General features: G+C 35.8%; 7 protein-coding genes and 1 pseudogene across 8 annotated transcripts; 5 read left to right on the top strand and 3 right to left on the bottom strand.

Annotated features, from left to right (window-relative positions):
• Window positions 1-4,296: 4,296 nt before the first annotated feature.
• LOC135673977 (protein GRIM REAPER-like) lies at window positions 4,297-4,674 on the top strand. Its single transcript, XM_065183383.1, has one exon. It carries the CDS (start codon window positions 4,297-4,299, stop codon window positions 4,672-4,674), a length of 378 nt encoding a protein of 125 aa, XP_065039455.1.
• Window positions 4,675-13,805: 9,131 nt separating this feature from the next.
• Window positions 13,806-14,186, top strand: LOC135673976 (bZIP transcription factor 53-like). Its single transcript, XM_065183381.1, has one exon. The coding sequence runs from the start codon at window positions 13,806-13,808 to the stop codon at window positions 14,184-14,186; it is 381 nt and encodes a 126-aa protein (XP_065039453.1).
• A 5,437-nt stretch (window positions 14,187-19,623) lies between these two features.
• LOC135674373 (uncharacterized) lies at window positions 19,624-25,613 on the top strand. The gene is made up of 2 exons (XM_065184159.1): window positions 19,624-19,906; window positions 24,648-25,613. Exons 1-2 carry the CDS (start codon window positions 19,837-19,839, stop codon window positions 25,346-25,348), a joined length of 771 nt encoding a protein of 256 aa, XP_065040231.1. The 5' UTR covers window positions 19,624-19,836; the 3' UTR covers window positions 25,349-25,613.
• A 2,439-nt stretch (window positions 25,614-28,052) lies between these two features.
• On the top strand, window positions 28,053-29,340 carry LOC135674372 (nicotianamine synthase 3-like). The gene has a single exon (XM_065184157.1). It carries the CDS (start codon window positions 28,222-28,224, stop codon window positions 29,167-29,169), a length of 948 nt encoding a protein of 315 aa, XP_065040229.1. The 5' UTR covers window positions 28,053-28,221; the 3' UTR covers window positions 29,170-29,340.
• A 3,759-nt stretch (window positions 29,341-33,099) lies between these two features.
• Window positions 33,100-38,997, bottom strand: LOC108952828 (FHA domain-containing protein At4g14490-like; annotated as a pseudogene).
• Window positions 38,998-42,848: 3,851 nt separating this feature from the next.
• On the bottom strand, window positions 42,849-44,040 carry LOC135675111 (transcription factor MYB2-like). The gene is made up of 3 exons (XM_065185383.1): window positions 43,862-44,040; window positions 43,620-43,749; window positions 42,849-43,529 (listed from the first exon to the last, which is right to left on the bottom strand). Exons 1-3 carry the CDS (start codon window positions 44,004-44,006, stop codon window positions 43,034-43,036), a joined length of 771 nt encoding a protein of 256 aa, XP_065041455.1. The 5' UTR covers window positions 44,007-44,040; the 3' UTR covers window positions 42,849-43,033.
• Window positions 44,041-53,930: 9,890 nt separating this feature from the next.
• Window positions 53,931-62,095, bottom strand: LOC135674371 (AP-3 complex subunit mu-like). Of its 2 annotated transcripts, none has more exons than XM_065184155.1 (8): window positions 61,947-62,095; window positions 61,696-61,798; window positions 61,405-61,515; window positions 60,035-60,124; window positions 58,164-58,411; window positions 55,203-55,412; window positions 54,883-55,090; window positions 53,931-54,570 (listed from the first exon to the last, which is right to left on the bottom strand). In XM_065184155.1, the coding sequence occupies exons 1-8, from the start codon at window positions 61,979-61,981 to the stop codon at window positions 54,325-54,327; spliced, it is 1,251 nt and encodes a 416-aa protein (XP_065040227.1). In that variant the 5' UTR covers window positions 61,982-62,095; the 3' UTR covers window positions 53,931-54,324. The 2 variants fall into 2 exon arrangements, with proteins under 2 accessions (XP_065040227.1, XP_065040228.1); XM_065184156.1 differs by having other exon boundaries at window positions 60,035-60,113; window positions 61,947-62,071.
• Window positions 62,096-62,905: 810 nt separating this feature from the next.
• On the top strand, window positions 62,906-64,550 carry LOC135675110 (GDSL esterase/lipase At1g09390-like). The gene is made up of 5 exons (XM_065185382.1): window positions 62,906-63,211; window positions 63,289-63,474; window positions 63,584-63,744; window positions 63,827-64,097; window positions 64,183-64,550. Exons 1-5 carry the CDS (start codon window positions 62,950-62,952, stop codon window positions 64,425-64,427), a joined length of 1,125 nt encoding a protein of 374 aa, XP_065041454.1. The 5' UTR covers window positions 62,906-62,949; the 3' UTR covers window positions 64,428-64,550.
• The last annotated feature ends 7,539 nt before the right edge of the window (window positions 64,551-72,089 follow it).

Genomic DNA, 72,089 nt, shown 5'->3' with positions numbered 1-72,089 from the left:
GGCTAGGTGCAAAAGGGATTGATTCTAAGAGGTGGCCTTTCTTAAAACCTCCCAGTAACATCAATCACGTGCTAGTCAAGGGCTCATATCCGCCCATCGTTGTTTAGTGACCAGCCCACCACCAACACAAAATGATATGAAGATTGCCAAATTGGTAGGAAATCTAGAATTGTTATAGTCAATGAGCCACCATGGGTTGTCGGGGTTATCTCTCCTAACTCTCTAAGAGACATCTAGGAGGATGGGGCAAACTACTACTCTCAAAGGGCTCTTCTCACTGAGCCTCACGCTGGCTCCCCGAATAAGGGGAATTCAATATCTAAGAAGCTCTCCCAACTTAGCATGCCTTGTCTTCATGAATCTTTTAGCTCGGCGACAATGATGATAGTGGTGGCAAGCACTTCTACTTTGCTTGAGAGCCTAATGTCCCCTTGCCCTTATTCACTGGTCGATAATGCTTATTGTCAACCTCTTTTTTTCTATGCATTTATAAAGTTTTGCCTTAGTGGATGACTTGCAAGATGCATGCTCCTTAGTATCAGGTGATGATTCTAGGAATTCTATCTTGAATATCCATATCAACAAAAGAAAGGAGAGGGTTAGATAGCCCGACCAACAACTCAAAAGCTACACCCCCAACTACTTACCCTAAGGAGCGAGACTTAATCATGCATCAATGAGCCATTATTCACTCATATGGAAGATGGCGATGGACTTAGGCATGGCTAGAGATAGTTAGCAAAATAGTCTCTCTTTCGACTCATGCATCCTCGAGGCAACGTTGAAAATTTTATGGGTAGACCAATTCAAGTGATTGCCCATTTATTCCTTTGAAGAAATAAAAAAGTATCTCTTCTTTCAACCCTTGCACAAGGTCGAATCTCTAACAATCATACAATCAAGTTGAGCTAAGAGAAAGTAAGCCAACCCCTTTAAACATGGACTACAGTAGGCTAATAGGAGGGTCAATGTCAAGGTGATGCATATCCTTGTATATTCACTAACAAATATTGCAAGAAAGCACCAAGCTCGTGCAAAGCATGTGATGTGATGCATAGGGTTGATCACCTAACTAAGTAGGCACTAACTTGAACTCGGCCATAATATGGTAGAAGCCCTCAAAGAATCTCTAAGTCGAAGGCAGACACCATCGAGTTTGAATTGTTGGATTCCAAGATCGAGGGTGCAACCAAAGCACATGATGTATTCACCCCCCGAATGACAACTTATATTGGTGTGGTCAACTCAGCTTCATTTAAGGATAAATTTTCTGTCACCAATATCAAGGGTAGTGATAGAATCGATAACCTATCTGAGTCTAAGTTGCTAAAATAGGAGAAGGATGATATCTTAAACCTTGAATCTATTGGAAGAGAACGTTTGAGTCGATTGTTAAGGAGTGTTTGAGTTGAAGGTAGAAGTGAAGAGTAATAGTTGCCAAAGGCCATTATTTATTGGATCCAAGCGTAACAATTCCACCACCTGTCCCCTTGTTTATCTCTCAAAGTGCAATAATAGTAGTGGGGTGTATGGTGTCAGTGCAAGTACCCTAGGACACGTAGTGTGATTTGCTCAGTATAGTGGTCATTTGGATCATTATGAAGATTGCATTGAATCTACCACAATCTTCATTAGGGGCACAAGGAATGTGATAAACATGCCATGTCGATTTGTCAACGGGTGGGTACGACACGTGCCCAACTGTCAGATCATGTCGAATCAACTTAGACCTGAAACAATTGATTTTTGAAGCCATTTGTTCGATGAGTGATATGTAGAGATGATTACCTAATCTCGAATTCATTACTAGGTGGTGATGGTTTTGACAAAATCTCATACCCTCTATTATTGCACCAATTATGCAATAAATGGAAATAATGGCTCCAAGTGACCGTTATAAAAAGGAGCCTCCAAGTACATTCTAGGGACATTAGCTTTTTAATCTAACTTGTCTAATTAACTACTAACTTGACCTTCAGATATTTGTCGAGAGTATCCTTCACATAATTTGCAAGATTCAATACTAATCCGACGAAGCAAAATTTTAAAAGATTAGCTCCTAGAAGAACCAAGTTCGATCTGACTCAACTCTTGAGTCAAACAACCATAATATGCTCTAAGAACCAATGTAGAATTTGAAAGTTAAGCCATATATACTAGTATCCATTTAAAAGAGAATACAAAAGATGGACAAGTACTATTGCTAGATAATTTAGATTATTTATTATCTTTTAGGATTTTGAATAATTCTTTGAATTTATAGGAAATTTTAGATAGAAATTATTCTTAAAGCATATAAAATTATATTTATAATCCTCTAAAATAGAAATTACAATTGATGGCCTTTTAATTTTTTCTTATATTACTACCAACACTTGTATTTATGAAAATTTATGACATTAACTAACATATTTAAGATATTTTTGTAAATGACAATAAAATCACAACTTGCACATATAATTTTACAATTTGTTCTTACTATATATGATAGCATGTTAGGTTTCAACAAGATTCACACTGGTTCTTAATTCCTTTTAACATTGGAAATCTGGAGAAGTTTTACTTACTACTTTCCAAATTCTTTTACAGTTTTTTATATCACATGACATGTCGTGTTGCATGCCATCTAGCCCTAAAAAAATAGATAGAATAATTTATATCTTATATGGTCAATCTTAGTCATCAACTCATCGCGATAAATTTGATTCGATCTAACAATATCACATTCGGAGGTAGGGAAGGGTTTCACCTTGGAGATATGATCCAAGAGTCAAAGTAGAAGGGTTCTACTTGGACTAGTTAGACAACCTAGTCAAGGTGGAAATTCTCTGAGACTCGAAAAGGTTTGGTCATCTTGATCTTAGTTCAAATATTTATGTAAAACCTTGACCAGGGGTACATCCACTAAGACTTTGAGAATTCAACATCAAAGATCTTACCTAATGAAGTTCCCTTAGTGTTTTAATAAGAAATAAACTAGTTAGTTAGATGCTACTTAATTGATAAGTCATCGTTATCGAATTGATCGATTGACTATGGGTGTAGATCTTCTCTTTATTTTTTACAAGAAATTCTCTAGATCGTGAAAACCCTTATCATCTCTACCAACCCAAATGACACTATTAGAGATATATATGAATGGAAAGCAGCGAGCTTCTTGCACTATAGAAGCTGACGAAGGAAGGAAACGATTGTGAACTTGATATACAAATTATTCGGTGGCAAGACCTAAGACACAAATTTTCCATATGCAATGCATGAAAAGCGCATGAAAACAAAGTTTATAATGTATTACATATTTTCTCTATTGACGATGACTTTTGTCCCCATGCAAAGTGGACTTATCTGAAAAGTCGACGTAGATGGTATCTCTCTCTATCTATGCAGTCTAAGACAGTTCGGCTTCTTCGATTCTTCCTAATCACATATTATACCAAAGAACAGCTTTGAACTAAGCACAATGTCATGGCCATTGATACACAGTTCATATCTCATCAAGGACAATAGGCGATATAGTAGAAGGAAGATATCGTCATAAAAAACTCTTTCTCAATTAATGTTTGCACTTACACTTCCTCTCGCACTGCGATCCACAGCATTGAACACCCCCGTAACACACGCTCGGCTATTCAAAAGGTGACAAGAATACTAGTTTGGCATTGGCCTAATGTATCCCAAACGGAATCAAGAATTCGGTATAATTCCAGCACAAATTCCCTGTCGTCCCGTGCACCAGAGGATGCTGACATTGGTCTTTGACTTGGAAACACCCGATGTATCGAATGTTCCACGCATTTAGGTCAACATTATTAGGAATTCACTTGTGCATGGGCCACAAATAGTCAACAACTAGCCAACTTGGCTTCTTGACGCCAAACTGATGCCTCCAGCGTCGACTTTTCTCTCGGCCTACGTGGCCGAGTGAGCGGCGGCGGGCACGCTCATTATTTGGAATCTTCACGGCCGTGTGCAAATCGTGGTTTAATACTGTGAATCAAATCAACTGAACAGGCATTTGAACGATATGAGGAAAATGATTGTTTAGTGACTCGATTAATTGGTGTTTGGAAATATATAATGAAATATATAGCCATGAATAATGTACACAATTGACCAACCTTTCAACTCGTTGATCTCTCACCACGTCCCTTTATAAATACCCATCATGCATCCCGTCTCCCTCCCATAACCAGATCGTCGTCTACACTCAAACCTCAACCAGCCTTCTCCCTTAAACCTCGTCAGTTGCGCCACGTAAGAATGACAATGAGGTTCTTCTTCGTCGTGGCATGCGCCATGGCCTTGACCACATCTCTTGCCTTCCCCGTTTCCTCTGCGGAATCGGACGAGCGCTCGACAGCAGCAGCAGCACCGTCTTCATTGTCCCTGGGGATCTACTCCTCGCTTAGGCATCACAAACCGAGAGGCTCGATGACCTGCGACAAGTTCCCTAGAGTTTGTCGCGCCGGCCACCACTGCTGCAGGAAACAATGCGTGGACGTGATGACCGACAACCAGAACTGCGGGGAGTGCGGGAAAAAGTGCTGGTTCGGCCAATCGTGCTGCGGCGGCAGCTGCGTCAACGTGATGTATGACCCCAACAACTGCGGTGGCTGCGACAAGAGGTGCACGAAGGGTTGCTTCTGCCAGTTCGGGATGTGTAGCTATGCTTAGAGCATGATTCATTCATCACTGTGACACCTATACACTTGCATTTCTACTTTCTTGTCGTGCTGTATTCTATTCTATTCAGTTGGTCTGTTGTATTTGTTGCATTCAGAATTATAAGCGAAGGAAATAAATACGAATAACGTGATGATGTAATGATTAAGCTTGACATGATGATGTTGGAATTGAACTTATTCATCCTTCCAATCAACCATGAAGAAGTTTGAAGCACATCAAGGTATTATTATAAAGAAGTTCTCAAAAGGTGAAGCACATTAAAAACCCTATAGGAGAATGAACCAAACTAAATATTAATTCTTGGAAGTTGAAAAATCACTTAGAGAAAAGATATTCACATTGAACATATTAAATTTGATGTATCAATGGGGCTATACAAACTCCAAATATTGGGTTATGAGATCATAGAGTTTGGGTTGTAGTCAGGATAATTTGAGTCAAATAATAATACATTCTTTCTTTCTTGCTCTATCACTCTCCCTATCCCTTCGACATGTGATTCATATATCTTCAAGTTTCATATATCAAAACCTAATATATTACTAGCACTCTATCAATTTCTAAACTTGGCAATAAATGCTTGAAATTTCATTATTCAAGTTCACTAACCAACCTTTTTTTTCCAGAAAAATAAAAACTCTTTATTCTACTATTGTAGCAAGAATAAGAGAATTAAATTTTTTGCAAAAATTAGATGGGAAATCAAATCCCTAAGACTGACAAACGAATCTTGATCAAGCAAAGTTAGCTAAAGAATGTGTCACATCACTAACCAGCATTCACTACTTCAAAATTATAGAACTTAATGCAAGTCACGAAACTAAGTATGATATATTGTTGTATATATAGTAAATATGTATAGCATATGTAGGAAAAGAAACAACCATCATGATAGAAATTTCAAATAGACCATTCCCTCACAGAGAAGACATGCAAAAGAAAAGGGAGCATGCTCACATGTGCTGAGTGGTGGAAACACCCTCATCATAAAGACAAAGAAAACCTCATCATAGATGGATCCATCTTGAACCAGCAAGTTTTGAAAGCATCTCTTGGTCACCGAGATCTCAAACTTCACATTAATCCTATACTCTGAGTGAATAATCTATTGAACAATTATTATTATCAAAAATTAATTTATATCTACTGACTATCAAACATAAAATAAAAATAATATTTTTGATAATCGAAGGAACAAAATAACATGTAACCAATGTAATAATAGCTCCACCAAGTAGGTGTGGGGTGACCTGGCCAATAACTATTATAGTAATTTTTACTTCATTGTCCATCTTAAGGTTTATCTCGTCTTTTGCTAATCTCCTAAGTCTTACTAGAACCTACAATAAATTATAAATATGATAAGTACTATTAGTATTCAATACCCATTTGTTATCATAAGAGTCTGACAAATGTATAGGGTGACCTTGCCAATAGCTATTATAGTAATTTTTGCTCCATTGCTCATCTTGAGGTCCATCGCGCCTCTAGCCAATCTCCTACATCTTACCAGAACTTATAACGAATTACAAATATGATAAGTACTACCGGTATCCAATACCCATGTATTATCATAAAAGTCTGACAAATGAAGATTGATCATGAATGTACCTGAAACTTCTTCAAGCTTCTATTTCACTCTCTTTGTAAGGTACTCTTTGTAGTTCCTCTTTAAGTGTCAATATTTACCGTAGTGGAAGTACTGGCCTTTGCCCTTTGTCTTATCTTTCTTAGCAATCTTTACTTTCCCTAGTTTGCCTATACCCTTGCCCTTCTTAAGGGACTTTTTTACCTTTCTTTTCTTTCTATTCTCACTCGTATAGAGAACTAATTTTTCTTTCTTGATAGTGCTCTCTGCCTCCCTCAACATATTGAGGAGCTTAGGAAGCGTCATCTCAACCTTGTTCATATTAAAATTCATTATAAACTGTGAAAAGAAGTCTGGTAGGGACTAAAACACAAGATCCATACATATGTTATCCTCTAAGACCATTCCTATTCTTGTGAAAAGAAATCTCGAGAGTCATGGACCGCAACCTAATGTGGTAAGCCCTAAGTCAGTCACCTAATCACTCACATCAAGATCTATATGTGCAGTGGCGCATCTCCATGCCTTGTGATTGTCCATCTCATCATTGTCAGTTTCATCGACATCTTAGCGCATCTCCATACATCGCGATCGTTCGTCTCGACCTCGTGGGTCCCACTATCACTTTCACACTCTTGCTGCGCCTCATCGTGTGATTACAACTTAATCATAGGCATACAAGCCCAACAATAAATGAGAAAAATATAGACTCATAAGCCTCAATAATAATAATAATCATATCACATGGTCCATGATCATTCGTCCACATCATACATCACATGTACAAACCATCATCATGTTGGACTACTAGATAATAATAATAATTAATTAAATCTTTTAATTAACTAATATTTTTCTGAAATTAGGGATATATAAGAAATTTTTTGAATTATGAAGGGTATTTTGGTAATTTGGATAGAACATAGAATTTTTGAAATTATGAGGGGAAAAACTATCTTCTGCCTAGAAAACCCTACTGCCCTCTTACACTTGCTACCTTGCGGCTGTCGCCACCTTGCTGTTTGCGACCACTATGGGCGGGCACCCCTGTGGGCATCGTTGCCACTATGGGCATTATCGCCCCTATGGGCATTACTATCCCTACGGGTGGTTTTGCCTATGGGTGTAGTGCCCACAAGTGGTGCTACGCCCCCTCGGTGGGCAGACGCCCCTATGAGTACCATTATTGGCAGCCTGCTAAGGCATGCCAACGGTAGCCAATTGCCTGCACGCAGATGGCCAAGGTTGCAAGCAACGTTTGGCCACTTATGCATGGGCAGCAATAGTTGTTGTCCTTTCTCGCCTTTGGCGTCAACGATCTTGACGAAAAAATTCATCCTAAAACATAACACATGCAGTTTAAAACAATTATTTTGCACAAACAACCTAGCTCTAATACCACTATAGGAAAATCTAGATGCGACATCATATGCATAGCGGAAGAACAAAAAATAAAAAAATTAAAAATTTTAAAAAAGATGTTCGTCATCGTACGAAGATTGGTATGCAAAAATCCATGAAACTTAAATCTATGTGTGAGATAATTATGTTTTACTTAGGGAGATTATATATCCTTGAATCCCTATAGATCTGTAGAAGATGATGAAGGAAGTCAAGTGCCCACCTCTCTAGTAGTGATCCATAGTAAGGCTACAACGACATTTCTCAAATCTCCACACTTACTATCCGAGGAGGAGAATGGGACAGGAGAATAGAAGGTGGCAACCAAGAAAACCTTCGGCATTTGGGTGTTTGGTTCCCTCTTATTTATAGAGGTCCTCTATCAACTTAACCCTAATGGATCCTACCTTATTGGGTATTGGATCTCTATCCAATAATCTCTTATTGGCTCTTATTGGATCTCATTCATAAGATCCAATAATTCAAGGGCTTATTGGAATTCAATAAGATAGGGGCTCCGGCGGATATCTCATATCCAAACCTATACTCGTCGCAATACCTACCATATGTGTGTGACCCTCTAGGCTCAATATCGAGCTGGTCGTGAGTCATACCTGTCAGAACTCCTTTTGGCTTAGTGAATTATAATCCCCATAATAATTCACTTGACTTATCGATTGCGGGCATACTAGGCCACTACGCCATAGCCTCCAAACGATGAATCTGATCCTTTGGACATATTTGTGCTCAATTACCATGTACTTATAATCCCTTATCTATCTAATATCTTAGAGACTGTATACCAGATATGGTGCTGTCAAACCCATAGGATTCTACTCGAGTCTCGCTCTAATCGATTTCTCTCAAAGAACTCTTTTTCTCTAAATCTGAATGACCATGGCTAGGGATTTGTTTGAGTAAGAACATATGAGATATTCCTATCATGACATTAAGAGTGGATGATCCTCTATCGACACTCAATAGCCCTCGCAAGGTTTACTGCCACTCCCGATGACCGATTGTACTATATTTAGAACTTCCAAACATATAAGTCTAGTATCAAAGAGTGGAGTACTCATATAGGACATCTTTGGTGTCTCAAGTCTAAGGATCAGGTACACTATTGGGACAATATAATCATTGTCTAACAATGAGGTATCATTAATCATCAAACATTCCATGAGCGGATCAATCAATGAACTCATTTTCCAATAAGTACATGTATTGTATCCATAGTGTCCCCACACGAGCAGCTATAAGACCAACTATCTCCAACATATAGACGGGTATATAACACACTAGTTTGTCTGGTCATCTCGATGTCCCTCTCAATTAACCTATGACCATGATTATTTAGTGTTTATATTTAAAGGTAAATCGATCTCATTATCATGATCTCATCATAATCTGATTCTCATTGCACAGATTCATAAACATCATTATATATATATATATATAACAATCAATATAAAGTGATAAAATATCAAATAATATAATAAGAAGAAAAAAAATGTGTATCATGTCACACATGTCATCACTAATATGATTAACTTGTAAGACACCTATGACTAGTAGAGAATATGAGGTGGTAGTTAAAAACGAACCTAGTCTATGGCTTTGGTTCCCTCCTATTTATAGAGGCTCTCTATCAACTTAATCATAATGGATCCTACCATATTGGGTATTGAATCTTCATCCAACTACTCAAGCCTCTTAGATTAGTAGGTTTCTACCCAATAATCTTTTATTGACTCTTATTGGATCTCATTCATACGATCTAATAATTCAAAAGTTTATTGGATATCCAATAAGATAGAGGCTTCAATGGATATCTCATGTCTGAACCTCTACTTATCACAACACCTGTCATATATGTGTGACCCTCTAGGCTCAATATCGAGCTGGTCATAAAGCATACATGTTAGAACTCCTTATGGCTTAGTGAATCATTATCTCCATAATAATTCACTCGACTCATCGACTACGAACATACTAGGCAACTATGCCGTAGTTCCCAAACGATACAGGGGAATCCAATCCATTGAACTTATCTGTCCTCAATTACCATACATCTATAGTCCCTCATCCATCTAATATCTCATAGACCATATACCGGGCATGGTGGTGTCAGGTCCATACGGTTTCTACTCAAGTCTCGCTCTAATCGAATTCTCCCGGAAAACTCTTTTTCCCTTAATCCGAATGACCCTGGCCAAAGATTTACCTAAGCAAGAATATATAAGATATTTTTCTCATGATACTAAGAGTGAACGATCTTTTATCGACACTCAATAGCCCTCGTAAGGTTAGCTGTCACTCTCAATAACCAACTATACTATATCTGAACTTCTAGACCTATAAGTCTGATATCAAAGAGTGAAGTACTCATATATGATATCATTGGCATCTCAAGTCTAAAGACTAGATATGCCACTAAGACGACAGAATCGTTGTCTGATAGTAAGGTATCATCAACCATCCAACATTCCGTAAGCAAATCAATCAATGAACTCATTTTCCAATGAACATCTGTACTATATCTCTAGTGTCCCCACATAAGTAGTTATGAGACCAACTGGCTCCATCATATGAATGGGTATACAGTATACCAATTTGTTCGATTATCATAATGACCCTCTTGAATAACTTATGATCGAGATTATTTATGGTATATGTTTAAAGATGAATTAGTCTTATTATCGTGATCTCATCACGATCCGATTCTAATCGTACATATCTTTAGGCATCACAATATATGTATGCAACAAGTAATATAAAGTAAAAAAAATCATAATAATAATAAGCAAAAAGACTGTATGTCATGTCACATATGTCATCACTCACGTAATTTATTTACAGGACACCTATGACTAACAGCTTACCCTTTATATGCTGTCATGCTCAGGCTCGCCCTTTGTGTACTATCACACTATCACACCTAACCTCATTAATCCCTTGTGCATCGATCACACTGCCATACTCGGAGGTATTAACCTATCGCGCTATTGCACTTGGCATCATCGGTCCCTTATGCATTGCTATCACAACACCATACCTTTCCATCGTGCCACCATACCTCGCTATATCATCCCAAGTTCACTATGCTGCTCATCTCAAGAAGTACAGAGGCATATGTTATGACAAAAATGGCGTGACTGATCATATGCTAACATTACCATTCGATGCCCGATACCTCACCTCCATGTGGTCGAGTCACCTAGTCAATGCATGGAAGCTATTTTAGTGATCTTTTATACTATATTAACCTCATATAACCGTATCCCACAAGTGCTAGCCATAGAATGAGTACGAACAATCTTCATAGCCCAACATTGGTCGAGAACGATTCTAACTAATGTAACAAACGAGTATAATGGCTCAGCACTGATGAAGATGATTATAACTGTTTCTTATGTTTATGTTACTATACTAATAGTGTAACAACCCTCCAAGGCACCCACTATAAAAAAAAGGATACATGAACTAATCTTAAGTTCAACTTGTCTGACTAAATTTCCCAATGCAAGTTTGTAGCGTTCGAATGTCCTACTCAACAAACTTTACCTTGCGATTAGCTTGACCAAGAATCAAATTAGATTTGAGTCAACTTTCAACTCGGATAGTCAAAATCTACTATAACATAGTTATGTCCATTCATCATTCTCAATAGATTTTTCCAACAAATGATACACGAAGAAAAAAAATATTTTTTCATAATCAAATACTTAAAAATTGATCTATCAAACGTTACAATGTTTAGAAGGTCAGCTTTGAACTAATCATTAGGATTTATTCCAATGAAAATATTGAGCTATTAACATTGTACGATCGGACCACATAATCTAAAATACTTAAGATCATATTAATGATCGAAACTCCATCCAGTCCTAAAGACAATTGCATCCCCTCTCCCATTCCAATATCGCTTGTTTTGAGAAGGACTACGTAGTCATGGACAATGTGCATCTGCACTTTGACCTTTTTTTTTTCTTTGACCCTCTTTTTCACCTATGTTCTTTTCATTGTGTTCGTGTCAAATATCTTGAAAGTGGATTGTTGAATTTTCACCGTAGCTTCCCTAAACAAAAAAATTGCAGTCAAATTCAATGTTCTACTTAAAACTTTGGTGACATCAATACCATTGGCTGCATATTTTGAGTAGTAAATAAATTCAAATTCCATTAAACTGAAGAGAAAGATACATCGGAAATAACAAAGAACATGAGTTACAGAATGAATACTCTTTGCATTCTCCTTATCATATATTTCCAGAGCTGGCTTTGCCAGAAAATGTGAAGCTTGACTTGCTCTCCTCACGAGATGAGATTATTATATCATCACCAAACTTCATCGTTCCTTGCACGACTCTATAATCCACCAAGCAAGCTGCAACAACAAAAAAAAGTGCAGAAAAACTTGCAAGTGATAAATATTTTGAAATGGGTGACCAAAAATCTAAATTGTAGGAAAGATTCTGATGAATATTAAAACTCTAACGCCCCTTTCATATGCAGACCAACTTGAAAAATATAATTAAGCATATGCTCCAAGTCGATCGGAGAAAAAAGTTATTTTGTAAATGTTAATTGAATATCAAATGAAATAAAAAAAGAGAAATACATTATTCAAATTCACAACCTGCTCTTTAATCATGCGACAATAAAGTTATTGATTCAGTAATTATAGGACCCAAAAGATTCATTTGTTAGAGAAGAACCCAATATGTATAAACTCTAACAATGTGCTTTTATTCTTCGTTCTGGATTGTTAGAACTTGGTAGTTTATGTGAGACAGCAGAATTTTTTTCTCATATACTCGCTATTGATGATCTTATTTATCTCTAAAATATTGCTTGTGTTTGCCCTACAAATGAAAGTATTTAATATTTTGGATTTTTTTTGGAAAGCAAATAATCTAACAAATGGAAGAGGTGGATGACGATTGAAGCCTTAGTATAAATTTAATAACTTGATATTTAAAGACACTAATACAAGACTCAGAATTTGGCATGACTTATTGATCTATTGGAGGATAAAGAATGGAACAAGAGGAGGGAATTATCTGTTCAATTTCTATTTGGTGAAATACTTGATGTAATTGCTGTACGAAAATACTTACCTATCGGACTGAAGGATGTTTGGAAAGGACATTTGACTACATCAAAGAAGTATTTGATCAAGAATTCAACAACTGTGGGATTTAGAACACATTTCTGTATTGATATGGCAAGGATCAACCATTGAAAACCTGTGAACTCCAAACCCATCACCACTGCCATCCACCCACCAAAGATTCCCAGTCAAATCCAACAGCTCGTGTCTGCTGGATTTGCCCGCAGATTTCATACCTTCCCAGCTGTCACTAGTCGGCTGGTTTTTGAACGCGCTTCCTGCACACCGCGGGTTTCCTCCAATCAAACCGTGCCAGCACACAACGCACTGATCTCTACCCGCAAGAAGTCATCGCCCACGTTTTAGGTCACCAAAACCACGTCCCGGAATGCGCCTCTCATCCTCTATAAATCGCCCATTCCGCCAGATTTGCAACCTTCTTTTCTTCATTTCGTCGAAGCATTGGTGGGCTTGGCTTTGTTTTCCTTTCCAGCTAAGTATTCTTTGTCTTCTTTCTTCCCCCTCTCTCTCACTCGGCCCTTTTTCTTCCACAAATCTTTGGTTGGTCCCTTTTGGGGTACAAATCCGGTTCCAAAATCCGATCTTTCAAGGTTGGTTTTGTTTCTTGGTTGTGATAATCCAGATCTGACTCGCAAAATCTGATCTTTGGGATCCTCCCTTTTCAGCTGCTCTTTCGATCTCTTCACTAAGGTTCATGTTCTTGATGTTCTTCCCTCGAATACTGTCGAAAACCGTAATCCTGCTTTTATGAATCTCGCTACTCTCAGCGTCTGCTTCCTTCACTCCTTCTCTGTGGTCCTTCTCTACTGGTTCTATGTGATCTCATAAACTCGTTCTGATTGCTTGATCCATTAACGTCGAGAAAGAGGCATCTTTTTCTTTTCCTGTTCAATCCAATTTCGAATAGCTTAGAATCAGAGATCCAGCGAGGAACAAGGATATGTCTTCTTCCTTTCCCGTCCGCCGAACTTCGAGTTCCGAAGGAGACTCGCAGCCGATGATCGACGTGAGGAAGAGAAAGCGGATGCTCTCGAACAGGGAGTCAGCGAGGAGATCGAGGATAAAGAAGCAGCAGCAATTGGATGATCTGATAAACCAGGAGGCGCAGCTCAAGAGCCAAAACAGTCAGATCGCAGTGCAGATCAATCTGGTAACAGAGCAGTACAACAAAGTGGAATCTGAGAATGCTGTGCTGGGGGCTCAGCTGAGAGAACTGACCGAGAGGCTGCAATCGGTGAACTCGGTGCTCCATTTCATTGAGGAGTTCAGCGGGATGGCCATGGACATACCCGAGATACCAGACCCTCTCCTGATGCCATGGAAGCTTCCTGGCATGGCACAGCCAGTCATAGCCAATTCTAACATAGTCCGATTCTGAAACTTCATTGTTGTGCAATATCTACCTTGCTTTGCTGCTTGTGTTCTGGTTTTGTTGAGTTGCATGTAAAATCAGTATGTGTTTTCGTGTCCAAGTCAGTGGGTGATATGTGTGCATGTGCTTGTTGTAACACGATCTTTGGGTAAATGTCCTAATTATTCCAGTTGAATACTTACTGCGTGTCTCTGAAGAAACTATAAAGGTGTGGTAGATCTTGAAATATGCACAAAATGATTTCTTCATTGGTTAGCATTGAAGCCCAAGCTTGTTGCTAGCATGCAATGACTCTTAAATGGCTTCGGTTCCATGTTTTGCATCTAATCTTAGGATAAATAATCTGAAACCTGATTGTGATATAGTAGTAGCGGACATCCTGACCTGGTGCTGAATAGGTTGAGACTTATGTGACCTTCAGGGAGAAATCTCATCCCTGACAAGTGCAGTCATGCATTGGATTCTTATGTAAACATCACAACCTTTTAATCAGTAGTGGTTCAAATTATATGAGTAGCTTCTTGTCAACATGTTCATTGAAGAAGATTATACAGCTAATGCTACATACACATGCAGATTGTTCAGTTGATTTTATTCAAGCCTTGCAATAGTTCAGTGTTGCAGGATGCTTTCCTTGGAGCACGTAACTTATTTCATATGGTCGCTAGTTATTCTTTATACAGACTTAGTAATATTTCTTGGGGAGATTAATTACGGTCAGCTCCGGATAATAAATCAAATGTATTAGGCTTGTTATAATCTTGCAAAAAATGTTCATTAAAGTTGGAAGGTAAATCTAGAATTGCATATGAAACTTTTGTAGAGTGCCAAAGATGTTGGACTTCAATTGAATTTAGACTGCTACGTAGTGCTTGTTTCTATCTTTCTTGAGTTGTTTTATCAAACACTATTCTCTTATTATTAAGGATTAAGGTTTATTTTAACCCATCTCTTAAGCTCTTATAGTTTATTTGTATCTAAAATAATTTTTATATTTTAAAAAACATAGCATATAAATCGCTCTCATCAAGTCTGAGTTAATAGATATTAGAGTCTACGTGATATGTTGACTCACAATAAGGCACTAATATATTGACATGTGTAATTTAGGATTAAGGTCTATTTTAACCCTTATGGTTTTGGCCATAGAGCTCATAAGTCCTTATGGTTTACTCGTATATAAAATAATATTTATATTTTTTTAAAATGTAACTAAATTAATAAACATTAAAATCTATTTATATGATATATTTATTTATAATAAATTATTAATATAATGACACATATAATTTAAGCTTAAAAAAAAATAAGACCTCCATTGATGCTAGGAGAGGCATCATGGAAGTGACTACCAATAACAACACCGAACCGTTGTTGCCTAGTAAGGCATCAGAAGCTCTTGAGCTCGTCATTAGTATAAGAGAGGCTACATGCGTATGATGCCCTACTAGGCAGTAGTGGCTCGGTGTTGCTGTTGGTGGTCGCTTCCACGATGACGTCTTCTCCTATCATTGATGGAGGTCTTAGTTTTTTTAAACTTAAATTTATGTGTCATTATATTAATAATTTATTATGAGTCAACATCTCATGTAAGCAAACTCTAACGTCTAACTTATACTTGACAAGAGGAGTTTATATGTTATATTTTTGAAAATATATAGGTTATTTTAAACACGAGGAAACTATAAAAGCTTAAGATATCGATGATCAAAATTACAATGGATAAAATGAATCTTAACCTTAAATTAGATATGTTATTATATTAATGACTTATTATGAATCATCATATCATATTTTAACCTTTGTTAACCCGGACTTGATTTATTATAAGTGTGTAAGAGCTTATATGCTATGCTTTTTTTAACTTACGAGTTATTTTATATGATTTAATGATCCATCGTTAAAATAATAAGGATTAAAATAAACTTTTAGCTCTATTATTAAAGTAATTATATGGACCTATATAAAGCTTGAATAGACCAGAAGATATTTCATTAAGTAATGAGAAATCACTAACCAATATTAATTATGTTAGATCCTCATGTGAAGTTATATTAGGGGTCAATGAACAAGATCCTTGATTTATTTTCTAGTAGATGGCGTGCTATTCTGCAATTAATTAATGGAGATCAGAGCTTGGCTGTATTTGTTTCTAAAAAACTGTTCACTCAACTAGAAGAAGTCTAGAGATTTGGCATTAGGTGGTTGAGATCACACCAATAGCATCATGCTTGTTTACCCAAAAATAATAATCTAAAATTGTTCTGATGCCTAAAATTATAATATAGTGATGCCAAAATTGCATTATGTTAAATATAGATGGTAAGAAATGTTAAGTGGAATTTCTCTTGGAATCAATTTAATAGTTTCAAAGATGACCAACATGCTTCATTTGGCTTGAAACCCTTGCTCTTGTTTAGGCTGCAGTTGAGCTTGTTACTAAGATGAAATTTTAGATGGGATTGTGAGTTCTGTAAAACCATCTTTTATGGTATAAAATCACTAGCACCTTGGAACATTATGAAGGATATAATTAATTCATTAATTGTTATTTAATAATTATTCATCATGTATTAATTTGATATTATCTTTATAAAAGAATATTATTATTTGCAATATATTTTTACTATGTCTAATCTTATTTAAATTTTTTTAATATTTTTAAATGGATGGAAATATTCTCCTCCTCTTCTTCCTAATTGACGGTCAGTCGACCCTCATTGTCTTTTTCTTCTTTCTCGATGAACAACGACCTCAAAGGAATAATGATTGTGATCGAACATAAGGGGAGGAGTGTCAACGTCAATAGGGAGTAATGAACAAGATCGATAGAGAGTGTGAAATTATGAAAAAAAAAAGGATAAATTTTATAATATTGATATGTAGATAATAAAATAATATATATATTTTTTAAGAATTATGAATAATAAGGAGATTATCAATACTAAAAAAGAACCACAAATAAATAAGCTTCTTACGACAAGATCAATGTAAAAGAAGTAACAATATTATGACTTATTATTGTTGTTGGGAATAAAAGCATGGCTAATGAAGAACTATTCAATTATAAAGGCATTAGATAGATAAAAGCTACAAGTCACGTTGACCATGTTTATTATCATGATAAAAATCTCAAGCCACCACTGTTACTTTGTTTAAATGCTTAAATGTGGAATGCTCTAATAGAGAACTGTATACTAAACCTCGTAAAGAATAAGATCTTTTGCATGCTTGACACCTCACGTACTTGTATTCATGTATTTGTCGACTAAGTTGATAGTTAATACCTATGCCCTCACAACATGACATGCGTGTAGTAATGCTCTACAAATAACATCCACCCCAACCCTTTGTGACTGCTGAAAAGGAAAAATATGCTCAATAATTCCATTTAATGGTATCTTCTTAGCGAACAAAGGAGTTAATATGTTTTCACCACTTGACGATACATACTGACGTGTGTTGGTGCAACGCAAGTAATACCATAAGATACAATGTGAAAAATATAAATATATGTCTTAGATTTAAATTTTTAAATGGAATAAAATTAACAAAAAAGTAAAATAATATTGGAGCAAAACATCTGGTTCTAAACTTTTCAAGCCATGCTTATAATAAAAACTTCCTGATTGATTCTACCTCTTGGGCTCGAGTCTGGTAAATGAAGGGGAGTGTTAAGAATAAAACTACGTAAATCATGTGTCATCTACTAGCTTAGATTGAATGACATTAATCACATATTTAAGATGGTAGTCCCAACGTTTGTGACACCATCGATAAAATGCCTTCGGTTACTCAAAGATTTTTGAATGAACTTATAGTGTTCTTCAATATTATAAATCTATTCAGAAAACTACAATAGACTTTGGTTAGTTTAAATTCTCGCCAACTTTAAATATTATAAACATATTTTTGAATGATATTTCATAAAATTGTTTATTTGGAATTTTATAAATGATTTTTTTATTAAAAAGATTTATTTTATTTTAGTATATTTCAAAATAAAGGACTATAAATCCTCATTTTTTTTCACTTAATCTTAAATTTAGGTCTATATATTTTAGAAAAACCTCATAACATTTATGTTTATTTGTTTAAAAAATATAATAAAAAGTGTGAGATAATATCAAGTTACAATGTTTTAGTTTAGAAACAAAAAACATTGTATCCCCACCAATCTCAATTGTCAATTTTATTATGCATTTTGAATTTGTCAAATTATTTATTTGAGGGTTTTCGATGAAAATTAGGATTATTTTGGCATATAATAAAGGATGATAATTCCTCGTTTTTTCACTTTGCTTTAAATTTATGTCTATATATTTTAGAAAAGCTTATAGTATATATGTTTATTTACTAAATAAAAATAAAAAATAGTGAAACATTGCCAAGTTATGATTTTTTTTGTTATCAAGAAATAATATTATGATTTTATTCAAGAACATTATAAGAACCTTAAGTAGTTTAAATTCATATTATTATAAATTACCAACTTTATTAAAATGATCTATATAAGAGTTTGAGCGGGTTTGAATGAAATTAAAAGATTTTGATATATTTAAAATAATGAAAAATATTTTTTTTTATTTTTTTCTCCATATAATCTTAAATTGATGTATATATCTTTGTGTTTATTTATCATGGAAGAATGACAAGAAAAACAAAGGGAGTGATCTTTAGGGAATCCCTATTTTAGGCTTTATTTGAATAGTGCCCCTATTTTCAAAATTCTTATCGTACCTTTTAAAATACTTAAAATGCCTTACTATCATAAAATAACTTTTCCGACTGAAACTCTACCAGTTGAATCAATCTATTACTGGAACAGATAATTACAGTATTTTCATAATGTTTTTTACTTCACCAGATCGATAGTGTTCATGAATATATCTATAATGTCTTAGTTCAGAAACAAAGAAAAATATTATATCCATATTCAATTAGTTTACATTTTTATTAATCTTAATTTTTCAATTTACTATACATTTTTAGGTTTCGTAAAATGATTTATTTGAGAAAATTTGATAGATTTTGGATCAAAATCAATATTATTTTGGTATATTTCACAAGAAAGATATAAATCCTTTTTTTCCACTTAATCATAAATTTTGGTTTATATTTTTTGAAAAAAACTATAAATTTTACATTTATTTATTATAAAAATAATAATAAAAGGGTGAGATAATAGCCAGCTATAATGTTTTTCTGTTATTGAACGAAAACATAATGACTCTATTTAAAAAATAATAATAATAATAATTATTAGACCATAATGACTCTATTTAAATAATAATAATAATAATTATTATTATCGTCATATTCTTCTTCTTGCTATGATGAAAGGATGCTTCATCTTCTTGTTTTAATTTGTTAATTTCTAATGCATGCGTCGGTATTGAAATCATACAACATATGTTTTCCACTTGGCATACGTCATCTCACCCTCGCTTTCCAGAAGGGCCTACAATATTCCTTTCCGTCTCCTCGACCCAGTCGTTGGAGTGACGCGCCGGCGACGAATCGCAGCTTGCTTCAGGTCCCAACGCTCAAATTTAATGAACCGCAGGCTCAAAGAAACCCTCGCTGCCTGCGAGCTCGAATTGCATCGAGTTCGGGCCGGGTGGGATCGGGGTTGTAGCTCGCCCCGGCGACGACGATGGATCTCCACAGCCCGCAGATCCGGCTCCTGTTACTCGTAGGTGGTCTCATCGCTCTCAGCATGGCAGGTCCGCGTTGATTCCATCTCTTTTATCTTGTTTTTATGCTCGATTTATGTGTTCCCCCTTCCATGTCTTGAATATAAGCTTCTGTGGCTTGTTGGCTTTTCTCCTTTTGATTGGACATGAGGCCCCGCAAGACGTAGCCCTGTTGGCGGTCGTTGCCTCCAGATTCTTGATAGCATTTCGTCTTCAAGGGGTGGAGATCACCGCCATTTCTTCCCCTGGGGAAGAGGTGTGAGGGTAGGTAGATAGAAGGAAATTACAGATAAGAGATCAAAATACTTCTTTCCCTAACCTAAGGTCATGAAAGGTCCGCCAGGAACCCGTCTCTCCCTGATCTCTTTAGAATGCAGGGGCACAAACACTTCACTATCTCACTTGATTCTGTCACTTGAAACGTTAGAAGATTTCGTCTCTTGCGGTCATATGCAGCAAGTAACCTATGTTAGTGATCATCTAGTGCATATATTGTGTTGTAAATGTTGCTTGTAGCAGTGCTCTTTTGGTTGCTTATTGTTGGAGTGAAGAACCTCCTTAAGCAGACTTAATCCGAAATCAATGGCCAAGCAAGAATGGCATATATAGACAAGTGACACGAACCCAACCTGTAATAAAGTGATGCAACTCGAGCGGCTTTTGACCTGGTTGGTAGTCGACCCAGATTAGGCTCTTGGGGCTGAGGTCTGAAACCCCTGCCCATGGGCTAACTTAACCTGGTAGTATCCTTCAAACCTTTTAAAATCATAGTTTAAAAGGCCGTGTTGGACTAGTATGTACCAACTGTATTTATAGATCTGGTCAAGCATCGATATCAAACATGTACCATTATTACTGTTAAAGTCCCCTTTCTTAACTGTTCAAGCTTTTGGCATTTCTAGTTACCAATCATATCTTTAAAATTACATCATAGCATGTCATGAGTTCGAATTTTATATCCGAATCTTTCACAGTTCTTAATTAAAATTATTCGGCCACTGCCCATTCTCATTTAAGCTTGCGTCTCGGGCTTTGTTCATATGTCAAGCTTAACCATCTTGCTTGTGAGAGGATATGTTAAAGCATACATTGTATCCTTTCCTAACAGCTTAAGTTTTTGGGATTTCTGGTTACCTAAGTGAAATCAGCAGGTACATGTTGATATACCCGATTGCTTGTTGTTTTTTATAAATAACATTTTGGATATTAGTTGCTTTCCTCATGTATTGTATTGGGCTGCCCTTTTAGGACATCAGTGGTTCTAAAGCCTGAAATCTTATTTTAGTTATTATAATATGCTCAGCCGATTCTCAGTTAGCACATTGCTATACATATAACATAAACTATGATTAAACACTTCAACATCTGAGATGTTGATAAAAATACTTTTGAGATTCAATCCTAATGATCCACATTGATCAAAACCACAAACCCATAGATTCAAATTAGATCGAGACGAATAATTATAGCAGTACAGTAGGAGGATAAGAGGGTGAACCTTGGTATTACAAGAAAGTTACTCCACTGTGAGTAGGATGACTAGGACTTGGGTCACAGAAACAACCTATGTTCTTGTAGGGGCAAGGCTACACGGTATGACCCTTCTCTGATCCTGTGTTGGTGGGAACATGGTACATTGGCTTTATCATTTTATTATATTATTTTGGTAAGATTGTAATTGGCTTAAAGACAGAATGGTAAAGTGCGTGTGTAAGAGAAAGAGAAGGGGAGGGAACACATATATTAATTGTCATGACTGGACTTAATAAGTCCATTGGCCTGGTAATTTGGATATGATGGACCCAGAACCATGAGCCTTCAAATGCTTTAGCCTTAGTTGTTGGTGATAGACCCATTTAGTTTATATGCCATTCCAACCTATCGTCAATTTTTGATACGAGGATATTATTATGTCATAGACTGATAGGCCCACTAGCCTTGGTAATTTAGATTCAATGGGCCTAAATCCCTTAGGCATGAACTATTTAAGCATAGTTATCTGTAGGTGGCTAACCTCTTCTCCACTTCTGATATGAGATTATTCAAAGCATTAAAATCCCTACCAGTTAATGACTTAATCTCCTCATCAGGGAATAACAAAATTACACAATTTCAGGACAATTGCTTTTGTAGGTAGCATCCAAGGACTTAAAAGACCAGTGGTAGTTTATGTAATGATGTGCTCCTTACACCATGTACATGTCGGTCATTTTATTTTGGTCCACTCATCAATGGCCTTTCATTCCCAGGATAGTACATGCCTTTTGGTAACAATTAGCATGACTTGACTCAATAGGCCCACTAGCCTAGTAACTTGAATGTGATCAGCTCAGAACCATGAAGCTCAAATTCCTAAAATCAAGTTATTATATGTTGTACCATCAACCCTTAATCACCATCATAATGCTACTCTTACTTTGGATGTGGAACCAATCCATGCAACACATTTATAGACACCCTTTAGTTAATTTTTAATTTTCACCATTCAAGAATTACATACTCAATAAAAAAGAATTTGATTCTATTCAAATTGATTGAAAAATTGAAACTTAACCTAAAATGGCTGGTATCTCCGTAAACTAACAAATTTGTGGAAACTGCTGAATTTTTTTAAAATTGCAGAAACTAGCAACATGAAATTCTTTGCTGGGGGAGAATCTAAATTTTAAATCAATTCTGAACATGTTTACAAGTTAATGCCGCTGTATAATGAGGTTTGTGTGAATAACATAAGTCCTTGTGTAGTTGAAAAGATGCAACTCACTCTTTGACTTGGTTTATTAATTGCAACATCTGTAACTGTTTTCATGTAACTAATTGAGTCAATTACTATGGTGTATGATTGGCCAACGTGTAGGACATTTTATACAAAAATTGCTTCTCTCTCTCCTGTCTTTAGGACCCATTTTGTGTGCCTAGTAGGAGAGATGTAAGCATAAGGACGGTGGTGAATTTCTCTCTCTCCATCTCAGCTTCTCATTTTCTGGATGACTAACCTATTTGTTTAATTGGTCTTCTGTTCTAGCCTGGCATTGGCTATCAAATACTCCTTATATCTAGGAATTATTAACATAATATGTTGGTAAAAACTAAAAAGAACAGTCAAATCCCTAACATTGAACTTCAGCACTTTTTAATTTGTTGCAACAAGCCGCTATTACTTTTTGTGGTCTTATAGCTTTAGGTCATAGATATAATAAAAATTTTAGCCTAAAACTCTTGGGCTTGGTTTACTGTGATCTGTCAAATTTGAAGAGACTAGAAATGGAAGGTTCATGATACATGTGTTTCATCAGCTAAAGTTTTGAGTCTAGTAGCAGCTAATGAAAATGATTGCAGAGACTAAGACATTGGTGGTACACGGGGAATTATGAGATCTTCATTTTCTAGTAACTCAGATTTAGTAATATTGTAAAACTATAGCAATTTCCCACCAATTTCCAACTATATAAGTCTTAAGAGTCAGTCAGAATTGGACTATTCTTGAACAATACTAATTATGTCGTACTAGAATCTGCTGATACTGTGAAGTATGTTGAAAAGATTCTAAAAAATAAAGCAAGATTTCTCATTATGTTGACTTGGCTTTAATTGCTAAGTGTCTATTTTATCTATGGGATACCTGACTTGCAATTTCCTGATGTCTAAATGATTCTTGCTCGTATTTGTTTTAAATCAGAATACTACATCATCAGTTAAGGATTAGATGATTGGATTCTCTTATTGCTAACAAGTAACTAACACTAACATTTCGGAGCTATGTTGTTTATGGGCCATTCAACATAAGTTATTGAGCAGGTCACCTAGATTCTGGCATATGGTATCAAATCATTTATGCAAGACAAGTGGTCCTGGAGAATTCATGCAAGGCCTTTTATTGTGGATTATACAACAAGATGATAACTATCTTAAGAGCATCAAGGATAAAATTTCTCCATGTTAGTCCGTGATGAGAATGTCAAGAGTAAATAAAGAAAGAAAATGGCAGGCAAACATCAGTGGGGAAGCGGCAGATCCTAATTATTCAAAGATGGGAAAAGATTAAAATTTATATATGATTTAATTTGCTAATTACTAACAATTTGGGTTTGAGTATTCTTGAGGCATGGTAGATAACACATGTTCTATACATCTTTTTTTTTCGCTGTAAAATAGAAACTTTATTAACTCAAATCTGGAGTACAAAAGATATCCTTCTCATCAAAGGAAATAAGCATGGAAAGATCAGAATGGAAACTTTCTTTCCACAAAAAAGTGGACTTGGAAGTCATAGCAAAATTAGCCAGTCAGTTAGTGGACATATTAATCTCCCTATAGGTGTGTTTGAAAGAAATAGAACATAAGGTAAGAGCAATGTGTTGAATGTCTCGGATGTGATTAGCAATTTGTCAAGGAGGTGTAGCACTGTTAACAGCCTCATTCACAACACTGGAGTCAGATTCAACTTGAACGCGAGTAGAACCAGCATTCCTTGCAGCCTTTAGTCCATCCAGGCCAGTGCTTCACATACATGTTCCATACACATTGTTTGACCAATTGGCTTCTTGGTTATGACAGTAAATCCATCTTTCTTAAGTTATCTCTGATCTATGTTTCATATCATTGTAGATTTATTGCATTGCTTCAGAACCAGCAAAAAAAGCTCTATAGAAATACTTTTCGCGTTGTTAACGTTATAACTATAATACCTTCCATGATATCTTTTGCTTCATATGTGGTCAAGTGTTGCATAGACATGTCTCTATTGCCAATCATTGTACTGCTATTGCAGCGGAGAAATTCAGGGAATTTGTTGGAGAAGAAGCTGCATCCAAAAGTGGGAAGTTCACATTTTTGAATTGTTTCGACATGGGATCTGGGAGTCTTTCCTGTGTAGTCAAAGAGGGTGTCAAACTCTATGCGTACAACATCCGAAGTGCACATGTTGAAGGAATAAGACAACGAGAAACAGAGATTGCTCTGACTGAAGCTTTGACGGAAGGTCTGACCGCAAGCATGGCTGCAAAGAAGGCTCAGAAAGCTGGCACAAAAGCTGCAAAGGAGGCTTCCAGGCAAGCCAAGCGCATTACAGGTCCACTCATATCATCAGGGTGGGACTTCTTTGAAGCCTTATACTTTGGAGGAACCTTGACAGAGGGCTTCCTCAGAGGTACCGGTACTTTATCTGGGGCCTATGCAGTTGGTTACCATGGTGAGCAGAGACTGGGAAGATTGGGTTATCTTATGGGAAGTCATCTTGGTAGCTGGATTGGAGGAAGGATAGGATTGATGGTATATGATGTTGTAAATGGATTGGATTACTTGCTTCATTCTGTCCAACCAGAAGAAGATACGAGTTTTTTCACTGATACTGGGGGTTCTGGCTCTGAGGATGCATATAACACAGGAAAAGATATCGTGTATCAGAGCGCTAGTGAACTAAATGGTTATTATGAAAGTGTGACTGAAAATTCTGAAGATTCTGAAACTTAGAGACTCTTTTGAAACAAGTGGTACTGTTATATTGTAGTTATCGGTGTCATGGGTATATCATATAGTTCTGCATTATGCTTTATCGTACTGAACATACTTGTTGATGAAGTGATGAACACCATTAACTCTGGGGTCCATTGATACAAGAGTTTCCTGTTGCTATTGAAAATTTATTTCTTTAAGCTGGTGACAGCTTTGACAGGAACTCCACTATGAGTGTTCTCTTATTCTTTTTACAGAAAACATGGCCTCACGTCATCTGTTACTTGTGTTTTGTACTGACAATGCAATGTTTGACTATTTTTTTTTGTTTTTCCGGTGGTGCATGGGTTACTTTTGATTCAAAGGACTCTACTGATTAGGATAACCATTTGCTTGTGTCATATTTCTCTTCCAAATGGAATTTATTCCCTAGGCCTCGAGATGATAACATAGATTCAAGTTTGAGTGAGAGTTTTTCTTGATCTTGTCTTTTGTCTCTAAATTAATTAAGATTCACCAGCTTTCTCCTCAATCCTTCCTGAGTTTATGTTAAATTCACGCGGAACTTTGATGCTACTTTTGTAGATGGTTTAGTCTTCATCAAGATTTCATTTCGAGCTCTGGTTGTGCTAAATTTGTTGTGAAGTCTCCATTTTTCTTCTGCTGACGATTGTGACTGGTGTACCAATTGCTTAATTCTACTTGAACTTTGGTGTAATCAATCAACAAGAAGAAGAACAACAACAACCAACTATAATGTGTTTCAATTATTTAGGATCCTGAATTGATTGGTGTACCAAGCAAGATCACATTTTTCCTATCATTGAATTCTACAAATCAGGAATATGGTATACTGTGTTCTTGTGGTTCCGGCTTCGTCCCCATCGAAAATATATTGCCTCTTGATGATTTGCAATAGCCATCGGAATCTTAGCCACTGCTTTCGATTGGTATGATGACAACAGCAGGAAAAGAAGTCGTCAATGATCACATCTCCCGATCCCTGCGTCGAGTAGTCGCGTTAGAAGATAGTGGCCAAAATTGACTAAATCAGGTGCAGCATCACCCACCAACTGTGTCACATATTCCAAAGCCCATAGTGTCGACATCCCATTGAGGCATCTCCAATGAGTGCCCAACATCACAGAGGTTTGAGTCAAAAAGATGATGGTGATCATGAGAAGGAGCAAGTGCAGTGCAATGAGTTTTTTTTACTTTCTTTGATGATACGAATTTTTGTGACATGATATGTCTTTTCTTAAATCATATTTAGGAGCCAACAGTAGCCTTTCCTAAAGTGATCATCAATGAGGATTAGGAATTTGGTGGCAAATTGACTCCAATTGCCTCACCATAGAGTTGGCCCATGAGAACCAGGCTATGTAATTAACCATCATATCCAACATATCTCCAAGTAACCTTTTCTCTGTGAGCTTTCTAATGGCTATGTAATTAACTTGGATGCATAAATCCTGTTTAGAAAGGGTTTCGGAGCACTATTTTTCTGAAGCATATGAACATCAACCCATGATGATGTTAATATCCTATGCAATACAAACACAGAAAAGTGGAGTTGAGTTTGTGCGTCAGCCATGATCATGGATCGACTTTAGATTCGCTTTTAACAAGTTAATTGATAGTTAACGACATCACTAACCATCACTTCCCAACTTATTTAAGAATTGAAAGAATCAAAATCTGTGGATGACAACATCTCATAGCTAAATACCTACCTCTGTGTCGATATTATCATTAGATACTGTTTAGATCGATTGTCCTAAAAAGATGTAAGATCCGGAAAGGATTAATATATATATGTTGTTTTACTCCTACAAACAAAAAGATACTCGATGCTTTGCCAGGGAATACACCTGACTTGAAATGCTCTTTCATCACTATGTGCTCATCGGCAACCTTGTTTATTCACAGAAAAACTGGCAGCTCTCAGTGCGTGTGCCTTCTCCCGTAACCCTCTTTCTTCCATTTTTCTGATACCACGTGATGGTGATCATAAAAGCTTTTGTTCACCAGAATATGATCAACTACACATCTTTCAAAATCCAACTTGGTGGAGCGTAGCACATGTTCAGCATCTCTACATCTGGAGAGCTCAAAGTTACTTGGCCATGTCAAATCACTGCATTGCCTAAGCAGTAGTTTGCAGGCATACAGAGACATGAATAACCTGAATCTATCCATCCATTTACGTAGGTAATCAAGGGGTCGTCAAATGGTACAAAAGAATGGAGGTGTAAACAAACAGAAACCTCAGCTGATGCTTAGGGGCTTTGTGCTGTGTGAATGCTGCGATAAATGTGGGGATTAAGAAACCCAACAAAAAATTATGTTGACACTAATTGCGTTGTATAAATTGCGTGAGAAACTTTATTCTATGAACCAATCAAGATTACAAAGAATCATAAGCTAATTGCAAGCCTCCATACTTACCAATTGGTCGTATTCATTTACATTGTTTAGGATCGAGCGCTGTCTCAATATTACTACCCACTCAAAATCAACCATTGGATGTGTGACCTAATGCATCTAAATCGCCTGTAAAAAGTGGTCAGTTGTAAAAAGAGTTCAATATTGAAGGTGTTGACTCGTAAAGGCATTGTTAGTTTATTGTAAGGTTTTAGATTAGTATTTTAGTTTTACTATTTACCCTTTCAAGAAAATGCAGATTTGAGATGTGATGTATAAAGAGGACAAACAAAGTGGGCACAGTTGGAGGACCATCTCTTTCCCATCCATCCATATTTGATGGTTCCACAAGGTGTTGCCCCCACAGTCCACAGCCATATCTACACTCCCACCTCCTCCCTCACAGGGCTTGTGGAAGAGGTGTGCCTGCCTTGGTCTTGCCTTCTTGGTCACCAACTTTGCCTAACATGGGGAACGAAGAAGAGCTGCTTGTCCAAAGGATCTCAGAGATCTGTGACAGCATCTCAAAGCTCCCCAGCCTGAGCCCATCCGAGGAAGTGGACAATCTCTTCACTGAACTGGTCCACTTATGCATCCCTGTGATCCCCATAGAGGTGGTCAAGCTGAGCTCGGAGGTGCAGGCCATGAGATCCAAGCTCATCAAGCTCTGTGGCGAGGCTGAAGGCCTCTTGGAGAGCCACTACTCCGATGTGCTGACTTCTTTCGACAATCCTCTCGACCATTTGAGCCTCTTTCCTTACTACTCCAACTATCTCAAGTTGAGCCATTTGGAGTACTCCCTGCTGTCGAGCTACGTGGCAAGCCCGCCGGCCAGGGTGGCGTTCGTCGGCTCCGGCCCTCTGCCGCTAAGCTCCGTCGTGCTGGCCGCGCGCCACATGCAGGAGGCGGAGCTCCACAACTACGATCTGGACGCGACGGCCAACGCCCGGGCCCGTCGCCTGGTACAGGGCGACCCCGGCATGGCGGCTCGCATGGCGTTCCACACCGAGGACGTCCTCGCCGTGACCCACGCGCTGCGGGGCTATGACGTGGTTTTCCTGGCGGCGCTGGTGGGGATCGGCCACGACGACAAGATCCGCGTGGTGGACCACCTTGCGCGCCACATGGCCCCCGGTGCCCTCCTGGTGGCGCGAAGCGCCCACGGCGCTCGGGCCTTCCTGTACCCGGTGGTGGAGCCGGCGGACCTGAAAGGCTTCGAGGTGCTCACGGTGCACCACCCCGCCGACGAGGTCATCAACTCGGTGATCGTCGCTAGGAAGCCGCAAGGCGGCCATGCAGCCTGCGCGACGGCAGTGGTGAGGCCCTGCAAGTACTGTGAGATGATGCAGGGCTTCCATCACTTTGGCCATGGAACCATGATGGAGGAGGTTGCACTGGAAGAGCTTCCCTCCTGAGAGAAGCCTTTCTCCACCTAAAGAAAGCACTGAAGTCCAGTGCATCTCTAACTGTTCTTACGTGAGATGGCGTACGTACTGCTACCTCTTCTTGGTTTGCTTTCGATTCATCAGGGAATAAGTGGCAATTTCCTCCTTGCTTGTCAGGTGTGGACTAAGCTTTCATTTCGACTTCCCATTTAGTTTGTGACTCAACGTTTGCTTATCACTGTTAGCGATCATTAAAGATAAGATTTTATGGCTTTTCATTACATCCATTTGCTTGCTCTAAGAAACGATCAGAGTTGTGATCGGAGAACAGAAACAATTAGTATAGATGAAGAGAACCTAAATGAACACCGTTCTCTTCTGACGTCAAGATAAATTATAGAAAGATAGATGACAGGTAGCGTGTGGTTTTTATTGTCTTCGATCCTCCCAAGAGGATCCTCATCTGAATGCTGTTGCACCTTTTATGTGATGCCATCTCGCACTTCCAGAAACATGTACTGGTCTTCCAAGGATGATGCAAGAAATCAATATTGGCCTCAAACAATCATGAGAATATTAGCAGAAACAGTCGATCGTGACTCATCTACATGACAAGCTTTGGTCCATATGTTATAGGTGTGTTCCTCCACGGATGTTACAGTGAGTGTGCAGATTGACTCCTTTGATTTATTTTGTCACTACATCACACCCATGCACAGCTGTGTTCCTCCATTTCAGGCTGGAAGCATATTATGACTTGATCTTGTTTCATAACATTAGGTTCAAATGAAGCAATTACTCTGATATAGTAGGTGGTCAATTCTTGCCTTGGAAGCTTTTGGGAGAGCCAGAATTTTCTTGCTACTATGTACACCTCATTCTGTGTTGAGGTTATACAACCAACAAGTGTCGTATCATAAATATTAGGATAAATATTTTTAATCAATTTTTTCTATCTTGAAATGTGATCATTATTATTTTTCAACCATTAAAATGATAACTTTATTATTTCATAGGAACTATGAAATTTGGTTGAAAATAATTTTACTGAGTATAATCAATAGAATCCCAACATCATTGATGATAAAAAAATTAAATGAATAAAAATGTATATAAATATGTAAGAGCCTTCTACCTGCCACAACAAATAATAGATTAGTCAATATTTTCTCGAATCATATCAACATTAACATTATGTTTGAAAAATCCTAAAAAGTATGTTTAAAGGTACAAATAAGATAAAATTTTTAAGGTTTTAAATTATTTAATATGAGTTTGAAACTCTTATGATGAAAGATTCTAAGCTTATCATATATTTTTTTTTCTATTGTAAACCAAACGAGATCTTTTGGTCAAAAAATTAAAAAAATCAAATAGTAGAAATTTTTTTAAGAAATCTATCTCCAATATTTGATATGAAATCTATTGTTATAAAAAAATCTAAAAATAAAAGCACCTTGTTTATTGATGCATTAATGGGCTTATTATTGATTCATAAACAAAAAGTTGATTTTTAGATGGAACTTCATAGATCAAAAGAGGGGTCGAAAAAAGATCCACAAACTAAATCTTAAGGTAGAGATTAAAATCATAGAGACCATGAATGATTTGATACTTGAGAAACAGAACAAGAATAATCTGATGAGAATCAAAGGAACTTCAACAAGGTAATAAAGAAACTCATTAATATTTTAATTATAAAAAAAATTAAACATATTAAAAATATTATTAATAATTAAAAAAATTTAAAAGTTTCTTTCGTTACAAAAAAATATGATCATCTTGAAAAAGATTATTAGAACAAAAATCAAGCAAATGATCATGATAAAAATCATATAAAAGATTTAAAAAAATTTTGTGGCCTATGATGATAAATGTTTAAAAATTGTTTGATTTTTATATTGTGGATGTAATAATAATATAAGTTTATTTCAAAAGTGTGATGTTTTGATCAAGTCTGTATTGCAAACTGAAAATAACAGTTAGATGGAAGGAAAAGAAATGAGTATTGTAAATATCAAATCTGATAAAAAATATATCAATGATACAATGTTTATTCCTAGATTAAAATAAAATATCACTAGTATAAGGTAATTGATGAGAAAATTTTATTATGTTATTTTTTAGATGAATAATATTTGATTTGTGATAAAAAAAATTAATAGCAATTATGAGAATGATAAAAAAAAATGATGTTTTCTTTATTGTTTTCTGATTTTTCCTATCATGCACTCACTACTACTTGTCACTATGGCATAAACGAATATAATCATATGAATTATGGTGAACTAGAACAATTAAATCAAAAGAATATGATAGTTAGTTTATCAAAAAAATCAAAAGAATAAAGATAGTATTTATGAATCTTGTGTTTTTGAAAAATAATATAGAAATTCTTTTCACACAAGTCATTATTAGAGACCTAAAGAACATCTCATACAGTAAAAATAAATATTTTTTATTTATAAATAATTGCACAAGAATGAGGTGAGTATACTTTCTTAAAGTAATAACTAAAGCTTTTTTAATTTTTAAAAATATTTAAAGCTTAATTAAACAAGAAAAATTAATTGTTTTATTAAAACTCTAGGCACTGATAAAGGGGCTAAATTCACTTCTAAAATTCTTTTCACTTTTTGCAACAAACTATGTATTATTCATAGGGAATTGAGCATAAGTTACACCCTTAGCAAAATGGAGCAGTAGAGCACAAAAATCAAGTTGTGAGTACAATAGCGTATTTGCTAAATCGCTTTTCCATCAAGATAATTTGGTAAAACACAATCAAGTATGGTTTTACAAAAAGCATGATATGACTCATTGGAAGGTATAGGTTGTGTTGCTTATTTTCATGTTTTTATTAAAAAAAACTTAATGACAAAAATATTAAATGCATATTTATGAGCTATAATAATGAAACAAAAACTTTTAGAATATATGATCCTACAATTAAAAATAATAATCATTCGTCGTGATGTTATTTTTAGTGAAGATAAACTTCGAATTATAATATAATTAAAATTCTTATAAAATTACTATAAATATAGGAGAAGAAGTTAATAAGATATATAATACATTATCTATTATTAATACCCTATCTCCTCGTATTTCAAAGATTATAGTGATTCTAAAGTACCTCTGTAAATATATTAGTCTAATGAGTTTGAATATTATACTTTGTGATGGTATCATGAGTACCGTCAAGTAATGAGTCGACATAGTTAGTCCACTACCGAAAGTGCAGGCTTATCCAGGTGTCTCTTTCTAGCTGACATGGGAGACTTAGTGAGGTGAGATCGCTTATCGATCGAAAACCGTTCTGTTGGTGAGGACCCAATTCAAGATGACCACATAGGCGAACTAGGATCTTCCTGGTTGCAAGGTTTCTCCTTGGGATTGGATCACCCGAGTGTCCTCGGGTATAGGGTTGTCTCGTGGGGTCGTCTTTTGACTATTAGCGATTCTACATGACAGGCCGATACGATCTCTTTGATGCCTAAGTCAGTGAAAGGGAGAAGACAACCGTGTAAGGACAAAATGTTCTAATATCAATGAAAATGAAGACAACCATGTCTACCCTGGTGTGATTGTACATATTGATGTAAAGTACACAAATATATAAGGATCAAAGTTCAGGATAAGATTATAAGGATGCTTAAACAATTCTAAGATACTTATTTAGAGACCATTTGTCTTTCAGAAATAACCAAAATCAGAATCAGTGCAAAAGTGAAAAACAAACTACGTGAAAAGGGGATAGACATTTCCTACCATAACTTCAGTCACTAGATGAAAGGAAAACAAAACATATCATTTTAAGTTATTCTTATCTTCACATAATATATTTATTTGGCGTAAATCCTAGGGGGGGGACTCTTCCACTGGAGAATAAGAAATTGCACTTACAAATAGTCTTCTTGTTCTTTAACAAATAATAACTCAGCACCCAAATATCTGCAAGTGATACTATTATTTATGTAGTGAAAAAAAATACTTAGCAAGGAAAGAAAATTCACATGTATTTTAATATATGCTCATGAGGATTGAAGAGAAAGGGTTGTCAATTTTGGCACACCTTTATTAGCAAGAGGTGGAACTCGTTGCAATAAACTCATCAAAGCGCTGAGCCTTATCCCTCGAGCTCGCAATAATCTCCTTCGCAACATCATAGATCATCAGAGGCAAAAACTTCTCCATTCGATCAAAATCTTCTTCTTCTTCTTCTTCTTCTTCTTCATCCCTTGCTCCTTGCTGGTTCTTCCCATTTTCCACCTTCCTCACTTTCCACTATTACATTCCCCTTTTCAACTGCTTCGGAAGCTTGAACGGCTTCTGAATCAGCAACGTGAACTGAAGTAGATTCCTTCATTTCCTGTTCGTCGTCGGAAACCTTAGCAGCAGTATACCTCGTCACATGCCTTCTTCCCCTCACCCTCCCCTTTGCCTCTACGACTTCCGTCACCTCTTCTCCTACGCTCTCTTCCACAGCCGGGGGTTCCGAGACCTCTTCTTTTTCTCGAACTGCAGGAGCAGCAGCAGCAACAGAAGCAGAAGCATCAACCTTCCCCCTCGGCCTTCCCTTCCCCCTTTGACCACCCCTCCCTCTGCACGAACCACTTCTTCTTCCTCCACAACCGGAAGAGGAGGCGCACCCTTCCGCGGTCGCCCCATTCTCCGGCTCATCCCGCTCCTCTCCTTGTCATCATCGTCATAAACAAAATCGAGCCTTTCCGCCGCGAGGATCTTAATGCCAACGGCCGTGGCCTCGCCGATCTTAACGGTGTCGCCGTCGGAGAGCGGGAAGGGGGCGGAGGGCGGGATCTTGCGGTCGTTGACGAGGGTGCCGTTGGAGGTGTCGAGGTCGGACACAGCCCAACGGGAGGCGTCGTGGAGGAACCGGAATACGAGGTGCTTCTGGGAGGCGCCGGGCGAGGTTATTGCCCTTGACGACGAGGCCGACACGGGCGACGGCGCCGGCCTTGCACTCGATGGTCTCGCCCTTCCTCGGGCCCTTCTCCATTTGGAGCCGAAACCCCACGCCCTAATCCGTCGAGGAAGGGGAGGAGGGAGGCGGGGTTTCCTCTACCTTTCAGAATTATAATGTCAGTTTGCATACACCAAACACGCAATCGAATCAGTTAGTAAAATGACAGCAGTGTCTCAATCGGTCCAGATGCGGGGAGGCATGACAGCGGATCGGATCTATTGATGCATGAGGGTTATCGGATCCGTTTAAACTCGAGTCGGATTCCAATTAATAAAAGAACGAGCAATTGAATAGAATTTGGATATGAATATTAATTTATTTTTAAGTTTATTTCTTGTATTTAATATGAATAAAATGTAACTAGATAATTCTATTATCAATTTTTATATATTAATACCCATCTAGAATTCTTCTTGTATATTTAATATGATACTAATGTTTAATTATAATCAATTAGTGTTATTTTATTACTTTAGGGCAAATTTGGGGTAATTAGGTTTAATCACATCTTCCTAACATATGATTGGTATCTTAAGTTTATGCATAATTAAGGTCATTAGCTCATTTTTAGCCCCAATTTGAAGATAATTTGGCCTAATCATGGCTTATAATTAGTTGCTTTGTTATAAATTTAGTTTTTCTTAAATTTATTTTTTTTATTTAAGATGAATAAAATATTAGTTTTTCTTAAATTTATTTTTTGTATTTAAGATGAATAAAATATAATTAGATGATTCTATTATTATTTTCATACCTTAAAACCTACTTAGGATTGTTTACAAGTATTTATTATGAACTAACATCTAATTAGTATTATTTTGTTACTTTTAGGGTCAATTCGGAGGTATAATATATGACTAGTATGTTTCTCTTAAGTTTAGATAATGGATACTGTTAATGTTATTGGTGAACTTTTAGACTCAATTTGGGATAATTAGGTCTAATCACATCTTAAAGTTAATTATTTTATTATTAATATATTTATTATTTAAAGTTTTTCTTGTATTTAATATGATTATTATAGTCTATAACTATAATTATAGCTAATTACTATTATTTTGTTACTTTTATGTCCAATCCACATCCTCAAATGATCATAAATAATCATAATTTATTAAATTGATAAAGCTTGAGATCATGTAAATTGTTTAGAGAACCACTATTATTAATAGTATATCCATTGCAACTACAATAGTTATGATGATAGAATAATTTATTTGAAATTATATTTAATTGATAGATATCGCGATATCTCATAATGATCGGTCTATTCGAGATCAAAAATATTTTTGAAATAACTTTATAGTAGACAAAGATTAATGTAGTCATTTAGGTCCAACAAAAAGAGCTAACATCTGTGCTTCATTAGAGCGTCACTATATATATAAGGAAGTCATGAGATATCAATCAATTAACTCATAATAGGAGTATAATAGTGGTAGTGGACTATAGAGACTCGAAGGAGTGCTAATTGTTAAATCTCATATTTTGATGATGAAATTAATTGATAAATTTAATAAACAAATGTGTTATTGAGCCAAATACTTCAATTATATATTTGGACCACCAAAGAACTAAATATTGAGTCAGGGAATTAGACATTATGCTAGAAAATTATCATATAAATATTGATCTAGATGATTAGGCGGCATATCAAAGAACGGACCTTATACTAGAAGTTTAGACATCGTGTTAGAAAGATCGAATATCACATATGAAGATATGATGTAGTGACAAAGTTGACATGCTGAAGGATTAGATGATATGTGGAAGGTTCGAACAAAGTATTGAATGATTGAATGAAATGTTAGAAGAATAGATAATACATCGAAAGCTTCAAAAATATGCTGGATGAGTGGTTGTTGTGTCAAGATCTTGGTTGAGAATATTTTAAGCTAATTTAAATTAGAATTAGGCTCAAATAAAGCCTACTTATTATGAAGGTCATTAAGCTCAATGTTGGACTAAATTTGGATCATAAGAAGGCTAAACACGTGACTTAAACTGGGTAGGGCAATGGTGGTATTACTTATGACAATGATAGTATCAACCAAGATTAAGTTTTGTGATGTCATGTCATACTAATGGGGATAGTACCATTAGAGTACAACATTATGACTTTGTATAAAAAAATTACGATAATAGCATAGTATTATAGCTCTATCTCAAAAATTATGATAGTAATAGTCTATATTTGTAATTGTATTTGAAATATTACAATAATGTTACTGCACAAAATCAATGATAGTACTACTTATATCTTGAATCTTAAGAATTTAAAGTTTTGACTCTATTTTTTAAATTATTTTGGGAGTTCTAAATACTTTACTTGGGTTTGGTTGATGAAACATTCACTCTTAAGTTTGCAAAGTATTATAACTCTCTTTTTTAAGTATTGTTTGATATAACATTCGCTCTTAACTTTACAAAGTATTATAACTCTCTCTTAAGTTTTGGTTTTATTTCTTCCTCCCTCTTTAAGTTTAGTTGTAATGCTAAGCAATAAGAAGTGAGAGATATCTTATAAAAGAATGTGTATGAAGGTTCTTTTTTAAACTTAAAAAATAAAAAAGTTATAAGAAGGATAATTAATTTTTGTCTATTAGTAGAAAGATGAAAAAAAATAGCCTCAAGAGAAGAAAAATCGGGAGTGGACGTAAGTCAAAAAAATCAAACTATTATAAATCAATTTATATTTTCTTGCTTGTGAATTTTGACCGTGATCAGTTTCGTATTATTATTCACTTTACTTGCAACTCCTACTTATACTCAATATTTGGTTAGTCATGTTTTTAATATATATTTTTCTCGACCAAAATTTAAAATCGATTAAAATTTACTATATCACTAATTTATCCCTCCTCCCCTCTCAATGTCATTAACATCCTAACAATTTATATGATATCAAATTCTAATTTTTTTATTTGGATTAACACTCAGAGAAAAAAAATAATACTATTTTTTAACAATCAAGAGAGACACTTGATTACACATCCTCCATATTCAATATAATAAATTATACTTCTTGGAATATTTAAAATGAGAGTTTTCTTACATTCACTTAATCATGATTTATGATTTCTTATGAAAAATAATTTTTGAAAATATTATGAGTTTAATAAGATTTCTATATGTGAAATTGCTTTTGATATTTGGTATACTTTGATAATTTCTTGTGAAGGCTTAAGTTCACTTGAGTATGATTTCGAGTATTTTATGATGACACCAAAATAATCTGTCGATGATATGTTACCCGATTCTTGGATATTGTTAGTATATTAAAAGTTTTTAGTAAATCTTTTTCATCTATTAAGGAATATCTATAGATTATTTCCAAAGAATTGGAAGCAAAGATAACCATAGCTTAAGAAGAAAAGGATGTAAACAATCTTCCATTTGAAAAACTCAAAAGGTTACATGAGAAGATGTACAAAGTAAGCATATGCTTCGCAACAATGGAAGAGATTTTCTACTTGTGTTGGTTTCTACCTGGGATGAACATCTTCTGGAATTCTCATTAATTGATCTTTGAAATTTGCATAAATAAAACATTCATTCTCTATACATTAATTCATGTCATATAGTGCTATTTAAATGAAATTATTTTAACATATTCAAGCTTGCATAGAAGTCCTCTGCATTGCTTATGAAGCTGATGAATGCAAAGAAACTTCATTGTTAAAGCCTCTACTTTTTGTTTTAATTTGATTACCTATCATTGACACCTCCTGTATGCTTGGTTAAAACTAAAAATTAGAGCTGCTATCAAGAACTTTTCTCTCATGATATGGGCAAATGCCAGTGCATTTAAGCATATATGGTTTTCTTTTGTTCTAATTGGCAAATTAGCCTAGCTATATGTTGGCACCTCTTGATGGGTCAACATGGAGCATGCTGACATCTTTCTATTATGGCTGATTGGCCTTGTAACTGTGTGGTTGATACATTCTGTGGAGGTTCGATTATTAAGTCAACTTCCTATTTTCTTTTTTTGTTCTTTTCCTTCAAATTATTTACGTGTTGATTTAATTCTCAGACATATTTAAATTGATTAAAAAGGTAAACACACTGTCTACCACTATTTTGCTATCTTAGTTCTTGTTCTGATCAACCCACAAGTTCTCATAGTATCAATGGTTTATGTTTAAGCTTTAAATTATCGTAATCATGTTGGGGACTGTGGTATGTTTGGTGAGTTCATTATGGTTTATGTTTAACCTTTCAAAGACATGACTTATCTCAGAATCCAGAGTTTCATAAGTTGGTCTATTATGATGTCACCAGATTTGAGTTGCATCACTAGTAAACTACTCAGAAAGAGATTTTTTTTGGAAGTAATGAAATGGTTGCAAAGTATTCACTTATGCTTGAATATTTATTTTAAATATGATCAACTTGCAAGAATTTATTTTGCCTACTCTTGGATGATGTAATGATGGAAGGTCAAGTCAATAGGTATTAGGCTTTAGGAGTATGCCAAGAGAAAACAAGACAACTGAGGAAAGAAGTGGGTCGGAATGGTTTAGTTTATGGTGTATGATTTAAGAATAATAATGGAAGTCACAGAAATATAGAGGATGTCTGAATATAAATAAGCTAACAGCACTTGGCTAGATTGGAGAGGTGTACCTAATGACTTGCCTTGAGCATCAAGAACACAATGAAAGAGCATAAAAGACAGAAACAATGCATAAAATTAGGGATGCTATAATTGCATTAGCAGGATTAATCATCCTAGATTGAGATAAAAATTTAGACATAGAAATAGTATATAATCATAAAAATAAACAAAACATTAGAAAAAAAAATATACAGAATAGAGTTTGAGAAAATATATATTTTATGTTGCTAAAAGATTCCTTTACCTTCATGGTTTCTGCAATATCTACATTTTTGACAAGAAAAAAAAGGAGAATCACAATAAAATTTCAATTTGCATGAGAGATTATTGTGATGCACTTGTGATACTATATGTGAATAATCTTTTCTCACTGTGGTCTTAATTCCTTTATTCAATGGCTCCTACCCTTAGCTGATAGGTTTAGCTCCAGAATTCCTAATTATATGACTACTTTAAGATTGCTTCTTAAATGCTGACTTAATTTAGATCTAAGTAATTAAGATGGGACTTGAAGCAATTTCCTAGTTTTAAATCAAATCCATGATAATCTCTTTCCATGATATAATTCCCAAAAATTATTCCCAAAAATGAATCTACATGTGCTTTGAACATCCATGATTTCTTTAAAAAAAGAAGAAAAAAAAGTGAATACCTTAGTGAGTTTCTTTTAGAAAACAATTTATGATTTTTAATAAGCTTCACCTTAAGGATTATTTATTTCCCCTCCACCATAAAGCACAATTTGTGATGATGATGTGGCTGATTTGCACGATAATCTCAATTTGTTTTGTCATCAAGATGACAAAACTTATATTAGTTACAAATTTTAGTCAATGTCAATGGGTCAAAAATGACTGTTTAATAGAAATTTTTTTATTAATATTTTGTTCATTATCTTGTCAAAATTGTTTCTTTTGGAGTTCTAATGACATCAATTTATTGTGAATCCAAATTTTGTCTCATATTATTATCTTTTTGTCATCGTTTCTTTTGTCAAAATGTTAGATCCTTGTTCTCTTTGTTATGCTTTGCTTCCGAGTTGATAATAAAGAAACATATAGAAAGCATGAGGAATAGTTTAACAGAAAATTAAATCAAACATCATATACAAATAATATATAGAAAAAAAAAAAACCAACTCGTGTTGATAATGAAAGATAACAAAGATATTACACCGAAACATAACAAAATATAGGGATTCATTGTATGAGTATCCCAAGACCATTGAATTATACATGCGTATATATATGGGGTCAATCATATGATATTTTTTATTAACATTGAGATCGATAAATAATTATATATCTAGTTAATTTTAGAGAATTTAAATTTTATATTTATAGTTTTTATTAAGATCTTTTTTATATTTTTTATTTTTTTTTATGTCATTAATATTAATTATTTTATCTCTTCTGATTACTGTATTCAAAGGTTTCGTTAGTACCAAAATTATATCACCTTAAATAATTTTCTCTCATCTTATTTTGTACCGAAATATATTTGATTGTTCATTAAATATCATCTCTTTTATAATGAATCACATAATCGAACGATTTCATGGACTGATATAATTATTAAATAAATCATAATCATAATAAAAAATCATAAAATCATTAAGTAAATTATAATAAAAATATATATGAGTTAATATATGTTCTAAAGTTGTTAATTAAAAATTCAAGAATGCAAGATGTAGGGGCAACTAAGACAAATTTAGTTATTAAAATTATTTGGTTTTAAAAGATGTCTTGGTAGAGATCTTAAATGTTGATTTTAAAATTTTAAAATCGAATCTCACTACTTATCTTTTGCCAAAAAGAAAAGTTTATATTGATTATTTTTTTAACTTTAATCGTTATCTTAATCAAGTCTCACTTTCTCTATACATTTTGAGAGGAAGCAGATCCAGCTATGTTAACTTGTAAATCTGATACAAATATGAAAATTCAATAAATGTTATTTGCATAATGTACTCTAAAAACCGAAAAATCTAAAGTCTCCAACTTGACTCATCACAAACATATTTTTTTTACTGATATTTACATAGAATTAGCAAGTTAGATCTTGTTGTATAGTTAAAATTAATATGTTATTAAGATCTATATACAGAAACAAACTGTCGATCTTGATTGAATGATTATGCAGTCAACTGACATAAATTGGGAATTAGTAATAAAGAAATACAATTGCAATCTGCCCGTTTCAGAAAAGTGGGAGGAGGTTGGCCAACACCGAGAGACACTTACGAGGAAATGACCTCCGCAGCTTTGACCGACTCGATGGGATCCAATTGACTTTTGGCTGTCGCCACCCGTCGCGGGGTGCGAATATGGGTGCGTGAGCTGATCGGTCTGCGTTGAACTTTGTGCACCTCGACGTCGGGCCCACAAAGATTCCCGGCGGCTGGTCGGTGGCGAGACACACGTGCCGGTTTCTGTCGCCGCACGTGATTCACACAGCGGCATCCATTTTTCTCATGCTCGTAACCTGTTACTGTTCGCTACAGGTCTTCTTTTGCTCTCTTCGTTTGCTTTCATTTGTGTCGTTGGCATGGATCGGAGGAGAACCAACCTGATGATATTTTAGCTTGCGTGTTGGATAACGGTGCCACAAAAAAACAAGATCTATAATGAGTCGTTATCTATAACATACCACTATTGATTTAATGGATTTTGGTTCGAGATTATCTCGCACAATGAATCATTTGGGGTGGAGGAGGATTAAGTTGATAATTGTTTCCGTAATCCATCAAACACTCCAAGAGTTACCCAAAAAAAGAAGGGAGAGGTGTAAGAAAGAGAGGATTTTAAATAACCCTATTTTTAATAATCTAGTTAAATATAATAAGGTCATATATTGGTCATTTGAACAAAAAAATAAAGTTAGACAATTATATTTTGAAATTTTTACTCTTTAACCCTGAACCAATCCTAGAAATTATTTTGGCCAGAAGAGGTGACTTAGGTTAGCACCAAAGTGAACTTTTGTATATGTATATATATATATATATATATATATATATATATATATATATATATATATATATATATATATATATATATATATATATATATATATATATATATATATATACACATATATGTATGTATGTATATACAAATCTCACATTAAGGGCTTACATAATGAGCGTGAAATTTAATTTTTACTTGGAATTATTATAATATTGTCAAAGCATCTTTGTTGTTGTTCATATTTTCCATCCTCTTATGTTTCACATTTAAATGTTGAAAAATTTTATTTTTGAGACATGTTAATGATTTTAGCACTCCGTGTGCTTCACGAATAGGATGTGGATGAAAAGGTTAACTTTTTTTAATTTGTCTTGCAAGTTGCAAACATGGAAGAATATTTCTAGGTGGCCAACTATGATGAGACAGTGAAAGAGATGGAGACCTCCACTAATGGATGGTCTTCCACAAGTAAAACCAGCATTTATTACAATAATCCACCACATTATTGGATGTATTATCACATATAATCTTATGTTTCCCCTTAGATAAGTAGCAAGAGTAAGTCCAATTTATTTGCTTCAAAAAAAGTCCTTGAATGGTTTTTTGAAAAAGAATGACATAAATAAGCAAATTATTATATGTCCTCCATCTTAAGCAATTATTACTTATCATTAAATGTGCTTGATGAATAAGGCCTCACTAATAAGAACATTAAAATCTCTCTCTCTCTCTCTCTCTCTCTCTCTCTCTCTCTTCGATATATGCTTCCACTGTTAGCACTTTGTATCTGTTGTTGCATGTCCTGTTGCATGAAAGACTTCTATTTGTGTTTCTGCCATTTTATAAGAAAATTAATTTTGAGTCACAAAGAGACCCCTCATAAAACTATTTTTGATGAATTCAAGGGAAGTCATGTATGATTTGTTTTCAAGAATGAATGCTTAGCTTTTACAAATTATTGATCCTTTTTAATCTTGCATTGAAGGAAATCTCATTCATGTATGTATACGATTATAGAGTTTAAAGAGTTGCAAATGCAGTAGATGTTACTGAGACTTTTGAGACCTTTCTTTGGTTGGAGAAAGATATTGGGAAGAAGAAGAACATATCTACTTTTGACAGATTCCTTTTAGTGTCAAAGCTTGATTACATGTTAACCCAAAGAATGAGGATTACAACTCCAGTATTCCTCTTAAAAGAAAAATAATAAATATTAAGTTTTGGGAAAAATCTACAAATTTTCTCTTCTGTAAACGTATGCTTAGTGTTGTGTCTTTGTTTACAGTACTTCTTAGTTCCGTCTTCCTCATCTTCTTAAAACTGTTGCTGCAGCCACACGTCTTCCACAGTCCACAAGTTGTCTCCCCACATCCCTTGATCGAAGTCCGGAAACTCCAGGTCAGCATACCCGTCCGGGATCGGCAGGAACTCACCGAGCTGGCTCACGTCAGCGCTGTTATCCTCACCCCCCTGCGTGCCGCCGGCTGCGAAGCCGTCGGAAACCGCAGGCGGCGAGAATTGAGTCCCGAGCGTGTCCAGCGACGACGACCCGGCCGTGCTTGAGTTCTCCGGCGGACCGCTGGTAACCGGCACCGCCACATTCTCGTACGCGGCGGCCGTGGGGCCGCCGGAGGTCGCGCGGATCCTCTCGACGAGGTGAGGTATCCACAGGTATCTCACGACGTCCTTGAACTGCTTGCTGTTGACGTCGCACTTGAGCTGCTTCGCGTGCTTCTGCACCCTCGTCCTCCAGTAGTTCTTGATCTCGTTGTCGGTCCTCCCCGGCAAGTGTTGCGCTATCTTGGACCACCTGCGCCGGAGTCGGCCGTCCGTCATGCTCGCTCTAGCCAAGACGTGAGAAAGGATTGGCATATAGGGGGTTACCGGGGAGATGGCTTACCGGTTTCCCCAGCGGCAGTGGAGCTCCAGGATGAGGAGCTGCTCCTCCGGAGTGATGTTGCCGCGCCGGACGTCGGGCCGAAGGTAGTTGAGCCATCGGAGCCGGCAGCTCTTTCCAGTTCTTTTCAGTCCTGTTCGATTTCAGGGAGGAAGATAAGGATGCATATCCCTTCTTGCTACGCAGAACTGATTCTGTAGGAATTAGCTGAGAAGAATCAGTAGGAAGTGACCTCAAGTCAGTACCTGCGCAACGAGCCAGAGAATTCCAACGCCCCTCGCCATGAACAGTAATATAATTCACCAGAATAAGGTCCTCATCCACAGTCCAAGGCCCTCTTCGCAAGTCCAGCTCCTCCTCACCACCACAACTCTTCCCATGGAACTCCATCGACTCTTCCACTATCCCTGTAACTGTCCTCCGAAGGCTGCAACTGCAGGGGATGGGGATGGGGATGGGATCGTTTGGTAGCAGTGTGGAGCTTATATAGAGGGGAGTGTCAATAGAGTGAGGCGCAATGGGATGAGGACGAGCTCTTTAAAGCCTAAAGTGGTGGCTTTTGATACAAACCGAATATCGTACTATAACCCTTTGAAGTTTGACTTCTCTTCTCCGCTCTTGCTCTCTTCTTCCGTCATCATTTTTATCTGTGTCACGGTACAGCAGCAAAGGCGCCCGAGTCATGTCGAAGGTTAGAGTTGCCTGATTTCTCACTTGAACAAGCAGCAGGGAAGTTCGATTTCCACACTCGAAGCTGAGAAAAATGTGGGCATCACAAGCGATACATCAAGTCGAAACCAAGTGAATTAACAGTTCAAAGTAGGACCTCCTTGGCTTAACTTGTGGTGATCTATCTGTACATACATGGGGGTTGACGTCGTTGAATGGACTAATTCTGTCCTTAGATGCCACCAAGACAGCTAGCATTTACCGAGAGTGGCAAGACGGAATCTGATGCATCCAAGATTGATGTCATGCAAGAGACAGATCCAGAGACCTCAAGTCCAACCGCGGCATTGATGTCATGCAAGTAATGTTTGATGAAGAGCGACTGGGAGAAGATTGGTTCATCCAACAAAACCATTGATATCTTCATGTCAACAGTGCTTCGTCTTTGTCCTCTACATGGTGACGAGACTTCCTCTTAACGACATTATCATGTTTCACGTGGGAACTCTAAGCGGTCTTCGTTAGGGAGCATTATTTTTTCTGTGTCAGTCTTCGTTTGCTTCATGCTAAAACCAATAATTCGGGTGAAATTTCTAGGCATTTCCTCTCCTGAAGAATATTAAGCTATCAAACGTAACATTTGCATTTTACTCGACTGTATCGAGAACCATCATCAAGTTCATAGCTAAATCAAGCCACTGTTATCAGAAACGACGGTCGATGTGCTGCGAAGTGCGTTAATCTCCACGAAAGGGATGATAATACACGTTTAAGGATGTCTAATGATTAGATGAGGCATGTAACATCAGCCAGGAATCACAAGGCTGGCCATGATGTACGCAAGGCATCTCCACGAACAGCCACCGAACGGTATTAGCGGCAAGCAAGACATTTCCACAAACAATCAAAAGAGTATGTAAAAATTGACCCATTGATTTATTGAAAGTGAACCGCTGATAAAGATATCCAATTTGAAATAGTAAATCAATCCGAAATCGGACGTGAGATTGAGCTGAGATATCATATGAGCCGAGGATCGAGGTACATTGTGCTGCCAACAAAGGGGTTGAGACTTGGTGCTTGTTTTTTATAGAAGATTGTATCATACAGAATAATTTACTGAGAGAAAGTATAAGAATGCAGAAAAGGGCAAGAAATGTGAGACAGACAAACATATTACTTTTCGCAGAAAGCCACTGTTGAAAATGAACCAAATCTGAGGCATGACTTAGTTTCAACTATCAAAAGAGGAAAAAAAATGTGGAAGGAAAAGAATTATGTGAAACACAGATAATATTTAGCCGAAAACTATTGATGAAAATAGATTTTTTGAGTCATGAAAATAATACTCTATATTAAACCTATTCAAATCTGCTATGGACCAGCAGAAATCTCAAATTCACTGTGAGGAGATTTCATTTGAATCTTGTCCATACCATGATGTAAATCTTTGTTGCTACAGTAGCTCAGTTGCTGGGAGACACAGCATGTTGTTGTACCCCCACTGTATGAACACATTGACCAACAAAACATCCTGATGCTGTGTCCCCCATGTTTGCATTTACTGCAAACAAACAACAAAAGTTTGGTACCTTGGGCTTTCAATCTAATCAAGCTGTGTTTGGTTAGTAATTTTGTCCTGTCATGAAAGCTATAGTGTTTGTTTTGCAAGTCATGGAACCTGAGTTCTTCCTGTTTATTCTTCCTTCAGAAAACTGTGTGATCAAGTCAATTTGTGGTTTATTCATTATGAGACAACACCATACTATTCATTATGACACCTAGAATACATTGTTCATTCTAACACATCCTAGAAATCACTTTCAATCATGCAAAAAGAGTGTTTCTTGACACTTGACAAGAAATTCTCCAGTTGTCAACAATGTGCATCTATTGACTTATATTAAATAAATGATCTTAGTGTTGACACATCTGCTTCAAGCATCCTCTCCCATCAGTACCTTATGAGAAACCATATAATATGCAACATTTAATTTGATTGGATCAAGTCTCAAGATGGATGGAACAATATAATATTCCAAAGAAGTAGAAGTTAATTAACCCTTGATTGAAAAAGAAATTTAACATGGAACAAGTGGCATAAGGCATGGCAACAATTAACTAACTTTGTCTTCTTCAATTTTGTGGATGTTTTGAGTGTTGTCTTAATTAGATGAAGCGTCTTTGACCAAAACATCTTTATTCCTGTGTGGATGATAGTTTCTTAGTTTTCTTTTCCTTTTAATCTTTTGACCTTCAAAAGCATATAAACTAATGGATTTCTTGTTAATTGGGTTGGCCATTAAGTCCCACTTGGGCATAAGAAACTCACTGATGATGAGGATTGTTATATTTAAATCCAACAACAATGATGTTAATCTAATTATTTGGCCTTTAATGTACAATGGAATCTAATTGTACATATCATTTATGATCTAATCTTATATTTTTTAATGTCTTCTTTTTTGTTTTCATGTCACTCTTGATGAGTCATTTAGGTTTTCCACCTTCATATAATTATTGAAAATTTACTTTTAACTTACATGAGATTGAATGCCAACACAGGCTGCTTAGGTTACTTAATGTATATTATGGGTTAAATTCAATATATATAACTTAATATGAGACTAATCTAATTTTCTTTTCAAAATCTTCATTCTCTTAACATCTCTCTGTTCATGCATGACTTGATTGTCTTCCCTTTATTCATAAGGAATAAGAGTATTCATCTTTCTCTTATATTCTATGTAACGCACTTGGCCTTACTCTTTCTTTTTCTAAATTATTTTTCTTTCATAAATATTTTTCTTCACCTAAGACATCTAAATATTTTTCATTTTTTTTAATTCTGACTCATACTTTTATAACTTACCAACACATTGAGATTTTAATTTAGTTGATGAGTTATCCAAAAGCTTTAGGTGGTAAATTGTGAGTCAAACACAATATTTACCATTCAACTATTTAAATTTTTAGTAGTAACATGGGATTTATCTCACACGCATGAAGTGTTATATCAACAATAATAAATCCTATATGGAACTCCAAATCATTCCTAAACGTGATGAAGTTAGCAAAGGAATTAATCAATCAAATCCAAAGCCCTTTGAGTAGCTTGCATGGAGGATGCTAAAGTAGGGCTTGGATTTCCCATCTCATCCGAAGGTACGAAAAGGCAATTAAAGAAAGAAAACGACGTTGGAAGGCGATCTACTGCCTTTTGCTATCCAATTATATTTCGACATGTGCCTTGTTCTCTCAAGCGAGCTATCATCCATCCATCCACGCCATGAATAGGTAATTTGATGCGAGTAGTCCGAGGAGATGAATTGGAGCTCAAGTGCATCTTATTATTTTTAGAATTCAGTTTCGGATCCTGAATTTTCAGAATCAAAATCAAAATCAAATCGTTTTGATTTCGGTTTAAAACGATTATATTTTTATTATTTTTAACTAAAAATAATTTAAAATAAAAAAAATTATATATTTTTAAGTCGTGAATTGTCAGTTCAAATCGAAACAGATAGTTCCGATTCTCAACATAATAGAATTGCTCAAGTTTAATTCTGGTTTTGATATGACATATACTATACCTATTAACTCTCACTTGGGAAATTGAAGAAAATGATAAAATCATAAATTAAATTAAGAAGTAAAGAAGATGCATTTCTTTTTCTTTTAAATTTATCTTTAGATATGGTTCTTTTTATTATTTGTATATCCTATAATTTATAATGAAATGAAGAAGATATTCATGATATGGTGCTCCTTATTTATACATATAAGGAGGGAGAATTTTTCTCAATAAAAAAATAATATTTTCTCGTATAGTTGAGAAAACCTTAGCTACTTATCTTAAAAAATCTTAGCTACTGTCATAAAACCTCCTCGAGTTTATTTTATTCTTTAGAACCATGGCGTTTGATTTGGTTTTTAAAAGTTTTTGTTATGATGTAAGATAAATTATTAGAAGTTTTCAGGCCTTTTAATAAGAGGATCAACCTTTCCTAACTAGATTTGATAAAAAAATATGTTAGTTTATGTTTCAAGCTTTCAATATTTGTTAATGGATCAATCTATATATTATTAAATTAATATCTTAGTTGTAAAAAATTATGATGAGATTTTTAATCCTCAATCTTTGGGAATTAAGTCTGAAAGTGGACCATCAAACTAATACTTTATGTATAAAATATCTTTAGCTAGATAAATTTATTGAATTAAGTCTTAGACTAACCTTAATAATAAATTCAAGTAATACCACCTTCAAGTCAATGTTTTATGTATAAATTATTAGATAAGATGATATATTATGATATGGGACATGAGAGAGAATTTTTTTATAATAGAGAAATATAAAATAGCTGAATAGAAGATAGTAACTAAAAAATAATAAAACAATAAAATGATAACTATCATATTCATTCTTGTTCAAAGAGAAAACTCTTAGGATAAAAGCCTTTACCTCCTTTAAACAAATGTGGTCTCACACTATTCACACTCAAGATTAAAAAAAAAAAAACTCATTTCATTGATCTATTTCTAATTAATTTTCATTACAATATTTTTACCCCTTTTTATAGGCTAAGTTCAAGAAAAGAAAAAAATAAAAAAATAAAAAAATTATAATTGAATCAAATCAACTATATGATTTGATTTTCCCTAGAAAAAATAATATTCTTATTGATACGCTTCCATCGTCATGGAGATCAATCTTCATAAAATCTTCCATGAAGATTCAAATCATAATCATAATTTGATTTTTAATTCTTTTTATATATTTTTTTTCATTGAGTAAACTAGGAAATTGGTTTATTTTTCTATTGGATCAGAGTTGTATGTTACCATGTTGCAACTTATGTTATGCAAAATAACCTCTAAATTAATCATATTTATTTAAATATGAGAGGAATAAAATTGCCCGAGTTCATATAATTAAGATATAATATCTATGCTAAATCAAAAGATTGTTACAATATGATGTACGAGGAGAGTGATAAAAAAAATTTAATTGAGAAACATAAAAGAAAGGAATAGAAGATAGTAATTAAAAGATATTAGGAAAATAAAATGATAACTACCAGACTCATTTTAGCTCAGGAGAACACTCCCAAAAACCCATCACACCACTCATACTTAATACGGGAAAAAAACTCAGTTCATCGATCCATTTCTAATTGATTTGTATTATAATATATTAGAAATGAGTCGGCACTAAGAGCGGGGGTGAATTAGTGCAGCGAAAAAATTACCTCGTGAAAACTTTTATTCGATTAAAATTAATTTTGACGAAAACCGCTTGGAAAAGATATTAACTTTGAAATAGTATTCGTAAGCATAGTGAAAGTAAAGAAAGTAAAACAGTTTGTAGTAAGAGAAAATAGTAAGAACAGAAATGCAAACTATTTGATAGTGGTTCGGTCGTCGTGACCTACATTCACTCCGCTGATTCCCCTTCCGTCGAGGCCATCGACATCCACTAATGATCTTCTTTTAATAGACGAAGATCAACTACCCTTTTACACCTCTCTTCTCATTTTCATAAGTTTAGGAGTCAACCTTTTACAACCACTCACTCCTCTCTAAACAAAATTCTAAACTTCAAATTAGAGGAGGGATTCTCTCACGTGATTTCTACATAGTTTTCTCACTTTTAAGCTCTCTGTGATTCTTTTAACCGGGGATGAGAGAGGTATTTATAGGCCTAAAGTTGATTCAAACTTGGAGCCTAAAAATATCTCATCTCGGGTTTTTTTTTGTACGAGCGGTACCATCATCAATGTCAGTTTGACACTAATACTACACTGGGCGGTACCACCTCCTGATATAGTCTTGGAGACTATGCCACCTCTTGGGTCACTGTTTGGGCCTTTTCACTTGACCCAACATAGTCTTTACATGGGCCCAACTGGCCCCTGATTGGGTTGGCCCAATTCCAATCTCAATTATATGCTAACTACGAATTCTAAGACATACACTAATACAAATAAGTCTGATAAGTCAAGGTTTCTTCCAGCGAGCTTCCGACGAACTTCCGACGATCTCTCGGCAATTTTCCAGTGGACTGCCGACAAGCTCTTGGACTTCACAATGATCTTCTTAGTGAGTTCCGACGAGCTTTTTTTGTAAGCTTTTGGACTTCTCGGTTGGTTCCGATAGAACTTCCGATGAACATCCGGATTTTCGACGAACTCTCGAACTCCTAACGAAATCTCGTTCTCGACTCCAGGACTTCATTTTGCTTTATGCCTTGCTATCATAGTTAATCCTGCATACATAAAACACACTTCGATCTAGACAATTTTTATTAAGCATGAATCATGTTGTCTGGCATGTCATTGATCCATCGACGCTTCGTTTGATTCTTCAGTCCATCGTCCTCTCTTGCTGCCTATTGCCCAATCGGCTAATTGACCTCCGCAACTCCAATATCCTTGGCGTAATATTTGCTCTTCTTGGCCCGATATCTGAAATTATGGTCCGAAGCTTTCTATCGATACGTCGACCGATCCTCCGGCGCGACGTGCAATCTTCTTGATCAATTCTATTATGATTTGAAATCTTCAATCATAATCATAATCATAATTTGATTTATAAAATTATTTTTATATTTTCTTCTTTTTTAAGTAAAATAGAAAACTAGATTAGAATTATTCAGTATATTATCATTAGAATTCCTAATATAAATTAGAGTCGAATTAAGTTGGATTGGCCAACTCACTGGAAGGCACCACTGTCATCAGATGATAACACTTTATTTATTATAAAAAATATTTTAAAATTTCAAGAACATGTAAATCTTTATAATTATAATGATGAAAACGAATAAAGTTCCTTACTTATTTTACGATATTATCGGCATAATTTATGTTTTAATGTGATATATTATTTTATTTTATTTTTAAAAATATTAAACTTGTGTTCCAATTATTCGATCCATCGGTTCAATAAATGACCAGTGAACCCGTGATTTGACTAGATAAATATCCGGTTCGATTCTAATAAATATGAACTTAGTATGCAAGGTTTACCTAATAAGCTTAGTTTACCGATGTGAATGTTCAATGAGCAGGAACAGGTGATGAACTATCTACGTTTCCCTCTTCCATCATCCTTCTTCTTAGGTTAATGGAGGAGAAGCAAAGCCACGTAAAGTTATGAAGTAGCAAGTCTGCCTCGCCTTCCCCACTTCACACTCTTTATCCACCGTCTTAATGAAAGAGTGGGGTTGATCACCTGCGATGGTCTCCCTCCACCCAACCAGGCGGCGCAGGGCGATCGATGAGAAGTACCTGCATGAGAATGACGTCCAACATATTCTTCACATCTCATGATTGCTCTGCACTCCCAAGTCTTCCTTCAGATAGCCATCTCTTTCTTCCTCCTCTTTCCCTTGGTGCTATCCAAGTACATGAGGTCGATGGAATGGAGACGGCCACTACAACTCTACACTCGAGTGGATTTCTCTTTTGGTTCCAGAAAAGAAGGTGGAGTTCAGACTTGAGTGATTCACGAGCAATGATGATGATGAGGAGGACGGATGATCCCAAGTGTCAAATGTAGAGTTAGTGGAGGCGAAAAGGCGAGGATGGTGATGTGTCTCGCAGCAGAATTCAAACAAGTTTAGTGAATAGAGACCGAGGGTACGAAGCTTCCAGGAACTGTGCTCTTAGGTGCAGTGCCATTGATCGTGATCCAAGTGAACTTTATGTGGCATGGTACCTACCATGCCTTGGATTTCTTTCCTAATATGGTCCCCTGCAGATGCCATTGTCAAAAGCTCAAGTTGCTGCGGTTGATGTCGAGGGCACACTTGTTCATACCAAGGGTTTATCCATCGTCCTTATGATTCTGTGAGATGAGAGAGTGGTATTTAGTCCATCCATTATGGCCTTAGCAGTGTTCAAAGGCCAACTAAAGTGCCCAAGTTGTGCTTGATACGAAGAATATGGATAGATGTGAGTTAGTGAGGCCTACTGTGGCTTATTCCTGGAGAGGGTATATAGAAAGATATGAACAAGCTTTTCTTTAGATTGTGTTCACTTTCATGGCATCTTGCGAACTGGATCAACTAGTATCAAGGGAAGGATTTTGTTTCATGTCCTCCTCAAGATCAACACAGATGTTACAGTTTCCAACGTGGCCATTAATCCTTCTTGTTTTTGTACAGGATATGTACTGAAATCTAAATATGGTTAGTCGGAAGCTCTCCAGTGGAGAATGGAATGGTTCCTGTCTCTGTGAAGAACAGTGAGAGGATTAGAAATGGAAGAAATGTAGCATGGTTGACTAGAAGCAACAAAGAAGGTCAATGAAAAAGTAGCAGAAAAGTGGAGTTCAGAAAACTAAAAGTAGTGTTGACTTTTGAGCTTGTGTTGGAGAAAAAAAGCATCTTGTATTCTGATGATGTTGTCAATTCCACAGCTTAAGTTAGACATCAGTGAGAGAGACACACACATTGGTGGATAAGTTTCGTGCAAATAGTGAGGTAGTCATGTTCAGTTTATCCAAAGTGCTATATGGTTACATGAAGCACAGTTCAAGTTGGCTTTTGGTGCCATGGATATAGTGAGGCACACTGTCACTTGAACCTGAAGACACACAGGTGAAACTTTTTCTGTAGATGGTCTTAATGTAGTAATTTTGCAGTAAGTGGACAGCTGCAGGTGCCATGCCACTACAAAGACTGAGACATGTCTACTTGGATAGTATTGGCTTTTCCAACTAGCTTTTAGATAGGAAAAGCTACGACTAGTTCTAGGAACCTGTTGCAGGAAATGCCACTTTTGGGGTTACTATGGTTGGTGAAAAATATCTGCAAAAAGCCAACAGTGATGAGGGAGCCAAGTGAGTTGAAAAGGATGGATCAAAATAGAAACACAACCTTGTATTTGTAGATTTTATATTTGGGCTGAGAAGAGGGAAGAAAGAGGAACTACTTTGCATTGAAATTGGTGCATGAAGATAGTAGTTTGCCTAGATAAAAACTTGCATGATTCCCAGTGATGCCTTTTTCCCTTATTTATTATCATTTAAAAATCACACACTAGATGCAAATATTGACTTTGGACATTATTGATGGCCTTGAGATGGTGCACTTGACATGACCAAACATCATCCCTGGAACCCAAAAAATTACTGGTTCTTCATGAATACTATTTGAGTCCTTCAATTGTAACTATTAAAGTGTAGAAATTTGATCCTAACATGTGGTCTCAGTAGATTTCATATTAGTATGGGGTTTCCTTGGTCTATGTTGTACAACAAAGAAGTGAATGCATCACAAGTAATTTATGTCTAACAGTAATCATATAACCAGAGGGAAAAGAAAAGAAAACTATAGCTAAATTATATGAGAATGGACCAATTACTTAAGCTAATCATTTTGAAGCAGGTGACAGATTAATGGAACTAATTGATCAAATTGCTTTAACATACTCCACAAAATTTCTCTCGAAATCCCACAATGGCAAATTTAAGATGAACAGAATGGAAGGAACAAGATGTTACAGTTGCTCAAAATAAATATAGCAATTAATCACTACAGGATCCTCCAAGATTTACTATGCATTCTGGTTATTGAATTCTTCATGAGGCGGTTAAAGATTTTTTTACTTTCTAAAGCATCACAAGAACATTGGGACATTTTAAGCAAGAAACATGAGATGGAATAACTTGTACAAAGTTGGCTAAATTCGCCCAAGCATTCAAATTTACATTGCAGTTTCATGTTTAAATTGGACTCAGACTGTCCTCAATATACAAGGATATCTTTGTAATATGAACTTCATTTGTAGGTTCACAACTGAGGTATCTGCATAAAAATAACTTGATCAAACTTGGATAAGAAGCATCAAGCGGTCACTGCAAAACTGAATGAAACTAAAAGGATGGTCGAAAACTGATGAAGTGGAATCCTTGGGATTACCAACTTGGATAAGAGGTCATACACAAGTCAGGGACTGCCGTTGGCAGATGCAACAGAAACCTGTTCTCACCATACTGTGACAAAAAGAATGAATTCATTGGAAAACTGTTCTCAGGACCTCACTTCGTATTCTCCAGCTTGAGTGAGGGCTCGGAAACCTTTGTAAGGTTGGCTTGGTGCATTTTTTATATCCAATTTATGTATTTGCAAGCCTGAGAGTGCAACCCCCATAATCTTGAATCCAACTTGGAAAACAGGGAAAACATGCAATCTATCCAGACCTGTCACAAGAACTAAATTTCCTGACAGGGATGGGGATTTGTCTTTGGGTATTTGTCCGATTGACCAACTGCATGTCTGCAAAAGAAAAAAAAAAGAACATAAGCCCAGAGAACAGAGCCAAGATATATACACATTTAAATTATCAGGGGCACTAACTAGAAATTTTATTGATACTGGAATGTTTCATCCATGTCCTATACATCTAAGATGAAAGTTAGAAAGGATATTTTGATACATATTACATAAATAATAAGTCTCATGATGACATTGGTGATGCAGCCAATGTCATGCCGGTTTTCCTTTCTGCTCTTAAAAAAAAGCACAACGATAAACAAGAGAGCCCACCTAATTATCAAATATATTGGTCTGTGAGGGTCACTAACTAACCTTGTCAGCCAGAATGTTAACTGTACCATGGTTTGAGGTTAAGTTTGCTGATGCAACACAAAATGGCAGCTGAAATTGTACTGTTATAGAGTCGATTGTCTTTCCAGGATCATTGCGTACTCCAACCAAAACATTAATATGGCAATTCCCAGTATCTGAAGTCAACTGTGGCTTCACATAGATTGGTGTGCTCTTCAGCTTTTTAACCCTGTTCAGTGACATAAACCACCAGAACTGATATAAGGAGGAAGCCAAGTGAAAAGGTAACATAGAAAGAGAAATGCATAAATAGACAATCTCCGGAAAACAGAAAATAAAACCTGTAAGTCATCAGCTTAAATTCCCCATCAGGAGGCACAAAAGAAAGGATTTGATCTGATTCCCAAGGCCGAAAGCGAACACATGGATGGAATCTCATGTCATTTAAGATTGAAGGGTTTGAAAATGACAAAGTCAAATCAGGAAGACCCGGGAGATGAGAATCTACTTGAACTTCACCATATATCTCGCATTTCACCAAGGCACCATCTCTGAAATTGAAGTAGTTAATTTTATGAAACCAAAACAAAATTGAGGGAAAAATAGTTAAAGGCAGCCGAACTATGATTTTCTGGAACAGCATATTAACTGCATGGTAGCTGATGGGTACTGATAAAACATATGTGACTACAGGATATCAGCAGCTATGCGTGCATCAATTGTGCAGATAAAAATATAATTATGTCGTGGATATCTAGATTTTAAGAGCACTGCATGAGAAAAAACGGACAATGTAGTAACTTTGCCTATAGTCTTGATGAACATTCAATAAGAGTTGATAATCATATTGTAAATTGTGATCAGACTTGACTTTTAAAACATTGCCTAAAAGCATATTATATATAATTAAGTGAAACCTGAGTTTCAAAATATGCAGACAGTCAACTTTTAACTCAGATGGCAACTTCTCAATTTCTACTTGTCTGTCACATATATATGGTAACCTTACAAGATAATCCATTTCACCCCTGCTTTTGTTTATATTAATTTGAAGGAATAGAGACTCTAAATTTTCCACAACATTTTCACATAAAGGGAGAAACAAAGGGTCTTTTGACAACAACGACAAGAATAACAAGCTGTAAGGTCCCGACCATCTGATTCTGGCTGCATATTTTCTTAGATACTAGTCTCCACTCTCCCACAATGGCTTCAGGACTTCAAGTTCAGAGCTTCATTAGGTATGTCACTCATGGAAGTTATATACTTAATTACTGATCACTTATACCTAATAAGTCACAAATATAGGTTAAGAGTTCATATCACATGAAAAGAACATTCCTCTTAAACACACAGAACGTTGCACATGTCCTCTGACTAGGAGAAAACAAATAATAGGGTTCCTGAAGAAAACAAAAGAAATTACTGTTGGTTAAGCTGAATGCAACAGCTGGACACAACATAATTGAAATAAATGGTCAAGAGAAAAAAACTAAAAGTTTTCTTAACCTTGAAACAGTATTCATCAATAAGAAAGACTGAAGAGAATATTTGTTATAAAGAGAACTCAGATTGGTCAAGTGAATTTGACAATGATAGTCAGGTTAAAAGCTCTAAGTCTAAAAAGTATAAACCATTAGAATAATAGTGCAATTCAAAATAATTATGTTCTTATAAATGAATGGTAATACAAGAAATACAAATAAAAAAGAACTCCAACAGAAAAGTAGGATGTATTACGACTGATGATAAGGGTAAATGTTCTCTTTTTACAATGGTCCAAATGATTTGGAAATGAAAAACACATAAAATTTAGGTTTTGCCAAGAGCTGGAGGGAATAGATATCATAATGTCCAACTTGGAAATTCGACACTCCCCCACCAAAAAAAAATAATACGGATATGTACATGAAAAACATATATCATACAAAAATTAGTAAGGTATACATCAAAACCAATTTGTTTAAAATCAATATGAAACATCTAATTGAAATATAAAAAAGGTAATACTGCAAAGGAGTATCTTGTATTTCATGAACACAATTGTGTGGGTGTCGATACCAATATGCATTCGAGATAAGGTATCCATTAAAACCAGTTTAACATCAATATGAAATATCTAACTGAAATATAAACAAGATAATAATGCAAAAGGAGCATCTTGTATCTCATGAACACTATTGTGGGAATGTCGATATCAATGTTCATTCGAGCATCAAATATAGCAAGATAAATAGAATGAATATGAGGAAACTAGTATTGCAAATATTATAACTACAAAAAATTGCAATACAAAATTAATATGTACGAGAAAATAGTAAAAAAAATACTAATTTTAACTTTATAAATAAAAAAATTAAAAGAAAATGTAGTACTTATAGTCAAGGTTCGCAATACCGTACCGTACCGGAGTTTCGATCTGGGCTCGGTACCGGTACGGTACGGTATACCGCTCGGTACACCCAGGTGTACCGAGCGGTATATTCAGGCGTGCCGAGCACTGTAGCAGTTCTGTAGTGCTACAGTACTGCTACAGTGTCGGAACGGTAACATATGTTCCGTGTACCGAAAGTCTGTCGGACTGGTATGTACCGCCCGTATCGGGCGGTACGGACCGGTACTGCAAACCATGCTTATAGTAGTCACTGGCTTGGGGAGACCCTCGGTCTCCCTCCCCTCTTCTCTCTAATCAAAAGCATCAGCAGTGATGCAAGGGCCATATAAGCAGTACAGTGGCAGGTTCCACTTCTCTTTCTTCCTTCATCCCTCAGCCTAGACACTTCCTCATTTATGTGTCTATCAGACTCAAACACAAGTCATGTGGGCGTACAGATACATCTTATATGCATCAGGGCATCAGCACAAGGACAAGTCCTGGACAAAACCTACCCAGCTAACACCAAATTGCTAGGAGAACCCTACTATATTACCTGAAAACAACCTACATGAGGCTCTAATTAGCTTGGCCTGAACTAATAATAATTGATGAAAAATGGATATATTAAAAGATAATATGACAATACTGTAGTAATAGTAACTGATTTTTAAGTTGTAAATATGAAATAGTAATCAATTCCAATTATTCGATGATAAATGCCTCAGATGGAAATGTAGAGAAAGACCTGAGACCAAAGAATGCACTAATGACAAGTAAAACCTAGGACAAATATATAGATGCCAAGAACACAAGATATGAAAAAATCCAATGAGATTAAGTTAAAATTATTAGTAGCATATGTTGAAAGTCCAAGATATAAGCATAAAAAAGAATGATGCATAAGAGATGGACTCTGGAAAAAAACCTGCTAAAGACTGCATCCATCTCCTCAACAAGGTTAACATAAACTTCATTGCTTGCATGCTTCATGTTAGTTTTTCTCCAAGGAATACAAGATGCTGTGGCATCAGGAAGTCTGGTGCTGACATTGGAATTTTTACCAGTCACAACACTCAACATTTTGCTAACAATATTTGGCGGGGTTATCATCTCCCTCAAGATATTTGGTTCTGTTGTCAGCGGAAAACCATTGTCCATCATTTCATCCAAAAGCTGCAATAAGAGAAAATACCTTATTATTGCACAAAACTAACATTCCTATTAGCAAATTTTATTCGATCGTAAGTTGCTGAACAGAAACCAATCAGTGTCATATATACTTAACTGTTCTATTATTTCTTTAAATTCAGATTGCTACAACCCCTCATAGAAGTTTAAAATCTTAAAAGAGCTAACAAAGTAAATAAGTCCAAATCAAGTAATATTTGTCAACAAAAATTATATTGCCCTCACAGCATAAGAAGACCCATTCAAGGCATGATTTGATGGTTAAAATGTCTCCAAAGGTTGCAATGCAAGCAAAATATAATTTGGTTTTTACCTCTTCATTACAATATCAAATTGGAAAAGAGTTCAATTTGATTTCTTTTCTGTCACTTTGCCATTTAGTCTTTGACAAGGACAAGTACTACTATCATTTTGGTAATGCTCCCTAAACATTCATCATTAATTAAATGAAATGATTCATGAAAAATCTTTGATTAGAAAAAAGGTTCATCTGAACTAACAGGTACTAAGAATACCCAAATTGGAAAATAAAAAATGATATAATGCTGCTTGGTTGTAATTATCTACAAGAAAAATTGCAAACTTGAGAATTTTGCAATATATCTATTTCTCATCATGAGATGAAGCAAATCATTCCCATCTTAGCAATCTGATTAAAACCATCCAGTGGGCAAAATAAACTTCACCAAGACCACGACTAAACAAGCACCAAGGTTTTGAATATCAATCCGTATTGGCATACCGAGCTCTGCTCGGTACGGTACGTATCGGTATGTACCATCGGTACACTCTAAAACCTTAAAAACACCTTCACCTACCATACCAAAACATACCGATCGGAACGCCTCAGTAACGATCGAAATCCGGGATGGTACCAGTCGGTGTGCCTCGGTACTGATCAAAACACTGGAATCGCCCGGTAGAGGGCGGTCCACGTACCAATATCCTCTCGGACTGATACGTACCGCCCGTACCGAGCGGTACATATCGAAATTGAAAACCCTGACAAGCACTAAGGCTTCTTTTTCCTTTTTTTTCAAATTTTGCTTTTAGAATATCCTTAGGGATAAAAGCTATATATCATATACATTCACCTAACCTTGATTACAATCCACATTCCCATGGTGCACATCATGTGCAAAAGCCTATTGGTAACATCATGTGCATCGATACCTCATACTGAGGATAATACCAATAACACACTTAAAAGAAACTCATGAAAAATCTAATGCATGTGCATTTGACATTAGATTGTTTTTTTCTTGTAGTTTGAAAGAGATGAAAATTATTATGTATTAAATGAACACTGCTCCTTATGCTTAACAACTACAAGTACTACCAATGAGACAAGTGTAGATAGAAAGACAGAAAATGAGAAATTTATTCTCCTAATTTTGCCTTATTGGTGTACTTGAGAAATTTATTCTCCTAATTTGCAACCCACATAAGTAGCCCAGTTCTTGAGTTCATTAGAACTATTATTTTTCCAAAGAGCTTAAATTGTTCAAATTACAGATTTGAAGCATTCCAGAGCTTTGCTCTATAAAGAGAAGCTTTAATCAAATATGTGAGCTGTAGTAGCAAAACAAAGGAACTTCAGGTACATACCTCATATACAATTATGAAATTGTCTTTAATCAAGTCCTCATTTAATCCTCCTAGATAATCAGTCAGAACATCTGCGACTCTGCGAAGAAACTGCAAAAGTGAAAAATCATGCTCTTGTATATTAGAACATGTTCCTCGACATTAAGTAATGAAAAGCATCATGAAAGTACCCGCACAACCATTAAATGGATATTTACGGCCTTGTCCAAATGCCACAAGACTCATAGATTTGGTGGTCTAGGCTGGGGTATATAATTTTCAAATCTTGGATTCTTCTTAGCAGCATATAATTTTCAAATATCATGAAAATCTCAATGCATACTATCATACAAACATACATCAAAATCCATTCTGTCATAATGCTTGTCGCACTACTGCCTTAGGTTCATTTCACATTCATGTTTGTGCTCTGTATGTTGCTACAGTCAGCATGTCATTCAAATCAAAACAATTGACGTGTTGTGTCTACTATGCCATTCCATGTGGGTCAGGATCCTACCATATGTTTGAGATTGCAAAAGAATTTCCTTTTTCCCTTTACAAGTGATTAAAAGATTAAAAGAAACAAGAACTATGAACTGGGAATAGATTCTTTGAGGCATAGGTTTACAACTTCAAGAATGATAAGATCTCAAGAATCGTGATAGGCACATCAAATGGCATACTGATATAAGGGTCTCATACAAATCAGGCCATTACATAGTAACCTGCAAATGATGTTCATATCATGCTTGCATCAATTATTTTGTCACCCAATGTTAACATATGGTGAACTTACCAGAAGGGGAAGCATAGAATAAAGCATACTATTTTGAGATCGCACAGTACCATTTTAGAGGCTATTACCATTTTAGTAGCAACACACAGGTATCTCTCACAGCTCAAGGGCATAAGGTAGAAAAAGGATAATAATATTATAAAAAAAAAAAACAGAAGCCAAAACATAAACACAGAGTACTATCCTCACAAGTTAAGTCGGGTCTTAAATCCATATGACAGCTTTCCAACTTAAACTACAATAGCATAAAGCTTGTTATGCTTTCTCCATTTTCAGCTCTACTAGGTATCTTGCAGCCAATGCACAAGCTTCATTCATTCTAGTTGACACTCCAGCCTGATCCTTTTACAACTCAATCATGGAAAGAGAGAACAATAAATAAGAAAAGAACAACTAGTCTTGTCTGGTGAAATACATCGCTTTTCAAACCTAAGTATTATTTATTGTCAAAGAAGTCAACACTTCTCAAAAATTGCAAGGATCTGCTTCATACAACAACACAATCTTGCAATTTGTCTTTTCTAGCAGTACAAAAAAAATGCAATGTATAAATTGTGAAACATTTAGTTGAAAAAAGGAATTAAGAGCTGACCTCGATACCCATAAGTGGTGGCATCTCGACCTGCGTGCATGCCAAGAATATGATTCCATCACGAAAGAGTTGGAACAGATAATGTGTCGGGGATGCAATCACAGGTAAAATCTAACCCATCACAGGACAAACAAGAGAATGAAAATCAGTATATATCAACCATCATTAAAATGGCAGCTGGCATATGGATTTCTAAAGAATTCAAGAACAAAAGACTCAGTTTTTGATCAACCAAACACCTACAGATTGAATCTTTCTAAAGTCTAACATACTAAAGTGGGCGTGTTTTACCTTGGAGGGATCACCGCCTTGGGAGAGGACATAATCCCAGAACCAAGCGCAAATGGATCGATCCACGCGGTGCCCCGTCATCTGCTTCTCGAGCATGACCTCCCTGCAAAGATCCAGCTGAACAAGATCAGTTGCGAAATTACAGCCAAAGAAAAAAAAGAACATATTGCAAGTAATTCAAAGGTCGAAGAGAAACTAGGGCTTCTGGGGCAAAGGGAAGGAAGGGGAGTGGAGATCGCAGAGGTCATTACCCGGAATCCGACAGGAAGAATATACACTGAAGCATCTTCAATCTCTCGACTCCGATCTCTAAAGTCGAGGAGGAGGAAAGGAGAGAAGAGGGATTGGGCGGGGAGCTTTGCGGAGGAAGGGCAGCAGCGACGGCAAAGGAGTGGACGTAGCAAAGATTGGAGGAGATTTGACCTAATGTGGGCTTTTGGGCTTTTAACAGGCTAACCTGAAGGCCGAAACTTGTAGTTGTGAATAGTAGCTAGGATGGTGAGTGGACTCATCCATCAAGCTTGAAGATGAGTGCAAAGATTTGATTAAAGATGAATTTAAATTATTTAAAAATAAAATATCTAAAATATCCTTAAAATTTTATTGCAATTATGACGTCATTTAAAAATAACGACATTAAATAGAATTTCAACTTCACTATTCTAACAATAAAATGATAGTCAACTAAGGAAAATTAACTGAAATTTTTTGAGCTTTACAAATACATATACCTTCAAAAATATATATCAAAATCACCAACTTCAGAGATATATAATTTTGCTAAGTGAAAAGTCAATGTTTTATATATAGTTTAAAGGGAATTTAAACAAACTAATAACCCTTAAACCATTGATTTGATACCCTTGAATTTTTGGGCCAATAGGTGACACCGTCACATGGTTAGATGTCTAAAAGAACTCCTAACACATGCATTTGCAATCCTATGAACTGGTTCTGAATAGTTTTAAGATATCATAAGTTCATATTCATATTGTTTATTACATATTTGGAATACTATTGATTCATTCACATGGGAAGATGGAGATTGACAAAGTATATAGTGACCATCAATCACTGACAGAGACGTACCATTATATAGTGATCGTTTTGTCTGCTACTCATAATCTATGTTGTCCACTTGCATTACTCTTTGCACTTGTCGGATCAAGGTAAGCATAATCATAAAGACTGGAAGAAAGATAGCCACAAGTTGGTCAACATCTAGGAGGAGGAGGAGAGGAAGAGGCACAGTTCATGGCGAAGCCATGGCAAGGAAATCCCCTGTCTCTTCTTCTTCTTCCATCACAAGTTGTTCTAGCTCTACTGCTACTACTCGTTTCCTTAAGGAGTGCAGTTGAATCCAAATGTGTGCTCTTCAACTTTGGCGACTCGAATTCCGACACCGGTGGCTTCGCCGCCGGCCTCGGCTTCTACCTCGGCCCACCGTCCGGCCGGCAGTTCTTCCACAAGACGACCGGCCGTTTCAGTGACGGCCGCCTGTACGTCGACTTCATCTGTATGCATCGCCGCAGCCTTTCATGTGGTTCTCTGGTATCACACTAGTATATCCTAATCTTACCTCATTGTATTTAGGTGAGGGGTTGAAGATGAGCTACTTGAGCCATTACTTGGAGTCCTCGGGCTCAAACTTTTCTCATGGAGTAAACTTCGCAGTAGTTGGAGCAGCAGTCGATCTGCCTGGAAATCCCTTCCCTTTATCAACTCAGGTGCTTCAGTTCCTTCACTTCAAAAACCGCACCCGTGAGCTCATGACAGAAGGTACTGTTGCAGTCTACTGAAACGCTGCTTTATGCTTTGATTGAGAGAAAAGAACGTGATGAGTTGTTACTGCATCCTTATGTCAGATTATATCAAACAACAAATGCAGGCTCAGGATCTTTAGTCACTGAGAAAGAGTTTAAGCATGCAGTTTATAGCATTGACATAGGCCAGAATGATCTTGCCAAGGCTTTCTATTTGAACTTGAGCTACCCACAGGTCCTCCTCAAAATCCCAACCATGCTAAACAAGATCGAAGATGCCATAAAGGTACTCAAAGTTATATTTCCTTTACGTCTGAGAAAGAAATCTAGTGAAACTGGAGATCAAAACACTGCTTGTAAATCTGCAGTCTATGTTCGAAAACGGAGGTAGGAAGTTTTGGATCTACAACACTGGGCCTCTCGGCTGTTTACCTCAGACGCTTGCGTTGCATAGAAAGAACGACAGCCAGCTGGATGCATTCGGATGCCTCTCGGCTTATAACGATGCGGCTAAAGCCTACAATTACGGACTGAGCGACCTCTGTGAGAAGATGAGACAGGAGTTGAAGAACGCAGTCATCGTCTACGTCGACATGTTCTCCATCAAGTACGATCTCATAGCCTACCACACGCAGTACAGTAAGTTCTACTCCACGAAGTGTCACATTTAATGCATGGAAGTGCGTACTGGGAAGATGAACATCCCCTTCTTCGATGCGAGCAGGCATCGAGAAGCCATTGATGGCTTGCTGCGGCCATGGCGGTCCGCCGTACAACTACAAGGAGAGGATGACCTGCGGCCAACCTACGGCGACGGCTTGCCCGGAGGGATCCCGGTATGTGAGCTGGGATGGAGTCCATTATACTGAAACTGCTAATGGCATTATCGCTTCCAAAGTACTGTCCGCGAAGTACTCGCAGCCACAGACCGATCTGAGAAGCCTCTGTGAAGAACAAACAACAGATTAAATTCAGATGATAAGCAGTACTTTTTTGTTGATGATTTAGTATATGGCTTCTTGGATTTTGTTTTGCTCTCTCATGTGCTGCTATGACAATGGTCAAATAAGCTACACATTGGCTTTAGCTGTGTACTGAACTTGTCCATGCTACTTCTTGTTTTCCTTTCTTTTAAAGAGACAGATGGACACTTCCTGCAGCATTGTCACATTGTCATACGAGAAAGATAAAAGTACCAACTACAAAAGTTGATCAAATGAATAATAATAATAATAATAATAATATAGATTTTAAAATTTATTTATATTATATTATACTATATTTGAAAGAAGATCATGATAAAAGTAAATAGGGAATGATAAATTTATATTTCTTAGGTCCTTTAATCCTTAATAAATTTATGATTTGAGAATCGATCATAGATTTAAGTATATAATTTAAATACATGATTTGAGTGCAAAGAAAAATCTCTCCTTTAAAACTTATATAAATATATTTTACCTCAATGAATATAATATTTCTTTCATAATAAATTCTTTAAAATATTCATGATATCAGAGCCCTCTTTGCTTCAAGCAAAACTTTATCTTTCTCACTTTTGTTCTCGCATTCTAAGTCTTTAAAGAGGAAATTACTATTGCTAATTATATTCAAAATCTAAAGGTTATATATATATATATATATATATGTAAGGAGTGTGGTTCATCAATTTTTACTAAACCAACTCAAACGTATACCAAACTATCTGATTATGAATCTAAGATGATTAATATATTTTTATATAAATTTATGATGGGTAATTATCAGAATTAAAGATTTTTGTAATACAATCAAGTGTATAGGTTAATTTCGAGTGTAACTTAGTCAAATTCAATTAAACTAACCTGATTTTGGTAGAATCACTAAGATATGAATTTATTATGCTTAGTATTATTTTATATATTTTTAAATATTTTTTTATGATTAATCAACAAAATTAAATTTTTTTTATAGGTTCTATGATCTAGTGTAACTTAATTTAATTTCAATTGTAATTCGATCAACTTTCACTAAATTAATTAAAAGTTTTGCATGATCAATAAGTATGATTATAAGATAGTGATTATCACATTATTATATTTGATAATTTTATTATAATTTTATTTTAATTGTAAGATTATGATTATCATTTTCTTATATTTGATCATTTTATTATAATTCAATAACATATGTGATCAAATTATTTAATAAAAGTGAGAAAATATTTTCATCGAGAAAGGGTGCCCCTATTAAAAATGAATATGGGGGGCACCCTTTGAGTAAAAAAAATATAGAATATAAGAGGCACCATTAAATAATGGAGCTTAATTTGCAAAGATTCAAAACATGTCAATTTAACATAACTGACTTAGAAAATTATATATTTTCCCTATTACAGAATATAAATAACCTTAAAAATATTAAATCTTTATAATAAATTTTAAAAACTATTTGTCATCTCCTCATCTTCGATCTTTAATTCGTCTTATTTCATCATTTATTTTTTTTATCATTTTACATCACCTCTAGTGATTAAAAGAAGAAAAAGAGAAAGAAAAAGATGAAAAAGGGTTGTAGATAAAGAGTGAAAAGATTTTATTAAAATTAAGTTATAAATTGAGTGCTTATACATTTATTTACAAAGAGATAACTTAGAAATATTCAGAATTCTTAATATGAAATTTTAAGCAATAAAAAAGGGATTATAAAATAGTAATCTCGTAGATAAAAAGTTAATAGTGGAGGCTTTTTTCCAATAAAATGCCCTAAATATATATATATATATTTTTTATTTTAATTGATAACTAATAATTATGGTTAATGTTAATTAATATGTATGTTTTGGAAGGATGCTAATTTAGGGAGTCTATGCTAATATATATATATATATATATATATATATATATATATATATATATATATATATGTATATATATATATATGTATATATATATATATATGTATATATATATATATATATATATGTATATATATATATATATATATATATATATGTATATATATATATATATATATATATATGAAATGAATGCATCGCGATTTCTAGGAAATATAATGTCTTATATTGTTTGATTATTTTTCATTCCATTAACTTTTAGAAGGAAACGTTGGAGAATGAATTTTCCAAATATTTGTTGGCAAATAAAACCTTCTAAATCTTTTTTTTTATTTGTTGATATTTTCTTAATTTTACCTGACAGTAAAAAGATCAAATATAATATCATAATTCGGTAGTGCAGTGGCTAAGGAGGCAACTGATGCTTTTGGCAACGGAAAATTCTGTGCTGCTCGACCGACCCAAAAAAGAATATTCTGTGCAGAAACTTCTGTTCGGTAGAGAACTTTGTATCTAATTTCTTTTATTCAGCTATAGTGCTTTCATGATTAAAAAAAAGAATGAACATGTAGTAAGTAAATGCCATATATATACGTTTATAAATCACTTTGACAAGTACATATATATAATATAATCAAGTCGATTTTTCACCGAATTAAAAAAAATATTTGTACCTTGTCAGCTTAATTGAATGCATGACTTTGGGAATTAAAATTTTACATTTTAAAATCATGACAGTCGGTTAATATTTATTTTTTGATAAAAAATAACAAAAATGTTGACCAATCTTACATACAATGTTGACCAAGTTGGAAACCTGCCCCCATTGAGCACCGAGCAGAGTCATCAGAACTGAATTAGAAAGCGATCTGATCTGCCAATTGGTCTCATGTTTACTTAACAATATTTTATAATATATTTAAATAATTTAAATTATATATAATAAAAATATCAAATATTAACCTAATTAAAATTTATAAAAATGATAATATCAAATCAACATTATAATCATAAACATTGATGATAATTATACTAGATTGGATTGGTTTTAATTTATTTCTCCACGTCAACATTAATTCCACGTTTGAGGTAAATACTCTTTTAAATAAATAATAAAAAATTTATGGTAAAGATATTTAAGTAATATTTTGTTGTATTACAAAATTAGATCAGTTTTATGTAATCTTATCAGTTATTAAAACTAGTCGCGGGTTAATCCGTTCGTTCCAATTTTTTATACGTATTAAGTCCCATAATTAAATCTAATGATATGTTTCCGGTTTTACCGGTCCGACCGCCCGGTTCGATAACCATGGCATGCACTTAAACCACTGTGGCGGAACTGGCGCAAGATATGACCGTCCTCGGTGCAAACGCCGCAAACGTCATCTCGCTCCACCTTCCATCGTTGCGCCTCCTTTCCCTAGTTGTCTCTTCCCAACGGGCGCAGCGTGCACCCCTTGAGACCCTATAAATTGCAGCCCAACCCTTCACTTCCCCCGCTTCGCGCCAAGACCCCGCGCTCTCCCCATGGCCTCCCTCTCCGTCTACAACGTCCTTCTCTTCCACAAGCTCGACCACATGATCTACCACCACCTCGTGGTCTGCGGCAAGCGTCCTGAGGTCGCCCGCAACATCGTCGCTTTCTTCATGTTGATGGAGCTGACCGGCCTCGACGTCATCGGCTACATCCGGCGCACTCCGGACCACAACGTCGTCCTCATGTTGGCGGCGGAGGCCGATGTCATTCTCAACTGCATCCGCCAAGAGTTACCCCCTCGCTCCGTAGTCGGCCTGGCCGTCCCCCGCATCACCTCCCTCGTCAGCCAGCCGGTCGACCTGGAATTCTTCTACCGCAACCGCGGCACCGTGATCAAGCAGCTCGTGAAGATTCTGGACGGAGTCGGCTTGGTGATCTTCGACGAACACTTGCATGTGCTGTTCACCGAATACCAGTACCGTGTGAGGTGTCGCCTCACGGCTGTGCCCCCGGTGCTGCCCCGGCGGCTGGCGGAGCCGTACCAGCGGGTCCTTGAGGAGGATTTCCGGTCCATGTTCGTAATGTTCTCCAGGGGGTCTTCTCTAACTCCGGAGGACATAGCCGAATACTTCACGAAGTACTTGCTCCTACAACACTCGTTCTTCACCTGCTTCCTTAATTAGTTAATCGATCGTCTTCCGTTATAAACTCGCTTCTTTTTGGACAGGCAATGGGGTGACTGCATCAAGAAAGTGATGATAGAGAAGAGATCGTCCTTGGACATGAAGCCCATATATGGGAAGGTCGTGTTCACCGGCGGGTCCTTCCTCTGGCTGGTGTTCCATGGCAGACCGGTTGTTAAATTTGTCATCAAGGGGAACCAGTTGAGTGGTAAAAGGTATGAGCCAAGAGACAGCAGATCATGATGAACATGAAGCTTGGAGCGTTAATTTTTAGCTCTTAGGTTCTGTAAATAGTAAATGATGTTTAAGACGTCTAAAGATATGTTTTAGTCTGTCGCTGCAGTCATAAACCCGTAGGGGGATATATATATACTTGTAAGAACCGCTGGTTTAGATATACTCAGATGGAATAAATGGAATAAGTCTAGGGGAGTCACTCATATTAATTGAGTTTTTGGTGTCTATAATTTGAATTTATCTTTAATATTAAGATCATTTATATTATGATATGCAAGTAATTTTTATTTTTACACAATTGGAACATTGATATAAAGGAGAGAAGTAGTACCATGATACCAAGAAATAATAACTAATGTTTTTTATTTACAAAGGAAGAGAAACTTAACGAAGGGGGAGAAATGGTGACTGATGCATAAACAATCATAATGTCTTTTTTTTTTGTTATGCAAATATTACATATTAATAATTATTAAAATTTGAAACTTGAAATAATTATTATTTTTGAAACTTGATTAAACATTGAGTTTTGAGGTTGAATAATTGAATCATAATAATTACAAGATCAAATTTTTTTCAACTTGAATTTAGTATATGCATTTAAAATGACATATGATCATTTGAATTCAAATTTATCATGACATTTCAAAATGATATATAAATAAGTAGAGATTAGTTAAAACTTCGTCATCATTAAAAAGATTATTGAATCTCAAATTTGGATGATGAAATCAATTGATGAGTCTATAGACTAATATACTTTTGAAATAAGTGATGCACGATCATAGATTTGAACTATCAAAAGGAAAATTATCGAAGCATGAGAATTGGACATTGTGCTGGGCAAAATATCATGTCAAAAATTAGACATTGATCTAAAGGATTAGTCGATGTGCTGAAGATTGGACTTCATGTTATAAGTTCGAGTATCATGCCCCAAGGATCATATATTATACTAAAAGATTGGATATCGTGGGAAAGTCGACATGTCGATAGATCAGACGATATGCCGAAGAAAAAAACGATGTGCTAGAGATTTGAACAAAGTGTCAAAAGATCGAACGATATGCCGAAATGGCGTACAATGTGCTGAAAGCTTCATATTATGCTAGATATGTGGTTGAATTGTTAAAGTCTTGATCAGGGTCTTTTTAGGTCAAATTGATTTAGTATTTGGTCGAAACTATGCCAATTTGTAAGAAACTCATTGGGCTAGAACCAGGACTGAATTGAGCCTGTTAGAAGACCATATTGGTGACCTAAAGTAGGCCGAAGTGGTGGTACTGCTAGGCCAAGTAGTAGTATCACTTGAGTCAGCCGAAGGCATCATTTATGCTTTTTTTTAGCAATTTTGGTGGTAGTACCACCCAAAGTGATACTAGTACCACCTAGGCAGTGATAGCACTACTAGCGTCTTGATTCGTGGCCCCATTATAATGGTAGTACTGCCTAGTGCTGGCGGTAGTATCGATAGTATCTCGAAAATCTAAGAATTTAAATTTTTGGCTCCATTCGTGAAGGCTTTTGGGGTCTATAAATATCCCACTCATGCTTGCTTGATGGAGCACTAATTCTTAAGCACAAAAGTGCTGTAAACTCTCTCTTTGAGCATTGTTTGAGTCTCTTCCTCCTTTATGAGTTTAGAGGTAATTCAAAGTTATGGGAGGTGAGAAATCGTGTACTAGAGAGAGTGTAAAAGTTCTCTCCTAAGCCTGTTATAAAGAAAAAAGCTATAACAAGGATAGTTGATCTTCATCCATTGGAAAGAAGATTGGTAGTGAAAATCAACGGCCTTGAGGGAAGAGAAATCAAGAGTGAATGTAGGTCGGGAAGATCAAACTATTATAAATCAATTTGTGATCTTTATCTTGCTTCCGATTTATTATTGATTACTCATTTATTTTACTCGTAACTATTACTCACATTCTTGATTAATTACTTTTTTTATACGGATTTATCGATCAAACTTTAAAATCGGTTTAAATTTACTATAACACTAATTCACCCTCCCCCCCCCCGGTGTCATTATTGTAGAAGAACGGTTCTTAGCTGATTCGATTATGTCATTATGGAGAGACGATTCATGGTCATGTTTGGTTGTCATTGTCAAAATTTGCCACTTACGCAGTTTATATGTGTTACTATTTGAAGAGTCGACCATGTTAGTTTCAAGAGTTACCTCTTTAAGCTGTTCAATCATGTTGGAGTCGGCCACCTCTTCAGGAGGTTCGATCATGTTGGCATCGAAAACTACATCTTCGGATAGTTTGACCATGTGTTGAGAATTACCTTTTTAGGCAGTTCGATCATATTAGTGTTGGGAATTACCTCTTCGGATAGTTTGATCATGCTAATGTTAGGAGTAATATCTTTGAGGGTTTGACTATGTTAGTATTGAGAGCCACATCTTAGATATTTGGCTATATTAGTATTAAAAATTACCTCTTTTGGGATTCGATCATGCTGGTGTCAGGAGCCACCTCTTTAGGGAGGTCAACCATTTTGGTGTTAGAAACCACCTCTTCAAGGGACTCAGTCACGTTAGTGTCGAGAACAACCTCTTATAGTAGTTCGATTGTATTATTATTGGAAATAGTCTCTTTAGACGATTTAGTCATATTAGTGTCAAGAGCACATCTTATGGGGTTCGATCGTGTTGGTATTAGGACCCATCTTTTCAAGGGTTCGACCACGTTGGTGTTAGGAATAAGTTTTTTTGGGATTCGACTCTGTTGGTGTTGGGAATCATCTTTTCAGGGGGTTCAACCATGTTGGTGTTGGAACCACTTATTCGGGGGTTCAACCATGTTCAAGCAATTGCAACCCTCCGTGTTACTACTCAACTCCAACGGTAGCTCTTTTGCTCGAATAGTTAGTGATATCTATTTGTTGGGCCTTTCTTTTAATGTCAGTACAATTTAGTTGTCGGGAAGGTTTCCAATCAAATTTGGTTTGAGTATGAGACTGTCACAAACTTAATATGTCAGAAAATAAATAGGTTTAATAAGGGATTAAAAAAGGAAGTATATTGAGGGGCGACAAAGCCACTTTGATGCTTTAATTAGTGAAAGGCTCCGACGATTCTATCAAATGTCAGATATTAAAGTTGTAATTCACCAAAGAGGATGGAGCCTCCTTGAGAACATAGCTCGGCCTTTTATAATGTAATATTTGACTATCATTTTGAGGTCATGGTTACTGCTAGGAATATTTACATATTTTTTTCAACTACATATAATCGCATTGCGTTAAATCCAAAGAACATAGGTTAATGATTGGTTGAGTCAGATCTAGTATAACAATTTTTATGAGGCTAAGTCAGTCTTCACATAACTTGAAAGGAGATGATGTATCACCAGCCCCACATCAAGGTGTAACACCCCTAACCCAGCATA

This window comes from Musa acuminata, chromosome BXJ1-5 (assembly GCF_036884655.1).
Source record: "Musa acuminata AAA Group cultivar baxijiao chromosome BXJ1-5, Cavendish_Baxijiao_AAA, whole genome shotgun sequence".
In the NCBI taxonomy this organism is placed as follows: Eukaryota; Viridiplantae; Streptophyta; class Magnoliopsida; order Zingiberales; family Musaceae; genus Musa; species Musa acuminata.
The sequence above is the reverse complement of the archived record's forward strand: the minus strand, read 5'-3'. Positions and strand labels throughout refer to the sequence as shown.

Excerpts from the sequence above, each read along its gene's own strand:
- LOC135673977 (XM_065183383.1), top strand. The coding sequence starts at position 4,297 with ATGGCCTTGACCACATCTCTTGCCTTCCCCGTTTCCTCTGCGGAATCG.
- LOC135673976 (XM_065183381.1), top strand. The coding sequence starts at position 13,806 with ATGATCGACGTGAGGAAGAGAAAGCGGATGCTCTCGAACAGGGAGTCA.
- LOC135674373 (XM_065184159.1), top strand. The coding sequence starts at position 19,837 with ATGGATCTCCACAGCCCGCAGATCCGGCTCCTGTTACTCGTAGGTGGT. Across the intron at positions 19,907-24,647 it reads CATCGCTCTCAGCATGGCAG|CGGAGAAATTCAGGGAATTT; the intron begins GTCCGCGTTGAT and ends CTGCTATTGCAG.
- LOC135674372 (XM_065184157.1), top strand. The coding sequence starts at position 28,222 with ATGGGGAACGAAGAAGAGCTGCTTGTCCAAAGGATCTCAGAGATCTGT.
- LOC135675111 (XM_065185383.1), bottom strand. The coding sequence starts at position 44,006 with ATGGAGTTCCATGGGAAGAGTTGTGGTGGTGAGGAGGAGCTGGACTTG. Across the intron at positions 43,750-43,861 it reads TTCTCTGGCTCGTTGCGCAG|GACTGAAAAGAACTGGAAAG; the intron begins GTACTGACTTGA and ends GAAATCGAACAG. Across the intron at positions 43,530-43,619 it reads CACTGCCGCTGGGGAAACCG|GTGGTCCAAGATAGCGCAAC; the intron begins GTAAGCCATCTC and ends ACTCCGGCGCAG.
- LOC135674371 (XM_065184155.1), bottom strand. The coding sequence starts at position 61,981 with ATGCTTCAGTGTATATTCTTCCTGTCGGATTCCGG. Across the intron at positions 61,799-61,946 it reads TTCTTCCTGTCGGATTCCGG|GGAGGTCATGCTCGAGAAGC; the intron begins GTAATGACCTCT and ends GGATCTTTGCAG. Across the intron at positions 58,412-60,034 it reads ATTTCATAATTGTATATGAG|CTTTTGGATGAAATGATGGA; the intron begins GTATGTACCTGA and ends CTCTTATTGCAG.
- LOC135675110 (XM_065185382.1), top strand. The coding sequence starts at position 62,950 with ATGGCGAAGCCATGGCAAGGAAATCCCCTGTCTCTTCTTCTTCTTCCA. Across the intron at positions 63,212-63,288 it reads CCTGTACGTCGACTTCATCT|GTGAGGGGTTGAAGATGAGC; the intron begins GTATGCATCGCC and ends CATTGTATTTAG. Across the intron at positions 63,475-63,583 it reads CCGTGAGCTCATGACAGAAG|GCTCAGGATCTTTAGTCACT; the intron begins GTACTGTTGCAG and ends CAACAAATGCAG.